General features: G+C 36.2%; 1 protein-coding gene across 1 annotated transcript; it reads left to right on the plus strand.

Annotated features, from left to right (window-relative positions):
- The first annotated feature begins 6,579 nt into the window (after positions 1 to 6,579).
- On the plus strand, positions 6,580 to 41,373 carry CRISPLD1 (cysteine rich secretory protein LCCL domain containing 1). The gene is made up of 14 exons (XM_062502485.1): positions 6,580 to 6,837; positions 24,568 to 24,686; positions 24,821 to 24,953; positions 26,385 to 26,500; positions 27,411 to 27,511; positions 28,643 to 28,822; positions 28,915 to 28,975; positions 29,101 to 29,167; positions 29,786 to 29,916; positions 32,751 to 32,794; positions 32,881 to 32,953; positions 35,066 to 35,141; positions 39,207 to 39,337; positions 41,322 to 41,373. The coding sequence occupies exons 1-14, from the start codon at positions 6,580 to 6,582 to the stop codon at positions 41,371 to 41,373; spliced, it is 1,542 nt and encodes a 513-aa protein (XP_062358469.1).
- The last annotated feature ends 30,716 nt before the right edge of the window (positions 41,374 to 72,089 follow it).

A 72,089-nucleotide genomic window follows, 5' to 3' on the forward strand; every position in this document is an offset into this window, starting at 1 on the left:
GACAAAGCATGCAAACAATAACAGGACATCAAGTCTGACACCAGTGCATCTTCACCTTCCTTCCAGACAGCAAAATGCATAATTCACATGCAGTCACAGAATAAAGGTCAACTTGGAATTTGCTGGCAGTATAATATCTGGAATCCTAAGATGGTGGCTTGTAGATACCCACAGCATCTTCTTCAGTGTCAGTAGGACCCTCTGGTTGGTTCAGTGGCCGAAGTAGCTCAGCACAGATGCCTGTATCACTTTTCCCACACAGTAAAGATCACCAGTCATTTCTCCTCCAATATTTCCAATCATTTCCAACATGTAGGAGAGATGAGGCCCTGCAGACATTGCCGTGGGTAACATGTGAGGCTGACACTTGCAGACTGTGTGTGCCACAGCTGTGCATGGTTTGAGCTGTACAGGTCATACTGGAAGTCTCCCCAAAGAGGCCACATCTCTTCCTGGCCAGTTGCTCTTGCAGAAGAGTTCACTGAGTTGAGCAATAGTTCTATTCTCATTTCATATAAAATATAAGAAAAATAATGAAATTTGGTATTAGGTTTTGTTCCAAACTTATCCTGACAAAAGTCCTCTCTTGAAGTACAAGTTAGTTTTGGGCAAAATGCTCTAGTCCTGTCTCTGCAGCAACACTGCGCACAAGAGCAGCACTTAATTCAGTTAATCTTATGGGACAAATAGCTGGAGACAAAAACCTCCAAAAAAAGTTCTCAGTTGTATTCCAAATCAATCAGTGGCAAAGGGATTTAGAACAAAGTGCTTCTGCACTTAAGGCCTGAATTTATTGGAGCTATCTGTCTAGGCAGAAAAAAACAATATGCTCCTAAGTCCCCTATTCCCCCATAACAAAAAAGCAGATGGTTGTGATGTTGAGAGTGAGCATAAACATGAGACTACATCAATAAGAATATATAAGGTACCATAAACTTGCCCCAATTAGTACTTTATTTCAAATACATTAAATGTAAATATTGGTTTTCAGTGTGACTTCATTTTATCAGAAGTGCCCTCATCACTTATAGTAGCCTGGATAGCTGTTAAGATGATAGCAGGTAAAGAAGCTGGGAGGGTCTTTGCATGGGTTCCACAGAGATGTTTATTTCAGCCACGCATGTGGATAGTCCAGGGTCAGAGGGAAAGGCAAAGAGAGATCTCCTGGTGAGGGTCCAGGTTAAAGTACATGGGTGTTCGGGGAGGGGGGAGCATCAGGGACCAATTACCAGGGGACATGGTGGTGGCACAAGGGGGGGGGGGTTAGGGCATAGGATCCAACAGAGACACGGGGTGGGAGTGACAGAAAAACTGAGGGACAGGGAAGGGACATGGGACTGACCCAGGGAACAGAACAGGGATACATTGGCAGTACAGAACAGGGTTTGCTATGAAAGAAGCCTCTTGTGTCTCCCTAACTAGGGAATGACTTTCAGGGTCTCCAAAATCACTGAGTTACAGAAGAGTTACTACACATCCTTCTGGCTCAAAGTATACTTGATTATTTTGTGAAATAGAAGTGACAGAAAAAATATTGTTCTGACTTACTGTAATGTACAGGTTGGGGAAATTAATCATGAGCAATCAGGCTCAAATTCTTTTAGAGAGGGGTGGAAATGGAAACCTACTCCTTCAGATGCTGGCTGATTATCTCTGGTGATACTGTGTAGAGGAAAAGGCAATGTGTATTTGTCTTTTATTTTATTTTATGAACAGCCATATTGAAATAATGGTTCTATGTGCTAAAATCTGATGTCAGAGACTATTTTAAGAGAGTCCAATTGTTCTTTAAGAGCTTTTTGTTTGGTAAACAAAATACTTTTTGATCTTGATGTACTTAAGAAGAAAGTGGAGTAAATTAACCAGTTTTATATAAAACTACAGTTCAGAAATCAGAACAATTTCCTTTATCTTTCTTTTAAAATGTATCTTCAGAGTAATTTAAATCATGACATTTTTCTTTTTAATGATATCCTGCCTTCCATGCACCCCACCTCCCCAGTGGCTTGCAGCTCTGATATTTCTCCATTGGTCAAAATATTTATTGTATTTCATACCAGTTGAAGAATGTTAATTGATGATAACTTTTGTTCATTGTTGATCTTAGACAAAATCAAACTAAAAAAATAAACTGTTCCTGGTCTCAATTAGAAGCAGAGTAGAAGCTCCCCTTAGTAGAAATAATTGCTTCCAATCCCTGTGCACAAGAATGTCTTTTTCAAAGTAATACAATGATATAAAATAGTAGTTCTGTCCTTATGTAACCACTGTATTAAAATTTTAAGCTGAAACTTTTTAAACTAGTAAACCATATACTTAATTTGTTGTCCTCTCCAGAAGTCTTTTTTTTTTGTCTCCAAATTTCATATGGATATATATACCTTCTCTAGCTCTATATATATTTAATTGTGAAAACAACAACAACAAACAACAAACCAGATTAAACAAGAGTCACCAAAAGCAACATGGCAGGCATATTAGATCTCAGCAAAGGAGCATTCAAGAACCTGCTCCACAATAGGAAGAGATTAAATCTGAAAATTGGTCTCTCACCATACAGGTATCTCTCTTGAAATGTCTCCTGCTTTGCCATTTTTGTGTGTCTGAAACAATTGGCCACATTGTTAGTACAGACAGGCAGATGCGGGTCCTGATTTGGGAGTCACTGGAGCTTGTGTCTCTGACAGCAATAATTTACACCTCCAGGGGTTAAATTCAGGTGTACAGCAGGTCTTTCTGGCAAAAAAAAAAAAACAAAACAAAAAAAACCAAAAAAACATTCTCATGATTATTAGTTGCCTTTTTAGTCACTGTAAGGACCAGGTAACAATTAAACACTGTTTTTTGTGGGTCTAATTTTTGGGTAAAAAAAATAAGATGTTCCCAAATTGCTCTAATAGATCAGACTTTCATTGGCTATTTTAGTCAATACAGTGCTGTGATGTTATAACATCAAGCAGAAAATCACAAGGTGGATTAACCAAAGGCACTTAAAATCAACAGAAAAATGGCCTGGATTTGGATTCTTCCTTCTGTTTTCAATTAAAAGCCCAGAATTCAGCAGATTTGTTAAATATTCTTTTTATATGTTAGTGTCTTTCCTTGTCTTTTCTAGCCCAAGCATACATATTTGCATCCTACATGTGTTTTTTTCTATTAGGAAAGCAACCGGATGATGAAGTAAAGTATCTTTTATTCATACCCTTGTTTATTTACAATAACTGCTGAACTTGCTCTCATCAAATGCAGGAAGATTCAGACAGCAGAAGATACTTTTCCCCCTCACACTTTAAATCTATTTTAGCCAAAGCCCAGGCTAAAATCTTCCTTTCCAGGATTTTCTTAGTGCCATATTCTCTGTGTTTGTGTAGCATGCACCTGGTGGCTTCTTACTAATTTCTTTCAACTGGGCTTTTGGCTGCAATTTTTGTTGTTTCTGTTATAGCTAAGTTACTAAGTCCATCTGTTTGCATTTGCACTGTCTGCATGTGCCTTTGGTAAGGGAGGATACTTAGTTTTAGTTTCAGGAGACGTAATGGTGCTTTATATAATAATTTAAATTTTGGTGTTTATCATAATAATTTTACATTATGAGTGGCAGTTACATATCCAGCAGCAGAGGTTTCAACCAATCAACAAAAAAATGGATTGATAACTGATAATAAAAAATGCAATTAGGCCTATCTCTTTTTGCATTAGTATTTATTTTAATGAATCTCAAACTTGCATCATAAAACGTCTTCAATTTGACGAAGACCAAATATGATCAAGTGCTTTCTTAAAGTGTCATGAATACTCAAAATCAAAGACAGTAAATCATATTTGATCCATATCCTGTCTGAAGCCCAGCAAGTATGCAGTGCTGATGGAAAGGGACAACTAGCGCGATTTCCAGATGATGAGAACCCCATAAATAACCCCAGTCTTTTGAAATTTTTCAGTTTCTCATGTGCAGCTATTACTGGGTCTAGTAGTAAAGCTATTCTGATGCTTTACAATGAAGGAACACTTGTGCCAGTACACAGAATAAATGACACATACTCTTTACTATAATGCCTTGATGGTACAGGATCTGCATCTTGGCCTCCAGAGGCCTAAAGAGGATGGAAAAAAAATATAGTATTACAAATGTGAAGTCAGTATTAAAAATTCCAGATCTGACATATAGACTCCAGTAAGTGCTTCTAGTTTTTTGTTTCTTTCCTATTTCTTCAAACTCTTCTGCACGGCCAGTCTGTAAGCATGGCTCATTCTTCTGTACCCAAAATGACAAGTGATAAGTTATCCAGGTGCATAAACACTGAAAAACTTGCATCTAGTCTGTGTATCCAGCTGCACAGTGGCATTTTACCTCACACAGTTTTGTTATAAAAAAGGTTTAGTGCCCAATACTTGAGCACAGAAATCCAATTCCAGGATTGTAAGCAAAAAAGTTATAAAGATCAACCAATATGGAGCATAAGAATTTTTGCGTAGCACAGTGTGCAAGTAAAAGTGTAGCTATAGCATCCTGCACTTAGTTCCTAAGTCTTTAGGGAAATTATAACTTAGAAAAGGAGAGCACAAGAAGAAAGAGTGTGTTACTTCCATGGCATTGTTTCTCTTGGGCCCATGAAATTTGGAAGCATTTATAGAGCTGGTCTGAAGCCAGCTGGATTCTTAAGAATTTTAACCTCAGCCTCTCAGTTTCTGAAAATGAAAATACAGAAAACTTTTGGAAGCTGATACAGCCATCCTGTGAAGACTGGAAGTTGGTCAATCCCGCCGTTAGCTCAATGTAACAAATTATACTAAGTAAATGAAATGTCAACCCCACCAGCTGGCAAAAAAATTCAGTCTAGAAGACTTCGATACAACAAAAATTATGTATCTGATGCCTATTCCTGCTTGGCGCAGAAATGAGTGGCTACAAACTTTCGAATTCTACTTTGTAAAGAGAAGTCTCGTGCAGCTGGTTTGAACCCACATTAAAATTCCTGTCCTGATACTTCCAGCCATATTCATATGCTCTGGACTTTTGCGGAGCTCACAGCTTTTTCTCTCTCCTGTGTCTCAGCCGGAGCAGGCCGGCTTAGCATCCTCTTCCTTGCTGCCAAGGATGGAGGCGGCTTGGGACGGGGCCCCCCTCGACTCTTCTGGGCGATAGCTTTTGCAGGACCGCGGCCAGCTTCTGGCAGAGGCTGCGGTCCCGGCCCGCTCTCGCTGCCCGCCGGACTCCAGGTATCGCCCCGGGAGCTGCTGCGGGTGCCGGTGCCGGTGCCGGTGGCGGGGCAGGGTGCGGGGCCCGGGGGCGGGCGCGGTGCCCGGAGCGCGGCCGTCCCGCCCCGCGGGGTGCCGGGGAGGGGTGTCCGCCGCACGTCACCGCCGCCCGCGATAAATCCCCGGCGGGGCAGGAGCCGAGGGGAGAAGCGTGCAGCAACTCGGGGCGGTGGTGGCGACTCAGAGGCGGGCGAGGGGGGAGGCGGCGGCGGCTGAGCTCGGCGGCAGCCCCGCTGCTGGACACTCCGCGCCCGCCGCGCCGCTCCCAGCGCTGCTGCGCCGCGGCCAGCGGGGCGAGGCCGTGCCCGCGCCCCCCGGCCCCTCGCGGGCGTGGCGAGGAGGCGGGCGGCGGAGCGAAGCTGGCCGCGGGGAGAGCAGGCAGCCGCCGCCGGAGGGGTAAGGGCACCGGCGGGGGCAGCATCCTCCCCGCAGCATCCTCCCCGCGGCGGCGGCAGGACGGGCGGGGCGGCGGGCCCGGCGGCCGGGGCGCTCCGGCGGGTTCGGCCGCCCCGCAGAGAGCGGGGCCGGGGGAGGGCGGAGGCGGCTCGGATCTGCCCGTGCGCCTCTTTGTGTTTCCCTCCCAGCGGCTGGGGCCGGTGCGGCGGGATCCGCGCGTGCTCGCCCAGGGTGAAGGAGTGACCTCGGCTTTCCTACCTAGGCGTTGTTTGAATATCGCATTCTTGGAAGTGGTGCTGCTTCACCTGAGAGTTTTCACTGCTTTCCTTTGCTTGGGGACTGGAAAAACGCCGTCTCCGAGTTGAATACCTTTAGTTTCATTAGGGTTTTGGAAATTGTAAACCAAAAGTTTTAATCAAAGTCGTATTTTGAAATGCGCTGAGGGGATACTTTGTATCAAGTTAATTGTGGATTTCAGTTTACATTTTGGCAATGGCTGTAAGTCTTTAACCTTCTTTTGTTAAGTTCCAATACTGGAAGACCTTATCTACAGCCTAATCTTCATTGATGTCTGGCTCCTTCTAAGTAGATATGAAAAGCATGCTTTTTGCATGCGGACACTGAAATGTGCGTGTGAATGTAAAATCACTTGAACAAACTGAAGTTCATAAGGCTGAAGATAAGCTATCTTTCCAAATCAACAGTGTGCACTTTTAGAGCAAAACTGCAGCATCCTGCTTTCTCCCCCTGGAACAACAGTTACAAAATCTGTATAAACTAGAGCTTTTGTTGCTTAATAAGTTCATAAGGCCAGTCCTTCAGTCTACAAATTACACTACTCTCTCTTATGCATTTACAGCCAGCAAACCTGGAAGAAAGACTTTGTCTTGGAGCTAACTCCTGAGCATTTTGAGATCATTCATCATGAAGTATGTAGTACAGGAATGGCTCAGAGTAACTACCTTGCTATTCATAGCTCAAGCAGTTTCTGCAATGGTTCTTCCCAATGCCACGCTCTTAGAGGAACTTTTGGAAAAGTACATGGATGAAGATGGTGAGTGGTGGATCGCCAAGCAGAGAGGGAAAAGGGCTATCACAGACAGTGATATGCAAAGTATCTTGGATCTTCATAATAAATTACGGGGTCAGGTGTATCCACCAGCTTCCAATATGGAATATATGGTAAGGAAAAAAGGAGAATGACATGCAGAAAAAAATGTTCTTAGAATAGTTGCTATCACTTTAAAAAATAGTATACTTTCAGTCTTAGATTGCTTGATTTCTCATTTAAAGAGCTTGTCACTTGATTGTCTTTTTATTTTCTTTTTCTTTCGTACAGGTGTGAACTGTGAGATAAATTGTCTGCTTGTGGATCAAGTGTTATGCTCTACTTATATTAATATGTTTAATCTCTCATAGCTCTCCTAAATTTAAGTGGCAGTTCCTCAGGGTTAGGGACAAATTTCCAAAATTGCAGTGCTCAATAAAGTTGATTGTAACTGTGGCCTAAAAAGTTACCATCTAAGAAGAGTACTGAAATATGAGGTTTCAAGATAGCATGCATCTATTCTTTCCCATGCTTCTAGGTTGGATGGAATGTCTGAGAAAAATGAGGGTCTTACAACAAGAAAGTCTTCTATTTAAGTTGGCATGTGTTACTGGCATGTGTTATTTCTGTGTTCAGATTTATAATGTAATGCATAATTTCTGTTTGTTTTATTTTCCTTAAGAAGCCTCTATATTTGGACTATTATTAGTGGCATTAAGTCCCATGTTTCTGAACATTGCTTTTATGCCATAGTTCAAGGCTAATTCTATCTTTCATTGCTAAGTAAATGAAAGCAGGTCATTAGAGCTTTTAAGAAGTCTAACGGTTTGACAAAAATGGGCAACTTTTCTTTTTTCTGCACCTTTTTCATCTGTCCATGTAGATATTGTTGACTTATCTGTTCACGCACCAGAGAAATAGTATTAGTGTAGGTTGAGTTGTTTATATCAAATATTATGCAGATTTCTTGACACTTTCAATGACAGAGGTTTATATTAACACATTTCCAGATCAAAATATCTTTCCTAAAATGGAGTGGAGTCTTTCAAGTTGGAGATCTGATTGAACTGAGCATATATATGTCCTGGAAAAACCATGCTTGCTTAAACCATCAGTAGAATCGTAGGATGGTTTGGGTTGGAGGGGATCTTTAAAGGTTGTCTAGTTTTATTAAAGGCAGTTTAACTTAAGTTTACCTGTATGAGTGTTACTGTATTAGACTAAGAGCCATGAGAGAACTAGTTCATGGAATCACAGGATATGTTGCCACATATCGTCTTCAAAGAAAGGGATAATAGTACCTGAAACCCCTTTAACCAATTCAGTTACAATTGTCTGCACATATTTGTAAACTTTGTTTTCTGTTGTGACTTTTTCACACCTTGTTATAATAGAGGTTAACATTTTGTTCCCAGTCACTCAGGTTGATTTTTTTACTGGAAAGCTCAAGAACAAGCTATTAAGCCTTTTTGTAAAAGAAGGATTGGGAAGACTGTTGCTTTCCCATGTTAAAATACTGCAAACCTTTTTCTTGAGATTCTATGAAAGCGTAGCTGATTTGTAGTTATGTGCCTTTTTCCATTCCTAATGCCATACTACATTTGCCTGTCTTATGTATCTTGGAAAGGAGAATTTGGATATATTCACAGAAGTAGGGTTTTTGACAGCTTTATTCAAAGATTCCTCCAGCACTGCACATACTTGGACTTAGACTCTGTGTTAGGTCTACATCTGGAACAAGCTTTCTTTTGGTTTTGTTGTTTTTTCTATGCTCTACAATGATGCCTGAGCCAGAGAGTACTAGTAGCATGGAAAAGCAATTACCCAATTTTAACATCAAGGATGTTACTCAGAACTGAGCAGCAGCTTTCAAAAGGGAGGGATTCAATTCTTGGCATATTATCCAAGGGAATGAGGGATTAGGATAGGCAGGGGCCTGAGACCTGTGAAGGCCAAGGGTCTGTCTAAAGTGTGTGGTCAGAGGGATAGATACCTGTGGAGGGACAGGGACCCATGAGAAGGGTGTGGAGAGAGCTTGAGTGGTCAAGAAGGTGTTGAGAAATCATTGAGATGGAGAGAAAGAGCATTTGATGAATAGATGTGGTTAAGCTAAGTCCTGTGACTGTGATTTGGATCAGAAGTTTATGGAAGGAGGTTAAGAGCACAGAAATTAGCTGAGAAGCTATTTGAAAAGTCCACACCTGTTCATTAGTGGGGAGGAGGATTGTATCTGGAGGAGGAAGGTGAGAGTCAGTATTGGGAATGGAGACAGGAGGGTTTAGAAGACAGTAGGAACCACAAGGAAGAACAAGGACAGGATTTCTGATTGTTTGCACAATATATTTTTATGGTGCTCTTAGAGTTTTTCTTTAAATGTCTTACCCAAGATAATTATTAGTGCTCCAGAAGAGGGAAACCATGCATCTAAATGCTTGCCTGATGTTTAGTGAGATAGATGAGTGCAGCTGAAATACTTTTGTCTACTTTTGGTGTGGTTTGTTAATACCTATATTAATAGTTCTCCTGCTATTGGCATAGTCATGTCCCTGCAAACTGCCCTTTGTATTAGTAAAGCCTCTCCTCGTGAATAGAGCTAGTTCTGCTTGGGGGTGTGAAGCTTTATGTCTCACTGAACTGAATGGAGATGAGCAAGGTCCAGGTGCCTCCCTGATAAACCTGTGTCTCTATAAATCTGTGGCATTGTTGAGCAGTTTAAGATATCCAACAGTGCTTGGAGCTGGGAGAAGTATATGGGGCTGCAGGCTCTCTGCACCATTAGGTTACCTTAGATGTTCCAGGCTAATAGGCAGCTCTGGCTGAAGTGCCTCTGTCCTGCTTCTGCTGAGGGAATGCACCTGAGTTGACAGTGAGGCTTATCCAAATACTTAAAGGATGAGATTTTATTTTAAAAAATGTAATTTTAGGGGTTTTTTTTTGATTCAGAGTCATGACAGTCTCCCTTCCTGGCAGAATCAGATGAGTACCAGTGCTGATAAAAGAACATTGGAATGCATAGCTAAGGAATGGTTGGGATGGAGTGCCACACTGGGTAGGAGCTATTGGTTTTATTACTCACTTAAAAAGTCCAGCCTTACTTTTGAGATAAAGCCTGCGTCATAAAATCGTGGTTCTATTAAAACCAAAACAAAACAAAGAACAACAACAAAAAAACCCAATAAAAACAAAAATGTTGTATTACTTAGTTGTACACTCTTCCCCTATGCTTTGAAAAAGCATCAGAGACCTAAAGTTACAGTGCAGTAAGAGTCGCAGTAGCTAGGTCTAATGAGCAAAGCATTCTCATGGTTGTCTGGCTGAACTTACTGGATGAAAAGTTCATTTTCCCAAGTACCGTGGCACTGGTGGTGAGCAGTAAAGGATTCCTAAGATAAGAGGATAAGAATAAAGCATGTGGAAAGAGAAACTTCTGCAATGAAGCACCCCAGCTTCCAACAAACAGTAGTTTAGGGATTTCCTCAATCTGTTGTACTTTTTGCATCAGATGGAATACTCTCACAGAGAGTTTTCTTTATTAACCTGAAAGCATCTGAGTCCTCTTGTACTTTTTGAATCCGTGGCATCAATTTGCAGAGCTCTATAGATTTAATCATGCAGTGAGTGAAAAAAGTAGATTTGTCTTCCTTTTAATTTGATCTTCTATTTTATGTCTTATTTTTCTTTATTGTGAGAGATAATTTTCTCAGTGATCACAAGGCTTTCAGCTGAAGGATCCTAATTTCTTTACTTGAAAACTGTTCTATCTGAAAAGCTGTTCCATTTTGCTATGATTCTTCCATTTTCCTTTTAAATCAAAGGGGACAAACTATGGCATACTGCACGTTGTTATAGTTGTATTTTTTTCTTCACTTTCTAATAATTTCTGACATTCTTTTACTTTTTGACTTCATGTCCTACAGCTGACATGTTTCATAGAGCTATTGACAATGACTTCAAGATCTTTCTAATGTTCTAAGACGTCATTTACTACATTACTGTGTATACATAGTTGGCTGTTCTCTAACAATGTCCTTATTACTTTTTATTGATTTACATTGAATGTTACAAGTCCTTTTGTCTTCCGATCACTTAGCATTAATGAGTCTCCTGACTTTATCTTTTATTTTTCCTATCCTGATTTTATCTATCTTGAATAGTGAATACCATATTGCATTCTCTTTTCTTGGGCTGTTGTGGAGAAGATATGCTGCAGAGACTGTGGACATGTCTTGCAGGGAATCTGAAAAATTTTGTGTTCTTAAATCCCTTCTCTGTCATTTATCACTTCTTTCTTTATCTTATGATAGCTTGATTTTTTTGTTTGTTAATTTTTTATTTTAGGAACTCTGAGGAAAACTTAACTGCACTCAACCCTTTTCCTCATGTTGACACCTTCAAGGTATCATATATGTGGGAGTAATTATTTGTATATTTAATATTTTTTTAACTTATAAAATCATTCCAATGGAAGTTGGTTTTTAGTCTGTGGCTTCTCAGGATCTTCTAGAAGCTTTTTAAAATATTATCAACTGAGTGCTGGTTTTTGTTAATGTGGTAACAAGAGAGATAGTGTACTGCACAGTAATAAGGAGTTTAATGAGCAAGTCCTTCCAAGTTCTTGAAGGATATTGTTGGGTCCCAGCAATTTGATACTTTCAGTATTCTCAGTTTTGGCTATTGTTTCTTAAGGCTGATTTGGATCCTCCACCTCACCTTCTGTCTCTTTCTGTATGGAAGAATTCTGGTGTGAGAACGTGCATAAGCTTCTCTGTAGGGAACAGTATCACAAAAATTCATTAAACTCCTCTGCAGTGGCCTTATATGACCTTATGACTGCATGTTAGATCATTCTTTCCTAGACCTTCTCCTTCAGAGCTGAGAAAGTTTTTGGGTTGTTGACATTATGACTTAAATAGAAAAAGAAAAATCTTTTTTTGAGGTTATGATGAACAGTGTGTTATGAAAATGCATGGCAAATGCATGTTGCGTATTTTTTTAATCTGGATTGCTTCCTTTTAAAGGTGTAAGGAACATTTTCTTTTTGCTGTGCGTATGAATTTAACTGGAAAGTGCTCTACTGTTCTAGAGCCTCCTGTGCCTGTCCAGCCTCTCTTGCCAAAGACCTATACTTTAAGGAAAAAAAGGGAACCACCATGCTTTATCCTCCTAGTCTTTGAGGGTTTTAGTTTTGTTTTTTTTTCAGAAGTATTAGTTATGTATCATGAACTGAAATTGCAAAAACTTTTTTCCCCGAGAATTTAATTGGTAACATTGCACCTTAATAAATACAAATATATTAATGAAAAACTTATTTTCTTCATGACTGTTGCAGTTAAAACTTTAAAAAAAGAGTCTTTGTTATTTGGATAGTGGAAGTTGTTAATTCCTCTATATTCCAAACAGTTTTAGTTTGCAAAATAAAATGGTTTGCCAAGAATAATATTCACAAAAGGAATTTTGGCTAATGAATTTCTAATGCACTCTATTTTAAACCAGTCTTTTAGTATTCATTCCTTGATTTCATATATATTTTCCCAAACAAAGAAATCAAATGATTTATGTGAGACCCTCATTCCACGAATGCGCTTTTGCTGTACTTAAAAGAGTATTCAGGTTTCAGCTTGATAAATAGCAGAGCATTTCAACCTGGTATTTCTTGGCCCCAAGCCATGCACTGCATTTTGTAATTACTGTAATTGGAGACACCAGTGTCTTGTAGGGCAAGAAAGTCTTTGCTTATTTCATTATCTCTAGACTTTTGGCCCAATCCTGCCAATAAATACCAGGGATGTCATTACAAAGCTCATAAATTGCTTCTATCAAGTTGCAAATTGAAAAACTTGTGAGGAAAATACAAAGTTCTAGAGGTGCTTTTAAAACAGTTCAGATTAGAATATTTATTTGATATAGCTGTGTGATTCTTCAGGAATATTCTGGATGTGATCTGGCAGCAGTATTGAACGCATATTTTGTTCACAGAAAGGGAGAAAAAAAAGAATTTTTTTTTTCTTTGTTTGGTATAATGTTGATATAATACCTCTGAAGGTCTTAGTTTGAAAACCTTAGTAGTGATGTGTTGAAAGTGCTGATATGATGCAATTCCTTTCAAAACCATGCCTAATTTATAACTTCAATGAAGGGCCTTATATTCTGGGAGGCTTGAAGGTTTGCCTCTCCATTTCAGTAGATTCATGAAACTTTCAGAAGAAAAAAAATTAGGAAATATTACTTATTTCCATTTTTAAAAATCTTGTTGTAGGCAATCTTCTGTTATAGTTAAGTAGAAACCACTGGACTTTGGATTATATGAACCCACTAATGGATAGAGCTCTTGCATGATAGTAAAAGGTTGTTCATGGCATCAAAGTGGCTGAAAAGTGATCAAAATAAATTTTATTGCTATTTTGTGATGTGTTTAGGTTCTGCGATCAGTTTAAGTCAGGGAGTAACAGCTCTTCTCTATTTGTATCTGTAAGTTCCCAGCTGAGGTATTTTTATTTTTGTAGTATTCCTGAGAGAGTTGCAACAGCATTAGGAAACATAAAGGAAGATCATGTAGTGGACATACATGTTTTGGTGATTTTTTTCTCTTCTGAAATGCCCTGTTAAATTTCCTAGACTTTTCCGACAAAACATTTTGATGTCTCTGTTTAGTGTATCTTTCCCATCTTGCCAAAACTCTTCAGGGATGCTTGGTTAAAAACAATTCCTGTTCCTACTGAGCAGAGGGATTTGGTTCGTGAAATTCCCTAAGTGGCTGAAGAGCACTTTGGGTGCCAAGAACAGAGCAGCTCTATTCAGAGTGAACCTGCCCCCTTTCCCTCTGGTTTTCCACTTTTCTGCTTCACTTCAAAGATTGGTGGAAGTGCTTCAGCTTCTTTGCCTGTGCTCAAAGGCTACTGACTCTGCATCAAAGAGCACAGTGACGTTGACTTATCCTCTTATTCTCCCTGGCAGTTTTAGCAAAGGATTGTGCAATGTGAAATGGCTAAGAAAAAAAAGTGGTATGACTTCTATTGATGTAATGCCAACAACAACTAAGCAGCTCCAAGTAAAGAAACTGAAAGTGGAAAGTAGCAAAAAGGCTCACTGTCTCAAAGTTTAAGGGAGACTTCCTAAAATAAAATAATTAGCAATACAGGACAGACACTGTTCATCTTTTATTTTTGCTGTCAGAGAACTTTGTCCCCAACAAAACAAAATCATTAAATATTAATCAGTAGTAGCAGAATCTAAGGTCAAGTACAAAATATGAACAGAGCACAGAAAGGATCAATGAGATTTATAAAAATAGTGCCCTGTTGCCTGTCATCTTCATATTTGCCTCGAAATCTTCCTTAATTAATTTTTTCTTTTTAATTTAAAAAAATATACTTACTTCTTAACATTATTTCATGAAATGAGAGAAATAAAGTTATCCTGTTCTATGTAAATATAATCAGCCTTAGATTTGGCACGAATGACCATCATAGAAAAAGTGTGAGTCATTCAAAAGACTATCCTCTGGTAATATAAAATGGACAAATTTCACTTTATTATGAAAAAAGATAAGAGTTTCTTAAAATGAGACTGTTAAATCCAGATTTTGGCTGCCTGAGACATATCACAATAGATTCGTTCTGAATTCCCTGTTGGATCTTCAAGTGGTCAGGGATTCCTTTAATACATTTTCCAATGTTTTTTTGAGATTTTATTTGAAAATATTTCTGACTGTAGTGTCAGGTTGCATATGATCAATAGATGCTTTCTTGCAGTAAGTTCAGTTCACTTATGTCAAAACAGAGTGGTCATCCTTTAAAAGCTTTTAGTTTGACACATATTTGAGATACCATGGCTAATTCCTGTTCAAAGTCCCGGAAATTCTGTAACATCTCTAAAACTGCTGTATGAAAGTAATCAGTTACAGTGAGTTTAACCTGGTAATATCAACTAGGATTTGAGGTAAAGACCTGTGCTCTGGTCTGTTTGTGATTAGCTATAAATATTCATGAATACTATTTGTAATGAATGTGTGCAATTCATAATTTGACAATGGACAAACTAGAGACTTTAAGACCAGCTTTCATGCTGTTGCTTCTCTTCCATTCATGTTGGAACATAGAAGTGAATAGATGATTTTTAGTCATGTTCTAATAGACATTCTTAATGCACTGCTTTTAAAAAGTAGCAAAGTAAATGCACCGCTTCAGAACACCTTAGAAAGCTGAATATTCCTGCAAGGTTTTTTTAACATGGTTAGAGTACACAGAGAATTAAATGTGATTAGTCATGTCTCCTGGTTCCTATTACTTCTTCAACACAAAAAGCTCAAACACATGAAGCTGTAATAAGGAGATACTTCTAAATATTGGTGCAATTTTTTCAGTATTTGGGAACAATATTTTTGGCTTTATGCCACCTTCCTGTTTCCAGGCAAAAGCCACAATTTTCCTACTTTTTACTCTTTTCCAAAAGAGTAGCTAAAACCTCAAGGTCTATTCAGGGATCTCTGCCCAGTTTAAAGCTCTATAAACTCCAGTCTGCCACATGGTAGCGTGTAAGTTCCTTACCATTTCACTTCTAGCCAGGTAGTAGTTTTCCAGCACAAAATGCTTGTCTTAACTTTCTTGGTAGAGGAAAGTTTTTCAGGCTTAGCTATTCTTTCTTTGTGCTTAAAGAATATATCCGTACTTGTTAGTATTGTTGGGTTTTATTTTCAAGGGTATTGGGTGTTATAGTACTCCTGAGTTCTTGTGGTCACTGCTGCATAAGGGACCTCAGGCTGTGAGGAGGCCACATTTTTTCCTGACTCAAATGACTGGAGGTAAGCATCTCAGTTGAGTGCAAGTTATTTACTTTTCAGATGTGCTAATTATCATTAGTTTTCATGGACTTCCTTTGGCATCTTTGTACTGATGAAATTGCCTCACTGAGGCATGACTGAAAGACAAACTGATGAAAACTGCCAACGCCTGTTCATCAAGAAGAGATCATATCAAGCCAATCCATTTTACTTTTTTAATGACCCAGTAATTTGGGAAGTATTAGGTGCCATATTTTGACTCTGGAAAGTTCTTGACACTCTTCCCTGATGTTTTTGTGAGAGAAAATTGACAGAACCTTCTTTTAAACAGGTGGAAGATTGAAGGTGTTGATGCTGTTGAAACCTCTTCTGTTTTGGTTAAACACTTATGACTTGTGTGAGCAAAGAGTACACCTGAAAACTGCAGTGTGTATGTTTTTGTATATATATTTATGTATATATATATATGTGTATATATATATATATATAATGGGGGCACAGGATGGGGTTGTTTTAGAGAACATGATGAAAATTAGAACTTGGGAAGTGTAAGTAATGGTTGATGACCACCATGATGAAACCTAACTGAAAGGTATGGAATTAAGAAGAAATCAAACAGGTAAAATACAAGGGATAAAACACAGAGGTAAAACTGCAATACAAAGATGCGGGAGTTGCACTGACTTAAAAAAAAATAATATGTGCCACCAGTCTGTGAAAGGAGTCATCTGTGTGTGAAACTGATGAGAACTTGTCTGAAATGCAAATGTCAATTTTTGGTAATTTTTAAAGAATGGCTTACCCATTCTAAAGAGAATGAAAGAGGTTAGTAAGATTGATTATGAAGACAGAATATGTGATTTATGGGATGATTGAAGGAATGAAGCAGCTGAATTTGGTTAATCTGAGAAATAAATAAAGGTAGTTACAGGAAAGAAATTTCTTTTTCTGTGACAATAAATCATCAACTAGCATATCAGGGCAGGAGATTTAGGTTGCATACACAGGAGATCCTCTTTACTCTTACAATCATAGAAATCTACAAGAAAATGAAAGTAAATATTTTTCTGAAAATACTGTTAAAATTTTAAATTATAAAAATGTGGATAATACACATATTTGGCTCAGTGGAAAAGGCTAGATAGACTACAGTCAGGATCAGTCTCTTGAAGTAATTTTTAACTGTACCTTTCTGTTGTTCTGTGTTGACGCCATGCAGGTGATTTCTAGTTTTCAACTGTATTTCTGGCATATTTGCTCATGGCATTTGTCATTCTGTGTTTCATCTTTACTTTTTTCCTTCTCAGTGTCATTAGTCTTAATACAGCAGATTCTTTTAAAAAGTAAATAAATACCCATACTGTACCCTGGTATTTACTTTACCACTCTTTCCCTATATTTAGAATGTATACATCAATGAGGTATTTATACTATGCCGTGGTAAATGTTTACTTTCAATGGTGCCCACTGTACTTACTTTTCCACCTTTACTGAGCTTAAATTTTACCTCTTCTTAGAGTTCCATATGGTCCCAGTCTTATGATTTTTTTTCTGCTTTCCAACATATGTGAAAATATCTCCAATTAAAATGTTGCCACTGTTGAGGTTTTTTTTACTGAAAAGTATTTTTTAAGCTACTGGTCCTTGCAGTTCTGTTGCAGTACCTTTTGGTCTAATAGGTGGAGTCATGCTGGTGTGGCTTGGATGAGAATGTACATTTTTGAGTTAACGCTTGTGCAACACAAATGGTAGGATTCATCTCACTAAGCTTTTGATGTCTGTGGTGTGGATGTCTGCATTTGAGCCCATCTCCTCTAAGTAACAGAGATAAATGAGAATCTTCAACAAACAGTTTATCTCAGTTAAAGGTGGGGGCCTAAAATTATCTCCCTCTATAGATGACTATTTGCCTATGTAACTGCAGAAGTTATTTGAATAATTAGATCAGGCATAGGTATCTGCTTTGAGGCTGTTTAAATTCAGGGGCGGTTGATCCTACCCCATGTAATTTTTTCAGCTGTTGATTAATTTTTATTTAAGATGTGGTAGCCTCACTGAAACAGCAGCTCCTCCACTAAGCTGAGCATTGGTTTAGGTCTACACTCTACTTGAACCCCAAGTTGACAGAGGAAGAATTCCAAATTTTTTTAGTCCAGTCTGTAGTGCTAAACTGGCATTAGTTGTGGTGATACGTGATATGTTTCTGTAAACCAGAAGCATTTGGAAGATCCATATTGTCTGCAACATCCCTGCTGCAAAATGCAGTGCAGTCTTTTAGGGTAGAGGAGGAGTCAGCAGCTGGAGGCAGTAACTGCTGCTACCATTCAGTTTAACGTGCCCAGCTGGCTTTTGGCTTCAGCCAGGGTAGTGTTTGAGAATGTTTGTGAAAGACTGGTAGTGCCATAGCTGTGTGTCTTTGATGGTGCATAAGTTTTAACAGGATACTAATGAAAGAAATGCCTGTGTTGACAGGTGTTGTGGTGCCATTCAAACAGATTTGTAGAGCAAAAGAATGGATGCCAGAACCTGACATTCATGCTAATTGCATTTCAGGCTTTGTTTTTCTTTTTCTGCTGTGTCTTTCTGTGAAAAAAGTACCCTTGAACGACTTCAAAGTGCACTCTAGCAGTGTTCTGCAAAACAAAAGGAATAAGTTCAAGGAGGTTCATACTGCTGAGCAGTTTGTGATGTTTTCAGTGTGGAAAGCCAAACCTGATGGTGATACCTTATCCAAAAGATAGAGCTCCTGTAGTTTTCTGACAATGAGCAGTACTTTTTCTTGATAATTCAAGTTGAATAACCTTGCATGTAGTACCAAATGATTCCCAGTCAGTGCTTGTCAGACCTGGGAAGCAGCTGCCTTGATGCACTTTCATCTCCTTGTTCTGCCTTCAGTACCCTGTATTTACCAAGGAAAGCTGATATAGCAAAGTCATTAAAACCTGGTCACCTCAGAGCATGGATGAGGGAGCTAGTGGGTGAGAAATCAGGTGCTGTGCACACCTATATTAAAAAAAAATTAGTCTCCATTTTTATGAAAAGAAATTTCCTTTATCTTTAAGTAACAGTGTTTGAAGATTTAATTCATCCTTTTGCAAATAAATGATCCTTACCTATAGTTTTGCAGAGATTTTTTTCAACTTTATAATTTCTTTCAAAGAGTTGTTTTAAATATGTCCTTGGTTTATATCTGTAAAATACTGACTGTATCTCAGTATTGTGAAAGAACTTCTTGAATTAAGCTTAAAGCTTAATTCAGGTCAGCTCGATATATATTTCAGTAGTCAGATTTTAATATCACAAATGACATTGTGGTTAAAATTTGAGAAATGCTTACTTCTGGTAGGATGTAAAATAAATAGGTTGCTGTGACTCTTTATATTCTTCCATTTTTATTCTGGCTTCTTTTAAACTCCAAAGCATCTTGGCATTTTAAAGATCAGTAATTTGTTTTGTATTTGTTTGAAGTCCTTCAATGTGTTATTTGATGTGAATGAACATGAAAACTTAGGTGTTTATCTTTCTTGGCATGTGGAGATGCTTTCATTGTTTGAAGCCCAAAGCTTCCCATCATGTAAGTGAAACAAGGGAATGCTATTAAAAGCACAAGAATAAAATTCTTATTTCTGTAAAGAGATATGTTTTAAATACTTAGGCAGATTATTTTACATGTTTGTTTCATTTAACGTGCTTTGTGAGTGAAATGCATTATATTTAGAACTAATGTGACAGGATTAGTACAAAAAAACTTTAAAATAAACATTCTTTTATCCTTAGAATTAATACACACAGTTTTTTTCTTCATATAACTTCTCGTATTTAATTGCTGAAAGAAAAGAACAAAATTCAAGGTGGTATAAAAAATGTAAAGTGGCTCCTTCCTGTTCTTGATCCCATCTCTGAAGCAATGACTAAGTATGTTGATAATTCAGTAAAGTCTTCTGAATTCTTCAAATTCCACCTACAAGTAACTGTAGAATTGGCCTTTAGAAATACCTTTCAGCTAATTTTCTTGGAATAAGCTGTGATACAGCATTGTAATCTTACAGAATTCTTGTGCAGGGTTTTAATTTGTTTTCAGATATTTCATACATATTCATGTTACTAGCACCTGAGTATAATTTTTGCATTACTGGAGTTGTCAGTAAGACAACTTAAGATAGTTTTCCAAGTAGTTGCATCAGGGATTAGGATACTATTAATAGAATCACAAAATTTGTAAGATTTGAAGGGAGCACAGTGGGTTATCTGGTCCAACCTCCCTGCTCAAGCATCGTCATCCTAAAGCACATGGCACAGGATTGCATCTAGATGATTCTTGAATATCTCCAGTGAGGGGGACTGTGCAACTTCTTTGGGCAATCTGTTCCAATGCTCGGTTGCCTACACAGTAAAGTTCTTCCTCATGATCAGGTGGAACTTCCTGTGCATCAGTTTCTGCTCACTGCCTCTTGTCCTATTGCCTGGCACTGCCAAGAAGAGCCTGGCTCCAGTCTCTTGGCCCCCTCTTACCTGTGGTTTTTTTCTCCCCTGATGTAGGACCCTGCATTTTCCTTTGATGAATTTCAGAATGTTTTCTCTGCCCATCTCTCCATCCTGTCCAGGCCCTTCTGAAGAGCTGCTCAGCTCTCTGGGGTATGGGTGACTCCTCCCAGCTTTGTGTCATCAATGAACCTCCTGAGGAGACATCTTCCCCTTCATCCAAATAATTGATAAAAATTTAAATAATATTGGGTCCATTATTGAACCCTGAGGGGCACCACTAGTGACAGGCCTCCCGATAGACCCTGTGCCACTGATTACAGCAAATGGGGACCTGCTGTTCAGCCGTGTCTCAACCCAACTTGCTCTTCACTCATCATGTCTGCAGTTTGAGTTTGCCTGTGAGGATGTTGTGTGAGACAGTGCAAAAAACCTTGTTGAAGTCAAGGTAGATGATATCCACTGCTCTCCCTTCATCCAGCCAGGTAGTTCATTCATCACAGAGGGAAATTGGGCTGGTCAAGCATGATTTACCTTTAATGAATCCATACTCCTGATCACCTTGTCCTTCGCGTTGGTAGAGATGACCTCCGGAATGGGGCGCTCCATTGCCTTTCGAGGGATTGAGGTGAGGCTGACTCTGTAGTAATTTCCTGGGTCCTCATTTTTGTGCTTTTTGAAGGCTAGGGTGACATTTGCTTTTTTTTCCATTCCTCAGGCATCTCTCTGATCTCCACAAGCTTTCAGACATGATTGTGAGCAGCCTCACTATTGTGTCTGCCAGGTCTCTCAGCACATGTGGATGCATCCTGGTAGGGCCCGTTGACTTGTTGATGGCAAGTTTGGCTAGGTGTTCTCTGACCCAATCCTCCTTGACAGAAGGAAAATCTTCCTTCCATCATTCCATTACTCTGGTGTCCTAGATCAGAGGTCCTTGAGGGCTGGTCTTGTCAGTGTAGCCCGATGCAAAGGTGTTCAGTAATGGCCTTCTCTGTGTCCTGCTACCAGGGTCCCTGCTCCATGTAGTAACAGGCCCACGCTATCCTTAGATTTCCTTTTGTTACTGATGTATTTGAACAAGTCCTTCATTATGTTCTTATCCTTGACCATATTCTTGAAGGGCCTTGGCATTCCTTCTCTCATTTTTATTTACTCTGGCAAGCTCTCTATATTGTTTCCAAGTGGCCTGACCCTGCTTCCATCTCCTGTGTATTTCCTGGCTCAGGTTGAATAATGTCAGGAGTCCTTTATTCATCCACACAAGTCTCTTGCCCCCTTTCCCTGATTTCTTGCTCATCAGGATGCCTCATCCTTGAGCCTGGAGAAAAAATGGTCCTTGAATATCAAGTTTCCCTCTTTTTATTAAAGGTCATTTTTGTGATCCTGGAGGTTGAGAAAGCTTTTCATTTCTACACTGATTTGGATTTGTGTTTTATTGTTTCTGTCTTGGTAGGTCTTGGAGACACAAGTAACTTTCACTTCTAACACTTTTATCTCTTTTTTTGTCTACTGGCTGTAGGAAATTAGTGATGTTTAATTCACATTTTTTCTTTAAAATTTCTGGTAACCAAGAAAGTGAGTCTAATCTCTAGGAAATTGTTTGGAACTGGGACATTTGGACATTCTTCCAGAATGTTTTATAAAATTCATGTTCCTCAGTAAAGTTTGGTTTTTTTGTTTTTTTTTTTTTCTTTTGTTTTTTTAATTTTAATTTTTTTTTAATTTTAACATCTATTGAAGGCACTGAAGACATTTCAGCAAGTGGAGGCATTGAGACGTTGAGAAAATGAGCCCATTCAACAACAAACACTACACTTAAGGAGTTTTTTTTCCCTTATAGTGCAATTTACACTTGACTGATTTTTTTTTACACTTAAATATGTAACACTTTTGATAATTACTCCATCACATCTCAAAATATACTTAAGTGGTTATAATGAGAAAGAAAGTAAATTATGTCTTGGCAATCGTAAATGAAGCTGCTTCAAGGAAAGTGCATTGTGATGAGGCCTAGAAAGTGGGAAGTGTGCTTATCTCTGTCTAGGTTAGGTAAAGGGAGTAAAGTCAACATGTTGTACTGTGGATGAAGGCAGGGAAAGAGTTAAAGAAGATAGAACTTCTTTTGAAGGCCGTATCCAATTTCAACAGTACTTGGAGTGTGGGTGTCCATCTGTCAGGAGGATTAATGATGAATTTAAGTTTTTAATCAAAAAGCTGTTCTTTCAGAGTTCTGCATGGCTCTGTCATGCATAGCTTTCATCACTCTTTAAAGAAAATTTTGTTAAAGGTGACTACTTCACAAACTTGAAGAGCTGATGCAAGCAGCTGCTATTGATTGCCCAGCTCTAAACTTAAAAATAGAAATGTATCATTATTTCAGTTAAATAGTTGCATAACATATTTTTAAACTTGTGTGGTGCAAAAAATGGAATAGTACAATTCCTTTAACCATGACTGCTGTTTTGGGAGTGGAAACTGTGGGGGGATGCTTTACAAGAGAATATCTTCTGGCTTTCTGAAGGCCATAAGAGTTATAAGAAATTGTAGCTAGCCTTGGAGGTAGAAAGTTCTACAACTGAGCAAGTGCTGCAATTTTGTTCTATTGTAAGTCTAATTTATTCTAAATTTGTATTTCAGAGTCCAGTTGGCAAAAACATTCTTAATAGCAATTATTTAGGAAATGTATTAACTTTGACTTGTTCATCCTAAGAGCTAAATCTTCATGTTATAAGATTTGGAGGTGACTTAATACCATGCAATATATGCAACAAAGGCAAATTGTATTGGCTTTTATTTTAAAATATTGTGGTCTTGTGATTTTGTTGTAGAAGATGAAGCAACTCTACTACAGCCTATAAGAAAAAAAATATATATGTGGAGGAAGTGTGTTAATCTTCATGTGTTTTTACAACAGGTACAATAGGGGGAAGAACATTCTATGGTGCTGTGACGGCTAAAAGGAAGAGGAAAAGTATTATACAAACTGCCATAAAACTTCATAATTTAAGATTAGAATATTCTCTTGTGGAGATTAAAAAAAGTTGAGGTTTATGACACAGAAATAATGCCCCAGGAGAGTGAATGGAAAATTTGTACAGTTTTCTAAAGTCAGTGGTCTTTGTATCCATAGGTGGAGTAAAAGATTTATTCTGTCATTTTTATACTGTTTGATTATTTTTGTAAAAATAAATGTTGCATTTTGGGAATCAAAATATATCCTGTAAATTGTTTACAGGCTCATAATATTAATAATAACAGATAATATGCAATCCAATACATTACAGACTTCTGAAGAAGAGAAGCAAAGACAGATATTCTAGGATTAAACTGAGTGATAATAACATCTTTACATAATAATGGTCTTGCATAACCAAGGACACACTACTTTTGAATGAGCTATCTGATCAATAATTTGAAAACTACATATCAAAATCCATAGAAAAATAAGTTTTATCATGTGGAATTTGTCTGTTATATTTGTGTAATCTTTGGCTGTGTTAAGGAGTTCCCTACCTTTTATCTGTGCCAAAAATTAGTAGACATGATTGCCAGTATCTGCATGGGAATTTGGATCTAAAAATATTGAATTATTGTAATTTAGATAGCATAGTCTCACCTAATGGAATTTAGTCTGGATGTATGATGAAATTCTTCAGGTTCTATTGAGCTGTGTTTCTTTTCTGGAAATATTCTAGTTTCCCAACCTGAGTGCTTGTGTTAGAGAGTCAGGTATATGGAAACTATTTCTGTAGCTGTCAGGAAAAGCACGAACACTTGGCACTAGAGCAGTGGACCACTTTGAGCAAAACCCAGCTTAGTGCAGTAAAAACAATGTATTCACAATGTATTCTTATTTCAAGTAGAGTTTGTCTTAGTATGCTTTTGAAAGAAAGATACTTGGATTTGCCTTTCAACTGCAAGCTTGTTCTTCCATCTTCCTTTAAGAATAAAAAATAAGGATAAACAACAATTCATAATATTTTTTTTACTTCTTCTAAGCATGACTCTTTACTATCATAAATGTCCCTTCTTTTGCCAACCTATCCATAAAATCAATGAATGACAGCCTCACTCTATTTTTCATAATTTGTGCTTGAATTGTGTATTATTTCAACAAAAAGTGTTTATAGAAAAGGAAGAGGAAGTCTCATTAATTTCACATAAACTATTAGTTTAGAGGAAATAAAGCCTTGTTTGAAAGCAGGTTGGATAATATTCTTTTGGTTAAGAAAAAGGCCCATTACTGAAAAACAATCTCACAAGACAGAAAATGTACTTAATTTAGCTTGGAAAGTTGAACAAAGCCTTTCAGTTTCATGTTTGTGCTTTATTCAGTGCAGTGTGGCTGCACGTGGTTTCTAAAGGGAATGCTGTGAAGAGATTAAAACTTTTTCTCATGGTGTAAACATTTTTCTTTCTTACGTAACACATATATCCATCATATGCAGCATATATTTTTCAATTCTTACTTTTCAGTCTTCTGCCTCAGTCAAAGAAGCTTCAAAAATTTAGAAAATGGACCTTTCTTTTTTTTTTTTTTAAGAGTAAGATACACACCAGATATTTCTAAGAGGATTTCCCTTTCTTTTCTTTTAAATTTCAGACATGGGACACAGAACTGGAGAGATCTGCAGAGTCATGGGCTGAAACCTGTCTGTGGGAGCATGGACCAGCAAGCCTTCTTCCATCAATTGGACAGAATCTGGGGGCACACTGGGGAAGGTAGTTTAAGATACTGTTTTTCTGCAATATATGAGATTTTTAAAAATCTAACAAAATTTTCTCATTACTTAAAGGGAAAATGGTAAAAGCTACAACTTTTGAATGATCTAATAAACTGCTACTGACTTTCCTAGGTACAGACCTCCAACATTTCATGTCCAAGCATGGTATGATGAAGTGAGGGATTTCACATATCCCCATCCTCATGAATGCAATCCATATTGTCCATACAGATGCTCTGGTCCTGTTTGTACACATTACACACAGGTATGTAGATGTGCTTGATTTTAATCACCTATGGAAAAGAGTGGCAGAGACTTCCAGCTAGGTTGCTGTCTAACACATAGAGCACACTAAACTTGCAGTACATACCATACAGACACAGCACAAAAGCCCAAAAGGGGCTTCTTTAGACTCCACGATTACAAGTACTGAGTACCAATGGCAAAGTAATGCTGTCATACAAACCTTAGATTTCATCCTCATAAATATCAGTAGGATTGAGGAAAAAACTCAGAAACCCCAGTGTTACACTGAGTTTTACTGCCCAGTGCACTTTGCATAATCTGTTGAAGAAACAGCTCACTAGAAAAAAATAGTTTTCTTAGGTAAATTCCTCCAATCAAAGAGTAGTTTTCAAGACCTTGTTTTAACTTCAGGAAGATTTTATAATTGAATAGTGATCATTTACTTCATATTTCTGAAATCTGTGTATCTAGCATGAATTTTTGTTGAGGGGTACCAGTCATGCTTTCAGTGAACGAGAAATACATGATCTTCATATTGTACCGTAGCCCACATATAATTTTTTATATAACATTGGAAAACTTAAAAGTTATTAATTTTTAAACACTTATTTTCTGTTTACTAGCATAATGTACAATTGTATCTAGCTTTAAAATAAAGTTACCTCTATATTCTTATTTACTGTGTCGATAACCTGTAATTACATTAACAAGCAAGATCAACACATATATACAGCTTTTTTGTGGTATTAGTTCTTCACAGTACTTACCTCTTTCAACTCTTAAATCCTGATGAATCTACAGATTTGGCTTACCTTGAATGAAAAGATTTTCAACACATGTCATATTTGTATCATCTGAACATTCCAGACTTTGTCATTTTGATCATTTTTTAGATCTGCAATGAAAGGTGAATAAAGGAGAACAGCCTCCTTAGATTGCAGTGGCATGAAATAATATTAATTTAAAATCCTTTACTTGGGTTTATTCAGTGTATGAGTATTTTAATTAATGTTTTTATCCTTTGTTCCTCCTTTTACTGTGGAAAAATGTGTTTTCTCAGTCCAACAAATCCAAACCCCTCTGGGTCTTTAGGTTGTACTGGGAACTCCAGCACACAGGGGTTCTAACTTCTAACTCACAATCATCAATTAATTGTAATTCCAAGATTCAATTCTTCAGGTCACATTTTGTAAATGTTTTGCTATACTTTCAAATATATGCTTAGAGCATTTGTGTAAAATGAGAGCCATAGCTGTTCCTTCAAGGTAAAACTTTTCTCTCTAATAAGGGTGTAACTGAATGGCCTCTTGACAGTTATAATTAGGCCACTTCAAGCCATTAGAGCAGAGGGGAATACATCGCTTTTGTAATTTGAGTTTTGTATATTGGACATAGTATTTATTTTAAGTCGATCGTTGGTTTTCACATTTTCCCCTTTTCTTTTCCATAGGTTGTTTGGGCTACAAGTAGCAGAATTGGTTGTGCAATTAATTTGTGTCATAACATGAACATCTGGGGGCAGATTTGGCCAAAAGCAGTTTATCTTGTATGCAATTATTCTCCAAAGTAAGTAGATTGACACCCAAAAATATCTTGAGGGGGCAAGATATTTTATAATAGTCCAGGAAATAATCAGTAAGGAAATCAGTTTGTATTTTCTGGTGTTTGTGCTGTTACAAAACAGTAACAGTATAGAGCATTGTTCCCAAACAGCATTGTTCTCAAACAGCCTTCGGCTGCACAAATACTCTTGTAAGTTTTCTGTTGCTTCAGTTTTCTGACCTGTGTTTTAATACGTATACAGCATCAGAGACCTTTATTATAGTGTGATATTTTTCTAATGTATCTCCCCACTGTGACTTAAAGGAATATGTAACTGGAAGCCCATGGTTAAGATAAAATTTTATAGGATATTCTCTCTAGGAGAGAGTGGAGCCTTTTCTCATGAAGTGGAGGAATTTAGCTTTGTGGTGCTGTGCCAGTCTGAAAAGACCTTACAGAGATTTATGTCCGTTCTTAATTTTTTTTCTTCATGGACTTTTCAACTAGTTCCTACATATTTGGTGTAAAATCATAGAATAATTTGGATTGTAAAAGACCACTGAGACCATTTACTCCAGCCAGTAACCTAATGCTGGCAAGTCCACCACTAAACCATGTCCTTGAATGCCACATCTACGCACCTTTGAAATACCTCCAGGGATGGTGACTCCACTCACCTCCCTGGGCAGCCTCTTCCAGTGCTTGGCAACCCTTTCAGTGAAAAATCCTTCCTAATATCCAATCTAAACCTCCCCTAGTGCAACTTTAGGCCATTTCCTCTGATCCTATTGCTTTATAACTTGGGAATATCAAAACAATGTTATGGTCTGTGTGCCTGCTGGTTTTCATCTTTTATTTCTTGATATATTAAGTGCTGTTTAACATTAATATTCTCATTAAGTAAGGCATTTTTTGCTATTTTTTTTCTGTAAAGGGGTAACTGGTGGGGTCATGCTCCTTATAAACCTGGCCGCCCCTGTTCTGCATGTCCCCCTAGTTTTGGAGGAGGTTGTAGAGAAAACCTTTGTTATAGAGGTATGTACTATTTCACTGTTGCAACTATAAACAGGAATAGAAATGCGACTTTTCTTTTGATTTCTTTCCTCATTGTGCTTTAAAAATAGCGGAGTAAAATGCACTATGTATGTACCTAAAGACCAGTTAGGCCCTACTTTACTATGGTGGATGGGGGGAATATATATATACTTGTGATACTCGAGGCTGAGTCTCACCTGAGGGAATGGAGTGCACTGAGCTCCTTCTGATAAGTGCTGATTCAGGAGTTTTAGTACACAAAAATAGTCTCATTGTGTGCTCTTTATATGCCTTTCTGTAATTATGCTGGAAGACTATGCAGTAATTTGTTTATAGGGAAATATTATCTCAGTGACACAGTCATGTGGTTTTGTGAAAAATCAAGGACAAAGCTGGAAGACATTAGTAATTAAAGAAAATGTCAGCTAGGGTTATTATTAACTTACAGTTTTTGGAATAGCATTTATAGCACTGAAACAGCATATTATGAAGGTGCTACTTATTTTTGTTCTACTCTGTGAACAACTCATTTAGCAATTTTTGTTAATAACTTGAGATTTCATATGGACCATATGAAAGCTGCATGTGTGTGCCCAAGTAGCCCTTATGGTTCTAAATAAGAAATGTAGATACAGTTATGAGTGTTTCAGAGTTATTTTAACTATGAATAGATGAGCCTCATTTTCAGGTGTATTTTACTGTGAAATAAGCTTTAATTCCATGCTATCTATGAACTTGTTAAAACTTTGCCCATGTGTAACAGAGATTGTCTTTGTCCTATTGGTTTTCTGATGGCATAAAAATATTTAAAACAGCGGCATTGAGAGCAGTTTTTTACTTCAATTATGCTACACATGCTGAGAAAAGAAAAGGTATATATTTTCTCAATACCATAAACATACTTGAAGTGTTCTATTAATCTTGAGTTCTCCATCTTATGTAGCTGTGGATATTTTTCCTTGCTTTCTTCCTTTTGTCCACCATTTGATGAGAACAAAGGTGTTTTACTGAAACATGATAAGGGGTTTAAATGCCATGCTGGTTTTTTTTTGCTTTTTTTTTTGTTCGGTTTTCCTTTTTTTTTTTTCCCTGAGAGATTACTTTTTTCTTTTTTCCCATTTTCTGAAACAGAGGATTCAGAAAGACCTTATTCTCCCCATGAACCAGAAGAGGAAACCAATGAGATTGAACGTCAGCGATCCAAAGCCCAGGATACAACTGTGCAAAGCCGGCCAAGAGCACATCAACCTTCAGCCTCCACAGGCACTGATGACAGTGAGAAAAATGAAGTGATAAGCACGCAGCAGATGTGTAAGGAATTTACCTGATTTGCAATTGGTCAACAAAATTGAATTACCTAGTATCAAATTCATTGCAGTGAATTTGCTTTTTGCTTGTTTCAGCTCAGATTGTTTCATGTGAAGTAAGGCTAAGAGATCAGTGCAAAGGAACAACTTGCAATAGGTATGGTAAATCTTACAGTTGTTATTTTGAGATTTTTCTGAAAGGCTATATTTGTACATGAGCTGGAATATTTCCCCTTTTTGTAATCCCAGGATTTAAAACCAAGTTGTATTTAATTCTCTTAGGTATGAATGTCCTGCTGGCTGTTTGGATAGCAAAGCCAAAGTTATTGGAAGTGTACATTATGAAATGGTAAATACTTTTAAATTAGATTTTGTACCACTAGAGTGTTTAATGAAATGTCTTTTCTGTTGGCCTACTAGTTAAAATCCTATTAAAAATGGATTTTGAGGATTCAGCATTCTCTAAAAGTAAAAGCTTGAGCTGAATGTTTAAGAAAGCATCAGATGACCTAAATTTGCATCTGCTATTCCATGTGTATTGTACAAATGTGCTTCATACTTATACATACACAGAAGAAGAATTCTTGTGTCCACATATTTACAGGCAAATATGTGAATGTGGAACTAAAGGAGGAGTGCAGGAATTTTTGGATATGCTTAGAGAAATTGTTTTATTTAGATGGACCTGCTTGTGTATAACCTTAATGCTAGCTGAGAGTATATCATTTACTCTGTAGAATGGGAAAACATTATAGGAAATGACAGCTACTGTGAGCAAGTGTACTGTAAATGAGAATAGTTTCTCTGAGTAAGGCAAAGTGGTTTATTTGAAATAACACCTACATGGAAACCAAGTCAAACATAAAAGACTCTCTACCAAGTTTATAATGATACATAGTAATTAAAACATTTTTTGTGTGTGTGTGTGTCTGACGTGGATCTGCTTTTCCTGCTCTTTGTTTTTCAGCAATCCAGTATTTGTAAAGCTGCCATACATTATGGCATCCTAGACAATGAGGGTGGTTGGGTTGATGTCACTAGGCAAGGGAGGAAAAATTACTTTATCAAGTCTTACAGAAATGGTGTTCAATCAATTGGGTAAGTTTTTTCTTAAAATTAAAATATATGAAAATGTTTTCATCAGTTTATTTTTATTTCATACTAAATATATCACATTTTAGTAACATTATGCTTTTTGTCATAAAGAAAATGCTATTAAAAAGGCATGTGAATATAGAGATATTGCAACCATTCTGAAACTTTAACCAGTGTTTAATGGTGGACAGAGAGTTGCCACAATAATAATGTGAAAGAAGGTTAAATAATTTGCAGAAAGACTTGGGCAGTAAATCAGTGTTTATAGTTAAATAATGTTGACAGTATTCAGTTAATTAATTGGTAAGAGTATGTATTTATTGTCAAGAACTAATACTGACAGATTATTTTATGTGTTTTGGACATGGACATGTTTGTAAATGACTCTCTTGTAGTGTGCATATGGAACAAGAAGAAAATATATCTCTTCCTGCATGGTTCATTCATTTCATCACAGTTCTACAGTTTACATATGACATTTTGCACAAATATTTTGCACTATTTCTATATTGGCCAGTGATGGAATAATATTCCATAATGTAGAAACTTAATTTGGAGGTGCACTGCTCTGCTAAGGTGCTTTCCTTAAGACTGGTATGTGAAAAAAGCTCCAATACTTGTAGACATGCTAAAGGAAAACACAAAAAAGCAAAGTTTAGAAATGGAGAATGCTTGGGTGTTTCATATATAATCATCCACTGATAGAAAAACATCAATACTAATATACTTGAATCTAAGATATTATTGGTATTTGCAAATTACGCTTCACTATATCATCATGTATTCTTCAGAGCTTTACACTGCTGCCCTTATTTCTGTCTATAGTTAGTATATGTGTAGCAGTGGCATGTGTGTAGCTCACAGAGGTACTACTGAGCTGAAAGAAAACAGTGTTTTTCTGAGTGATAAACTTGGCTCACATGTAAATCCAGGAGTCAAGGAGTTAAGTAATCATGAGAGGCTGTGCTCTCACTCTGTGCTGTGCAAACAAACAATACAGGTTATGACACCTGTCATCATTTCTCTTTTCAGCAGATATGACTAATGCAGCATAGAGAGGAGCATTGACATGGTAGACTAAATTCAGTGGCCTTTAATTTGGTCACATGGGTAACACTTAAGGCCAATCAGTTTGTTTGGATCATATGATGACCTGACTCTGGTTTGATCTACCTGCCTAAAAATGAAGATACAGACAAACATTTCTCTTTTTTACTTGTTTGATGCTGAGAAGTAGATCTTGATTATATCAATGCTAACATATGAGGGGCCAGCTTGCTTACAAATTTAGGTGTAGATAAGCTGTAAAAAACTTTTTAAACTGGAACAAATTGATTTCCCATCAGTTGAAGTCTCTGTGTTTCTATGCTATGAGACAAAACTCATGCACAATCAAGGCAGCCTATAAAGTGGATTTAGCACCTATCCTCTGAGAATTGGAATTCAGGGTTAGTTATTTTGGCTGTGGGATAAAAAAAGATTATTTTCCAAAGTTTCAAACCTTTAAAAGGTCCATCAGTAAGGCAGGGGATGCCTTGCAGCTACCTGACTCTCACCAATGTCTGGAGATGGAGCCTTGCATAAACTGCTTTTTCATCTATTCAAGAACAAATGAAATAAAGTGGATCTCACCTCTACTGTGTATTGCAAAACGGAATAGAGAATACAGAAACGTGTCAGTGCAGCATACAGCAAATGTCCTAATCTTCAGCTCCTTTGATTTCTTATCAGGATTGCTAATACCAATGTTTTTTCATCTGCTGGATTTTCTTAGCCTAGGGTACTGTTCTGAATATTTCAACAAGTTAGTCAGCAATAGAAAACATATTTCTACACCAGTGTTCAACAATGCTAGGGCAACAGAAGGATGTGCTACATCAGAGAAAGCAAATTGGAATCCAGTAAATGAGCAGTGTGGAATTGATAGGTCATACAAGCAAATAAACCAATGCAGGCAAACAGTGAAGTCCACAGGAGCAATTTTTCCCAAAGGTGAATAGGGAATAATTTCCTTGATGGGTTTTTTTGCTTGTTTATTTTTTGTTGTTGTTGTTTTTGGGTGTTTTTTTTTTTGTTTGTTTGTTTGTTTGGTTGGTTTTTTTAAATAAGTAATTTTATGGGTGCCAAAGGCATCATCAACTTCTTTGTTACAGATGAAAACTATCAGAGACATATCCCAAGAGTTAAAGGGAGAGGAAAACAGAAGATGAGGGGAATAAAATAGAAACGTTCATCAATTTGTTATGAAAAAACATAATCTATGTACCTGATTCTTTACAACAACAGGGAACAGATATAGCTCAGTGCATTATAATTACTGGGAGAAAGAGAACTCTTACATATCATACTTGGCTTTTAATGATGGTGATGATAACAGGAGATGCAAGATCCAAAAGTCAAATGTAATGAAATGTTTTGGAAAGGCTGTGAGGAGAAGCTCTTCTCAGTGTTGGAATTGTTTATAGGAACGAACCTTTAGCAAAAAGTGAATGAGCTCTTCTGGTAGATGGCATCTTCTGAGTGACCAATGCTACATTAGAGGGACCAATATATTGCTTAATTGGTTCCTATCACACATTCTCTTAGCAAATTAAACTCCTGAAAGAGTTTAACACACATTCATTCCTGTTTTTGAAACAGATTCACTGGGAGGACAAAGTAAACATGTCATTGCAATAAGTATATTCCCAGCTGGGGAGAAGGGAGTGCAGTGAATAAAAACTGACTGGGGACATTCTCTTGGGTTTATGTCCACATTTTCTATCAAAAGTTATTCTAGCTAAAAGAAATCACTGAAATATGTTATTTACTGATAATTTCTAATATTTCTTCTTCAGAAAATACCAATCTGCTAACTCCTTCACTGTCTCTAAAGTAACAGGTTAGTATCTATTTCTTACAAGCTCAGTACTACTATGGTCTTTTCAAATAGCACACATTTATTTGTTTGTGTTTTATTTTCTTCAGTTCAGGCTATCACCTGTGAAACCACAGTGGAACAACTGTGCCCATTTCAAAAACCAGCCTCGCACTGTCCAAGGTAAAATTCATAAAACGTTATTAATTTGAAGTGCTGCTCTATTTTCTGCCATTTTAAAATTGCTTTAAGTTATCTTAAGTTGTTGAGAAAGGTGACAACAGTAGCTGTAAAAATGAAGTAAAAAGTATTCCAGTGATATTTTAGTCTTTGGTCTCAGTAGAAGGCAAGGTAGGTAAAGATGATCTGCAGGATTTTTCTTTAGGAAAATCTCTTTTTCTTTTTACTAATTAAGATCCTGTTGCTAATCTTAGTGAAATCCTTACACTAAAGACTGAAATAAAGTGGATTTTTATTTTTCATTGTCTGTTATTATATATATGCATCTTAAGCAATGTACACTTTATTTCAATTTATTTACCTGTAAAACAGATACAATAGAAGGATAAAATTCAGATAATAATCATGGAAGTTACCTAGTTTTTGGGAGTTCTGGAGAAACTGGATTAAAAAAAAATAAAAAAAATATATCTGGTTAAGATAAGGTCTGGTCTGCAGGTTGGCTTTAAATATCTGTGCCATTTCTTTGAAGCCTGTGTTTTAACTCTTCGAAAGGCATCTGTACCGCAATATTTTGACAAAGGAATTTGGTAACAGTTTTTAAAACCATAGATGAGTCAAAGGTAAATACACCGTAGCATGATTTACCACAAATTAATCTGGAGATATCCACAGGATTACTTTCATAGCAATCCTACAGCCAACACAGGAAACTAGTACAAAGCCAAAACTGCTAGGAAAACATCCCTTCATGTAGCACTTGGGTCCATGGACTTTCTTGGTGTTTGGCAATGACTCCTGGATTTCTAGCTGGAAGAAGTGGAGAAGCAAGCTAATGAGTGGAACACAGGAACGGATGGCGACATTCTCAGTCTACTCTTTCTCTTTTATTCTTCGTTATTAAAAACTGAAGCTAGCTTAAATGAAGAGAAAAATAGGTTTTGTCATTAGGAGAATAAAAAAAGAAATAAAAGGTTAAAAACTTTGTTATTCTGATGTGTCAGCTTATGGAACTTCACAATGGCAGTGATTCATTCAAGTTTCTGTGCATACTCTTAATTCTGGAAATGAAGTCCTGGGAATTACAAGCAGTAATCAGCCATGGCACTGATTACACAACCTCATTTCCACCCTCTTGCTCCCAGCTTATAAATCAGCAGGTCTTCAACACTTCTGACAAAAATCTTTCCTGATTATTATCAGCATGTTTTAGTTACCCATCTGGCAAAACACTAGCATGCCCAAGTGATTTGACTTCCCAAATATTGATAGAGCTTGGATAGCATTTTAGAGAACACTTGCCCAGGGCTGTCTCATGTAGGCTGGTTCCATTTTTCAAATGAAGTAGCTCAGAGTAGACCTAGAGTCAGCTGATGGTTCTTGCTTGTAGCATATTTGCTTGTCAGCAAATAAGATGCTGATGCCTTCTGTACTGCTCTTAGCTTCCCACATGGTTATCCTGTGCATTTTGAAGCTATAGGAAACGTGAATCATAGAGAAAGTTTTTCTCAAATATTATCAAAATGCAGTTAATAAGGACAGTGTTTGTTTTAGTGGGCTTCTGACCTCCCAGAATCAGCTAGGAGTCTCACTACTTTCCTAGGGTTTTCATTCTAGCCATGTATGCTAATGCTCAGCTTCATTATAAGTTGCTAAATTGACTTGTGTCACCAGGTCATCAGTATCAAAGCAGATCCTAAGTCAGATCTGCCTCTTCTGAGAAGGTATCTGACTGTATTTTGGATAGGGCTCTTAGTATCAGATAAATTATAATGAAAGAATAATAAATTATAATAAAAATTAAAATGAACAGGCTGTCTTCTCACTGACTTTTCTACTTGCCTCACACATATTTTGAACAAGAACACCATCTGCTTATCCAAAGGAAAGAAGACCAGACTTGTTAAAGTATGATTTTAAACACTTCATTATCAACCTCAGCCCATCAGCAATGCTTTCACCTGTATGGTCAAAGCCTCAAAAACTGGCAGCTTTTAAATGGCATTGTGGACAGACAATCAACTTGATTTATACTTAATAATGTTGTCATTGAACATAATATATTCATCCTCTGATATTCTTCCTAACTATATGTGTTTTGTTTTGTTCTTTCAGGGTGTATTGTCCTCACAACTGTATGCAGGCAAATCCACACTACGCTCGTGTAATTGGTACACAAATTTATTCTGATGTAAGTATAGGGATTTACATTGTGTTATAAAATGAGATATAAAACTCTTATGAAAAAAGTGATAGAATATTAATATACAGTTTTCCTCCATATGATGGTATTTTTACACAATCTTTTCAAAAGTTATTTTTCAGAGGCTCCTATTCAAGTTAGCAGTAGTCAGATGCTGAAGATACGAGAAATTATTTGAAAATTCATTGTAGGATTCACTAGTCTCTGGACCCATAATTTAAATTTTTATCAAAATACCCACTGTTCAACATTAACAGTGTATACTTATCTAAACCCCTGCACTTTAGATCCTGATGCAACTGTAAGATCTGTCAGACTATACAAAAAAATTTCTCTTAAAATAAATGTCCAGAGTCTCCTTATTTTGAATATTTCTTATCTGTGTGGATAGCTAAGTATTTGCAACAGAGTTTTGATATATTTGTGTTAAGTATCTCACACTGTAATATTATTTTATCATACTTTTTTTTTGTCATTCTGTTTGCTGTCAACGTTTTTCCCCCGTCTTTTCTACAGCTTGTTTAGTTCTGAGGTGGGTAGAAAGTCTGAAAAGAGATTTCTAAATTATGTCCCTCCTTTGCCATGTCTCCTATGGCGAAGCCAGGATCTAGTGTCAGAGAAAGCAGTTTGTATTTTTGGCAGTAAGCTCTAGGGTTTATATGTCTTATGTATTTCATAAAGAGTAGTATGGCAACCAGCTGGATCAGATGATGATTTTCATTTTTACTGTCCAGTTATTTGAAATGTGTGAAAATAGTATGCAAATATTTACTCCTCAGCATATTAGAACTAACTGATGTCCATTAGATTACCTGAGTGTCCCATCCTAAAAACACTCTCGTTCATAAGAAGTGTCATGGGTGTGAATAGTATTTCCAGTTGAGAAAGGTAAATGATTTGTGAACCAGATCCTTAACATGTATAAAAGGGCCAGTGAAAATAGATTTCAATTCAAGGCCAGCTTGTGGAAGATGATTTTCTTTCAGCTTTGTGGTTTAAATGAAGGGCTACAGACAAAGTTTCCCAGTGAGTTAGAAGAGACTGTTGTAGGAGAAAAAAGACATGCTTGTGTTTAACTTTGACAGGAGTAAATCTCAGAATATGTATTTTTTTTTTGGCTGGAGAAGTCTCAGGTGACTCTAATTAGTGTTGTAGAAGTATACTTTTAAATTATTTTAGGTGTACTATCACATTATTTATCTCCATTATATAGAAATATGTGCAGCCATACTGCTTTTAGGAAGAAATGGACATAAATACAGATAAAATATCAGAGATGGGAGTCTTTTTATCAACTGCAGATGCTGTCAGGGTAGATATTTACACTAAAGGTGCTGTTCTAGATTGTATTTTTAGTAGTTTTTTGTACAAAGTATAGTGGTAAAAGAGATACCTATTTATCTTCAGAGCAGAATTCGTTTGAATTTTTTAGTGTGTCTACCTTTCTTCTTCCAGGTAGAGACCAACAAATAGCTTTTATCTAAAGAGTTTGATGGAGTTGTATAATTTTATACCATTTGAGGACTTTATTTGTACTAGCTTTTGTTTCAGTAACCATATATGGAAATATTCCCTGAAAGTTTTGCAAAAGTATTTCTAATTCTTTGCTATGGTAAAATATAGATATGATGTAGAAAGCTATTAAATAGTTCCATATTCCTATGATGGTATCATAAAGACACTTGTGGTTTAAATGCATTTGCAGAGTAATGCTATATTGTGGTAGATACTGGTGTTGTTGAGTATCTGTAGAAGGAAAATAATCAAGTTGGTATTCCGATCCTATGAGCTGCTAAAAATACAAATTTAGGAGTCTTCACAAGACAGAAATAAAGCACAGCCATATAATGCTGTATGAAGTGTTCAAACTAACTTAAAAATACTGCCTTATATATCCTTTGGAATTTCTTCATCAAAAGTAAAGAAACAAATCTTTGAAGTTTTCCAGAAAGTGACACAAGGCTGCTGATGGAAACCCCACATAATATGCTGAAATCTGTGATAGACATAGTGAAATCCTGTTTTGCTTAAATCAACAGGAGGCTTGCCCTAGTGGTTCAAGGAAGTGTGATGTGGATGACATATATATGAGCATATAGGAAATACTGTGGCATCACTACTGGAATCTGATTCTATTTAGATGAATGTCTTATAGTCTCATTCCAAGACAATGATAACTTCTTGAGAGATAATACTTTGTGAAAAAAAATCTGTATATGTTTATAAAAGCATATGCATCTATTCATACCTATCCCTACTAACTGATTCATAATTATGAATTTATTCTTGTTTAATTGTTCATTTATTCAGAAACTATGTGCGTTTGTTCTCCAGTTTCTTTTGGGATGTAGTGTCAGAATATCAGTTTATTTTCCGTCTGAAAATAGCTCTGAGCTACAAACCTCAGTTTTCTGACCTCTCCTTTCTCACATATTTCATTCAAGTGTCTTGTCTTCACCTTTGAAATGTTGTGCATTATCTCAGCCATACTTGATTGATTCAGTTGTGGTGCCAGCCCTAAGAACAGCCCCATCTTTTGCTGGAGATAGTTTCCAACAAGAAGTCAGCCTCCTCTGTCAAAGTCTCCATCCCTTGACTAGAAGCTTCCAAATGATGTTGGAACAGCCAGTGTCTTAGGCCCCCTCAAACGTAATTGTGAAGGCATATCCCTATCTTATGATGTAAAGGGTGTAGCATTTTGGTTATTATTATAGAGGTGAAAAAGCTGATCTTTCTTTTCCCCAATTGTACCTCTAGCCTTTTATTTTATATCCCCAATGGGAACTGGAAAAAAAAGTTACTGCTGTGTTATTGTACTAGGAATGAATAGAATGAATAGTATTCTTCTAGTTCTTCAGTGTAGTTAATTGCTTGTAAATATCATCTTTTATTTCTTCTGAATGTAATCCTGTATTGCAAAGGCCATTTTTCTCCCTGGGTATTTGAAACTACACATGATCTGTCTACTCTTTAGTTATTCCACAGTATGGATAAATAAGGGGTACTATAATCTTAACAATAAGGCATCTATTGTTGTTCAGGGTAGAACAAAAGTTTTGCAACCTTGGGAGGAGGAAGAGTACAGAGGAGTATAAATGGCATCCTTGCCGGCACGTTCAAAAACTGCACCCAGCAGTGTGGAAAGAAAAACTCTAAAGCATCTTTACAAAAGATTATTTGCATAAATGATGACAGATCTTTACTGCTTTAAATGTTGTAACATTAAAAGACAAACTATATATGAGTGAACCTGGCAACTTTTTTGCTTAGACTGAAAGTAGGAAAATAATTGCTATTTTAAATTCCTGATTTTATATAGCGCTGAGATTGAAAATGGTTATGATAACATATATAAATTATTCCAATTATAACTGAAAGAAATGCAGTTTCATTCTTCTGACAATTACTAAAATGCTGAAAGAGTAATAGAGTACTTCAAGTTTAAATCAATTATTTAAATTAACGTTATCAATGCTGTCACTGAGAAATCCTTCTGTGGATATGGTTTATTCCTCATGGATTCATGAGGGGAATTAGTGACCAGAAAATAGAGGTTTCAAGCAGCTCTAAGTGCTGTTAACTTCACAGAGAACTTTTATTTTAGACCTCTATCTTCTGTCTGATGCTCACATTATACCCACCATCTAATTAGCTTTTACTATTTAACGATGCCTGGACAAGAAAACTGTGATGCTCCCTTTAATAATGGATCATTTCACTGATGTTTGAGTTTTTGGCTGATATGTCCTTTTATTTTGAAAGACCGAAGAATTTAAACATGTTCCTCCTGAACTTTGAACTGAAATAGCATGAAATAAATGATTTTTGCATCATGGTGAAAGTGATCTGAAATATCTTTCTGAATTCCTATAAAATGGCCTAACTCCTAATGAAGCTGATTTAAATACTGTAAGACTAATAAAATTAGTCGTGCAATACATAGAATTATTTTATGTTTCCTAGACTTGGTTTAAATAACTTTATTTGTTTTCTTCTTAAGAATGTTGAAATAAAAGGATGAATGCAAAGCCATTCTTTTCCTTCACTCCTCAGATCTCCAGTATCTGCCGGGCAGCCGTGCATGCCGGTGTGGTCCGCAGCCAGGGCGGTTACGTTGATGTGATGCCAGTAGACAAAAGAAAGGTCTATGTTGCTTCCTTCCAAAATGGGATATATTCAGAAAGGTACAGAGCCCATTTGCAAAGGTTGTACTTTACTCTTGACCTCGATAAGGTTCACAGTCTTGCATCGTGTCTGTTTGTACGTGGGGCAGTGCTAGGAGCCAAACAAACAAGGCCACAAGGGTGATTTACAGAGCTTGTGTAACAGCAGCTGCAGTGACTTTGGAGAAGCTGTGGTAGTGGAGCTGCCTGCCTCCTCTAAGCTCATACAACATTACCCAGAAAAGCTGCTTATGAAATAAAGTAAACCTCTTTGCTGGTTCTGTTGCAACTAACACAGTATTTGATGAGAAAATTAATTTACTTCCTCAGGGATTCTTTAAAAATTACCGTTAATGATGTGGGCTCATTGATTTACATTATTGTTAACATAATATTAACAATTAATGATGAAATGTTCATTAGTGATTTACATGGTATCAAAACAGTGGTCTGAATCATATTTAATACTCACCAACATTAAAATTCACAACCATAGAAACAGCTTTTTATGTCCTTATTTTTTTAAATAGTTTGTTGTTAACAGTGTTTTTCTGAAACACATGGAGATGCTGTGAATGTTCATTAGTTGTATTGAGTGTATTTGTGTGATGCATTGTGTGATAACATATAGCTATATGTTGCTGATTAAATTTAATGCCTAAAAGCATTCGTTAGGTACTAAAGGGAGAAAGAGAAATTACTTTAAAAATGTTGTACCACTCTTTTTGTCCTGTAAAGCTGAGAATGTTTCTTGGACTAAAAATAATTGTTACCTAGCCAGACTATAGTCTTCCTGAGAAATTCCAGGGGAAAACACTCAAAAAGTTTCTGTAGAAAACTCAGAAGTAGGAAAATCTGGGGTGTTTATGTTATTTTTAATTTTGGGTAGGAGAATGTCTTCTCTCTTTCTCTCAGACCTGTCAACAAATCTGGAAGCTTTTAAAATAACAGATTTCCTTTGTGGAAATAGATGTGGAAATGGATGACTTATTTTTCATATTTTTTTTTATTTTTCTTTGTGATCATCCAGTTCCCTTAGAGTGCCTCATTCCCTTCAAGTGTCCTCACTGTCACTTTTGCTCTCCATATAAATCTTCTTGAGTAGAGAGACAGACAGGAAGAATGTTGTAAATTTAATCATAATTTATACTTTATATCTAATATACATATTTTTACTATCTATAAATACAAATTTTAAAATACGTATGAATACACATATATTTGCATATAAATCATCTTAGTAAAGTCTGGGAGGTCAGCAGTATGGAAAAGAGTCCCATGCAAGTTTTCTGTGAAGCAGAAGATGATGAATTCTAAAACTGTTGGGGCCAACCTGTTCCTTTGTGCCTTTCCTTGCTTCCACCTCCATTTCCTTTTCCTTCCCAGATAATCTTCATACAGAATTTGCTAAAGCTAAAACAATGGATCATTAAATAGGACATGCTGGTTTGACTTTTAAGGCAAAAATACTTATTCTATCAACATTTCATTGGAATTGGGTATTTTTGTTTCTTTTCTTTTGAAGCCAGATACATGTCAGTTCAGAAGGTATTCTGTTTGGTTTTATTAGACATTAGGTCTGTGTAGAATTCTATTTCTATTCATCATATAAGCAACTGACAAACATCTCCTGGGTCTGCAGGTCTGCAAGGTCTCTCCAAATAAAGTTGATAGAATAGTAAGCATAGGATGTATGTTTTCTCTATTTCAGAAACACTTTTTGTATTTTACCTCAGTTGTTTAAACCAGAAACCCTCATCACAAAGGATTATGTGATTTTTTTTTCATGTTGTATTTTGTTCTTATTAAGCAGTTTTGGGAAAAAAAATCTGAAATTATGTAGCTTTTATTTGTAGCAGTTTTAAAGAAATCCTAGATAGATAAATTAATAAGTTGTCAAAAGAAATGCTGCAGGATACTAGAATTGACAATTAAAAATTTTAAAAAACTGGTTTTGGAGTGTTATGGTCTTAAAAATAACATAAGAAATGTTTTTGTGTTTCAGTTTACAGAATCCTCCAGGAAGCAAGGCTTTCAGAGTATTTGCTGTTGTTTGAATCTAGCAAGTAAAACATAAAACAGGCAAGTGAAACTGGAGCACTTGGAAAAGATTAATACAGGCCATTTCTTGTGATTCCTAAAATTTGTATAAAGCTGTAACATTATTGTACAGACAATATATACTGCTTTCCACCAAAATTTTTAAATTACATATAAATCTTAATGAAAAAAATCTGTAAAAATAAACATGGGAGAAAAATTCATTTGAAAATCTATAATGATATATAACAGTACATCAAATCCTGTGTTAAATATTGCTATATTTTCTTAGCAGTTACTCCTATACAGTTAGTTCAAAGCTCAGAAATGTTCTTTGTTTTCTTCATCTGAATATATTATTATATGGTGCTTTATATATGCCACTAACAGTAACCTTAAAACCATACCAGAGGGAGGCCTAAGGTTTTATTTTCAATGTACATAAAATAAGTCATCCCAATATTTTGACAAAATAAATCATACCTTAAAGTAAAATAAAAACATATAACTTTTTGATGATTTAAAGTAGCTTTATCCAAGAAAGCATAAATGAAGAGCTAAATTTTTCTCAATTTCACATTATTCATAACAATTACAAACACCTATTTTGAAATAAAATGGGAAATATAAAATATAGGAAGAAGCCCTGGGTTATGCTAGCATGTTTTTAATATAAAAATATTCTTAAGAGACTGAGCCATTCATGTTTATTATTTTTAATATAGATTAATAAAATATTTATTGGATGCTACTAAGGTCTTTAGTTCAAATAACCATAATTCATTATGGCCCAGTCCTTCACAGATATTCCACTGTCTTGGGATGGGTGTGTGAAACAGGCATATATAATCCTGAAGGATCTGATAAACTCTTTGTATTGAAAAGTGCAGTAACCTGAAATTAAGGAATAAGCCTGCAGTTCTGCACAAGCCCATGCTTTATTTTTGCCATGTGATTCCTTCAATTTACCTAAATTTGGGTTCAGAAAAAAAGTAGAATTTAACACATGCAAAAATATTTGCAAAGTTATAGCCTTGAACTGTGCATGTTATCAATATGCTAAACATTAATATGGGAGTAAATGTTCAAAAAAACCAAAGAAAATAGTAACAAAGGCTAACCTTGCTCTTGTGACCTGGCAAATACTCCTGCAGGCCAGGAAGTATAGTGGTACGAAGCCCAGTGACAATTATGTCATTTGTTGCTTCACAATATTAAAGAATTCATTTATGGTGAACAGCTTGCTACAATAATTTTACCATATTATGGTATATGAAGAACATGTAGTGGTGATACTATGTTTCTTTCTATGAAAAGTATATTGGTGCTTTAAGACTGAAAAGCTGTTAAATGTTATTTTTGGTATATTTTGTTTCTGTTGTTGAATTTATTTCACTCCAAATTGTAAACTTATTCATAGTCTTCATATTTCAGAATACTATATTCTTCCTTCTCTTTTGCTACATGTACTACCTCATGTAGTTAGGCAAGCTTTGTTAGATTTTTTAATCTGTTTTGAATAAAATTAATTCACATTGTTTAAGCACCTTTCACTGCTTTTTTTTGTTTGGTTTTTTTTTGTTTGTTTTTGTTTTTTGTTTGTTTTTTGGTTTTGGTCATGATTCAAGGGAAAGAAATCAACCTAAATGCGTGTCTTTTTTTTTGTATTTCTGACCTAAACATTGCAAGCAGCCTTAGTCTGAGATTCTAAAAGTGTAATGGCAGTTTAGACACAAAACTTCCACTAATTGCATCAGAAGTCTTATGGATAAACCTCATTTTTTTCAAGTTTTGACCCGGGTCAAATCGATGAGGGAGACAAAGGGTCTTTTATGTATAACCCTATTTTTTTCTGCTAATGGTGGCCATTGAAAGAAGCTTTTATATAGATTTTGCAATACTGGCATTAACCGTTTTTAGGATTGAAACCAAAGTGTAAGTAAACTTTGATGAATAGACTGTGATGAATCTCCAAGTCAGTCAAAGGATTGGGATAGACTTGCACCACCTTTTCTTAAAAGCACCAAAGCACTAACACAGGAAGATCTTGCATACCTGCACTTGGGATTATCAGAACATAAAATGCAGTAAATCCACCCTTGAAATTAAGGGCACACATAACTACTGAGGGAGGTTTTCAAAACAAAACATTTGATTGCCTACAACTACACCTAGTTCAGGTAGGTGTGTCTAAGGAGTCCTGCATGGAAACACAATTGCCACACCAAATTCCTGCCCTATTTTTTTCTGATGCCTTTTTTTTCTTTTTTTTCTCTGGTGTATCTTTGCTTTCTCCTTTCTGTGAAGTTCCGCCTACACTTCCTGGAAGTTACTGTGCAATGGGACAGGGGTGGACCCTTGGGGGCATAACAATAAAATTTGTACTTGGTGGGAAGAGAAAGAGAGAGACCTCCAAAATTCAATGTGTGAATAATTGTTATGAGAAGCTCTACTAATCAACAGAGTGAAAAGAAGAAAGTTACTCACCACCCTTTCTCCTCACATATTCCATTGCCCAAATTTTTGGGGTTCTGTTGCTTTCCCACATGCAATTACTATCCTGTTCTTATCTAAGTATTCCAGCTAACACTTGCTTTTTGAGAAATTTTCTTCTGTATTTACTGTAAGTAATAAGTCATTGAGTAGATATTTCCAGAAAGTTGTAGAGTGGGAGCTACACTTTGGCATCTTTTTTCTGCAGCAGAAGCAAATGTAGGCCAGATGCTCACAGCTAATTCACACAAAGCCTGAAAGAATTTGATAACTTGGATAACTTAGGTGATGAAAAGAAATACAGAAAAGTCAGTTTTTAAATTCTGAAGAATGTTTGGTTAACTGAACAATTAAAAAATTGTGTTCTGAACTTGAAATTAAAACAAAGGATATTCAGTAAGAAAGTAAAGCTTATAAAATGCCATTCATAATATTTTCCTTTCTTCTCTGGGAAGACCTAGAAATAGCCAACAAGAATTATTACAACTTATATATACCAAAAATGTGTTAATACATTGATACTGTTAATATATTAATACACTAATACAGTTATAATATTTGCCATTTAAAATTTTTGAAATGGCTAAAATTCCAAGAAATGTTAGCCTGCTAAATACAGTAGGCCCTTAAAAACACATGTGAGGCAGCAAAGGGTACATATGGACTTTCTCCTGCGATCTTGTGGGGTGTTTTTCCATTAGGACTTGCTTCATGAGGAATGTTTTCCGAAGAAGTGCATAGGAATTATCTGGGGAGGAGTCAAGCATTTGTCGAGCGTAGGTTATTTCCCTAGTGAGCTGTTCAGTAAGGACCAGTTAATGCATTGCTCTGCTGTGCTGTGTCCTGTCCAGCCAAAGTAGCTGATCTCATAACTAAAGTGATGAACAGTGAAAGTGATAGCAGATAATTCTTTTAACAGTGGCTCACCATTTTGGGAGCTGTGGGAAGATACTTTGGCTTTGGGGAACTTGGGACATATAGTACTAATTGGACATAAACTAAGGAAACTTTAAAAACATTTCCTAAAATATGGATGCTGCGGAATTTTTATAAGAGCGTTCACAGACTTTGTTGTGTCTTGATTTCTGCAGAGGACAGTCTGATCAAAAAATTTTGCATAAAGTGATTTTGAAACCAAGCCTGAAACACAGTTTGTATAACCTATGTGTAAGTTTATAGTTTAACTGAAGAAATAGATTCAAGTTTTGTGTAAATGTCAAGAGTGTCAGGTGTCTATGTATTCTCAGTGGATTTGACAGAGGAAAATAACATCAGCTCTTTTTTTTTCATGTATAGATATGTTCAGAACGATGCAGGATGCTTTCATATGGCAGAGATGTAACCAAGTTACTCACATTAATAGTGTCTTCTGTGTGGCAATTGCTTTTGAAGTATGTTTTGAATTTTGTTTAAAAGCCAGATAACCCAGATTCCTGTGAATACACAAGGGAGGGTTTCTTTTCTGCAATTTCTGTAGTCATACAAAGGGCAAGATATAGAAACATAAATATTTGGAAGTTAAAAATATTATTTATACAGTACAATATTCTGTTCAGAAATGTATATAAATACTGTATGAAATACTGTACTGTCACACTTCTATGGCTTAAGGGGTTTTATAGCATCTGTGGAACTCTAGGGAATTTTACAAAGAGTGAAAAGCCTGAAGATTGTTGTTTCATTCAGTGTATAATATACATCTTAGCTTTAGATATACAAATAATATACACACTTAAACACGCAGAAAACTGCATCTGATTTTATAAAGACATGCCTTGTGACTATGGGAAAGGAAGCCATGCCGTCAGTCTTAGCTTTAGCCTGTCTTTGCTGTCAGAAATAAATGATGGAAATAGTAATTTACATATGGTCATTATTTTGTTATTGATATTATTGTTAGTAAAGCAGAAGTCCTTGACACGACAAGTGAAAACACAATAAAATGTGATTCCTGCTCCATGTTAGCACATGTGACACCTGAAATTTGTTATCAGCTGTTCAATGATCTGTGCTGTCTTTCTCATCTTAGCCAGTTTGCTGGGAGACAGATGTGCACATCATTAAAACATCATAACATCTTGTAGAAAGTGCTAATAATGAGTGTTAAATATTCAGAAGCTAGCAAAGCCCCCAGTCAGATCAGCTTGGTATGATAAGGCACAGGAAAATATAAGAGATGGAAGGAGGAAAGTCAAGAACATGCAACCAAAATGGCCATGATGCTCCTGTGTGTTTCTATCTGCATTGATTACTGCTGTAATCACCCCAGTTATTCATCCCAATATCTGCCCCAGTGCTCTATCCAATATTGGTTTTATCTTTGCTAACAATGGGATTAGTCTCTGAGGGTTGGCAGCAAAAGGATTGGTTGAAAACTGAGATATGCTGGCCAAACAACATCATGTCTTAGGCACACAAAAGAATTCAGTTGCCAATATCAGTAACTCTTGGGCTTTTAAATCTCCAAATTTATTAATAAGCATAAGTGTTTATAACAATGTTATCAATAATCTTGAAGTTTATCTTGAAATTTATTTAATGTAAAGTCTGGTTATGCAGTTTAAAAAAAAATATGTGCTTGCAGTTATTTCTGAAGGATTGAATGAAGGATTTTCTGTGACAAAATCTGTATTAAGAGTATGATCTCAGAATAAATACACGAACTTGCTCACATATCTGCAAGCCAAGAAAGTTAGAAGACTTTTTAGTAATACTAATTACTTTTAGGATCCTTAAGAAATTAAAAGTGCTAGGAGGTAGTAGAACTTCCAAACAATCTACACAGTTTGAAAAACAAGTGCATCAGTAATTATTCAGTTAGGCTTGTTTATATGCAGTGTAAATAGCAAGCTGATTCTGACTTATAAATTGCTGCTACTGTACATCCCAAAGATAAATTGGAAACAGTTGCTAAATAAATCTCCCTGTAGTCAGTTTAATCTTCATTCTGTATTTATCTGTTGAAATCCATCTGTTTCTTGTTGGTGGTTGTTTGCCTGCTGATGAACATGTCCTTTGAATAAGTATTTCATTGTGTCAGAACAACTGCAAGACCTTTGAGGCTGTGGGCTGCAGTGAACACAGAAACAGAGCAATCGTTTTATGCAAAAGGACTTAGTCTCATATTTTGGATTTAGCTCAGTTCAGTACACAAAGAAGTGCATTGTATGAATTGATTTAGTGCTTACTATACAGGATGTGATAGTCCTATTCCAGAATATCTGTAAAACTGAGACAAGGAATAATTTTGTGAAACACTCTGAGCCCTTCTCTCATCCAATAAGAGCTGCAGGGTAAAGTAAATAGGTTTACCTTTTTAAATAACAGGAATATCTGAGCAGATGATTTTGGTGGCTTATTAATAAATGCCCTTCTGCCAGTGATTGAGGGTTTAATTTGGTTACTTCTTCTTCTAAAGCATTTTAAAGCAGTTTTCTAAAGTTACAAGGCAATCAGTTTCTAATTTGTTATTGTAATATGTAAAATTTGTCCTAGAAATAAGGAAGTCACACCTTGACTGAGATGCGCTGTTGCATCTACTGCACAAGAAAAGTATTGATCTTTCTTTTCTGCTGATGCTTCAATTCAACTTGTAGTTTTCATGTGTTGGAGAAGTACAGTCCAATCAAAATACCTAAATGTAATACATATAATGTGAGCAAAAACATCTCTAGCAAAGTCTCTCAGAAGACATTAGGCTCTTCTTTATCTCACATCAATACAGCACCCAAACAGTAACTCAGAACCACTTGTATGAAAATGTCACTCTACAACTCCTGAGAAGTCTGAGATTCCAACCCAGCTTCTTATTTAACAAAAGTCAAAGGCATGGGAAATGTTTAACAGGAAGGGTGAGATAAATTCACAGTAAAAGCTAGAATAGATGAGATATCAGATAATATGAGAAATGCCTCTTAAGAAAAGCAGGGCACTTTGATGTATTAGGAGATGAACTGATCTGCTTGTATCAGATGATTCATGAGTAGAACTGGTAGATGCTACTATAAAACAAAGAGTAAATTGATCTCAAGGCCTGTCTGTTTACTATATAAACTAAATAACCTTTAAGTAACATCTCAAAGCTCATTGGATTTAATTGGTTTGTAAAATTAGGCAAATACTGAGGTCGGGGGGCTGAGAATGAGAATTTTTCTGGAGTTTGACTGCTAGGGGGATAAGAACTTGGTGAGGTATACTGATGAACAAAAATCCAATGTAAATATTCAAGTTCACTCACAAGTACTCAAACTCTCAGAAAACTGTTTTCCCGTGAGCTTTATTATTTCTGCCAACAAAACACTTAAATAGTTATCCATTTGAGTTACATTTCCCTGTTTTCTAGCATTGGCAGAAGAAATTGATTTGCAGTTAGTTTTAACAAAGGTGGGTCTGAAATCATTCAGTGATATCTGTAAGATGAAAAAAGAAATATCCCTCATTGTATTTCAGAAATACTTCTTTATATCTTGAAACTGGTTATAATATTGAGCTACAGCTCTCAGTGTTCTCCAATGAAATAAAGACTATTGTGGATCTTCCACCTTTCAAAACTATTCTAAGAGTCAGGGGGTGATGAATGCTCAAGATGGGATGGAGAGTTGTTTTATAATTTTGCCATAACAGGTTTCCCAAATTGTTTAGATTAGTTAGTAAGTACATCTTCATGTCTTATAAACTGAACAGCCTCTTAATTTCTAGAGTTAGGTATTTAATTATTTGAATTTGTAGATATAGAGGTGACAACCTGTAATTTTATTTTAAATAATTTACAAGACTTAAAACTGAAGTTATATGCCTGTCGTCTGTTCAACTCCTCTCTTTACTTGCTCTGTCTTTAGTTCACCATGTATCTCTGTCAGTTTGGTCAGTGGCACTCTCCTGACACATGTATTTCTGGGCAGCAGTGTGTTAGGAGTAAAAAATCCATAGAAATATGCATTGGTAAAAAGTTATAAATATTGTAATAATATGTGGGTTATCCTCACAGTGCAAGGAAAGTAATCTGCTTATGTGGAATGCAGCTAGTTTCTCCCAAAAGCCAGTGTAAAGGAAATAGCATCTTTCAACCAAGTGACTAACTGATACGTGTTAGTGAAGGACTTAATCAGTAAAACTTCTGGGATTGACCCCGGCGTTACAAAAAGTATCTGCACAGCTGAAGTTGCTACCCAACTCTCATGACTCTTGCCTAGTGACAGAAGTGACTGTGAAATAGAGGCAGTGTCTCTCCTCCCACCTAACCCAGCTGCTTTGTATCTCAGCAAGAGCATAAATGCCTCTTTTCCTTCCTAGTCAAAGGTGGGAGTTTCAAAAGAAGAGAAAATCTTGACAGGATATCTGTGGTGATATTGCTCTTCACAGCAGGGCTAGAGGGATGGCAGACTCCTTGCAGGGCTCTGTCACTGGAAATGCTCATGTGAAATCACAGAGAGAGGAAGAGAGGGAGGGAGGGAAGGAGTCCTGCCATAGCAGGAGCATCTACAAGGAAGATAACAAGGGCATCATCAGTATTCTAATAACAATGTCAACAGACAGTTTTGAGCACTAGCAAATTTAGCAAAAAGTATTATGAAGCAACTAAGCTCTGTATTGCTAGATATAATGGTGTAAATTTGATAAATGAGAAATCAGATTATCTTCTTAGTTAAACTTGTGTAAGTCATTTGACAGAATAATCACACCAATATCTGTGATGATCCTCAAAAACTCGATTAAGGGTAGCTTTTCTTTTAATAATAATAATAATAATAACAATATTGCTTCAGTTGTTAAAAAATCATGCCATCATAAAATTTTGGCTATGTTGGTGTTTCAAATGCTTTTAGTGGAAGAAGGGTCAACATTGTCTCTTCTGAATAATGTCTTATGTTGGTATTTGGTGCTTTCACATGAAGAGACTTTTATAAAAAGGTAGCTAATCCACTTCATTGGGACATTCAAGTGGAGCATGATAATGGAATCACAGAATGACTGAGGTGGAAAGGTACCTCTTGAGATCATCCAGTTCAGCCGTCCTGCTCAAGCAGGGTCACCTAGAGCTGGTTTCCCAGAACCATGTCCAGACACTTTTTGAGTGTCTCCAAGGATGGGGACTCCACAGCCTCCCTGGGCACCCTGTGCCAGTGCTCAGTCATCCTCACAGTAAAAACTTGTTTACTGATATTCAGAGGAAACCTCTGTTTCAGTGCCCGTTAACTCTGATCCTGTCATGAGCACCACTGAAAACAACCTTGTTCTGTCCTCTTTTCATCCTCCCTTCAGGTATTTGTATACACTGACAAGATCCTTCCGAGCCTTCTCTTCTCCAGGCTGAACAGTCCCAGGTCTCTCAGCTATTCCTCACTGGAGAGAAGATTCACTGCCTTAATATCTGTGTGGCCTCTTGTTGGATTCTCTTTATTGTGTCCATGTCTCTCCTATGACAAGTAGCCCAGAACTGGCCCCATCACTCCAGGTGGGGCTTCTCCACAGCTGAGTAGAGAGTCAGGACCACTTCCCCCCATCTGCTGGCAGCACTCCTCCTAATGCAGGAGGAGGAACCATTAGCCTTCTTTGCTACCAGGGCACACTGCTGGCTCATGTCCCACTTGGTGTCCACCAGAGCACCCAGGTTCTCTTCTTCAAAGCTGCTTTCCAACTGGGTGTTCCCCAATATATACCAGGGCACAGAGCTGTTCCACTTTGGTTGTAGGACTATGAAGTATGACCTGGAATTTCAGCCACTCCTTCCAGTTTGTGTCATCAGCAAACTCACTGAGAATATGCTGTCCCCCCTCATCTAGATTGTTAAGGAAGATGTTAAGCAGGCTCAGACTCAGTACAGTTGCTTGGGGAACACTGGCCTCCAGTGAGACTTTATGCCACTTATTGTGACTCTCTGGTTCCTGCTATTCATCCAGGTTTTAATCTACCTCACTCTCTGCTCATCAGGGCCATGATTCATTAAGCTTCTCTGCAAGGGTCTTAAGGGAAACAGTGTTGATCTATTGACAGAAAATATCCTCTTTATGCCTTGCCTCTAGTGCTTTTTACCAGTCTGCTATTAATCTGCCCAACCAGTGGCTGCAGGATCAGGAAATTTAATGCATGGATTAGTAGGGATTAGTTGATGCTTTTCATTCTTTAGGTGGGGGCAGTCTACAGACACTGGCAAACACTATTCTTAATGTTCTATATATATATATATATATATATAAATATATATATACATGCAGTCATATTTTCACATTATTAAAAAAAAAAAAACAAAATCTTTTCAGTCTCATCATATGTCTCTTCAAAATGGATGTTTTGAATCTATGACTTTCATCTAGTTCTAAACAGTGTCCCAGATTTCTACTGTCAGGAGCCCAAAATACCCACCTCAGAACATGTCCTTTACAAAATGGAACAGTAGGCTGAAAGTGATGACAACTTTTGCTATTTCAGGTGTCTGTTACTCAGTCTTGTAATCACTGACAGATATATTCCAATTTAAAGTGTTGTGTCAGTCTACTCATGCCTATTTGCATCCTCTAAAGGCATAATTCAGAAGGCAATATAAGTTGTCTTCAGAAGACAATGTAAGTTGGGAAGTGTTGCAGTACCATGAGATGAGACAAAACTGTAAAAAGCAATTTTTTTTCCTACATTTTATCCATAAACTAAGCAGAGAGATTTATGTGATGAACAAACTGATTTAAAAAAAAATGTTATTTGTCCGATTTCACCGGAGCAGCTCTATGGGGAGCAGAGGAAATGAAGCACTTTGGTTTAGAAATGTTTGACGAAGTAGCAGGAATTATAGAACATTCAAAACAGGATGAAATTATTTCAGAGAGAAAAAAAATACTAACAAAGAAGTGTACAGATTATTCTAAATATTTTGCTTCGCTATTGCATAAGAATAACTGACTCTCATTTTATTTCTAACAGCCTGAGTAGAAGTGTTTATAATTTCATGAGGAGGCTTGACCTTAGATCTCTCCCCTTTCTCTCCACTACACACATTTCCTCAACAGTCTTAACCCCATATGTCTTTTTGGGGTGCTTTGCTATGATCCAGTGGGGTGTATCTCTCTGTATGCCAGCTTTTTTGCACAGCAAGCCGACTAATCTTGTTACACTCTACTACTGTGAATAATAATGGCATAGAAAGACACAGGAAGATGCTTTTCCAAGCAAAGTACAATTTACTTCAGCCTAAGGAATGAAACGGGAATGGTCTCATTGCAAGAGGCTTTCCTGCTGCAGACAAGCCTTGAGCTTCCCTGCCTTCTCTTATGGGGCTGGTCTCAAACTTGGGATGCCAAATTTGGAGATTAAGTTACAGTTCTTTTGGCTTTCAGGCAATCTCTGCGCTTGACATAGCTGACAGCTCCTTTGATCTCTTTCTGCCAGGGTATAAATGCCCTAGCATGATGAACAGGATTTATTGGTTTAAAGGACACAGATTTAGTAAAAAAAACCAGGATCAGCGAACTTTACTGTCATGTGGAAGAAACAACTGCCTGTAATGGCCCATTGTCCCAGCTGTCTTTGAGCTGCATAGCTGAAACTTTTCTAGCCCTGAAGCTTTTGCTTCATTTTCCACTTTGGCAAACAATTTTAGTCAAGAAAAACAACACCAACATTTTTTCACAGTGGTTTTTAAAAGCTCAAGCCAAATTTTCAGCTGGTGTCAATCAGGCCAATGATCTTGACTTCAAGGAAAATCTGCTTATCTACATGAGCTGATGTTATAATTTAGAATTCTAAAGCTACAGCCTTCAAAAACTCACAGAAAATAAACATTGGCAAAGCTTTTTAAAAGGACATCTAAATTGGTTCCATAGTTTGTCACCTCCATAAATTTATATAATAGAGCTTGCATGATTTCCTGTTCCCCGACTCATTTCCTGGTCAATAACACTAAATGGTAATGCAGGGAACAAACAAAACTCTTTATTTTTAAAAAGTTACTGCTATTGAAATAAACAAACAACTGGTTATTATTTATTTATTATTAAAAATATATAACAAATAACTGGTTATTATTAATAAATAAATAATTGGTTTCATTAAAAACTGGTTATACAATGGAGTATATCTCTTCCAGCATGAAAGTTTCAGGAAGTAAAGCAGGAGACAATTATATTTGCTGTGTGGAGGGGACAGCACACAACCTATTTATGCAAGCTGAATTCAGAGCCAGAGTTTAAGCTAAGCACAGTGAAAATAATTGGTAACATTAAAAGCCAGGTGTTTAGAGCAGTCTCATACAAACTAAGAGGTACTTCTTTTTATAGGTGTGTCCTGGTGAGCCAGTTCTAGATGATCATTTGCCAGGCTCTAAAATGTTCCAAATCCCATGGGAGTACTCTGAATTCTTTTCTCTGCATCTAGTGAATATTTAGGGGGACGGAACAAGAACCTCTTTGAATTAGTTTTGTGGATTTAATCTTTGCTATTATTTGGTGGAATATAGATTGCATCTTGTGAATATGTATGATATTGCAGAACCCAAACCTCTCTTCCTTAGCATTGCTTCAGGAACTTTCAGAGGGAAAAATACACACACCTCTTGTTTTCTATCAATCAGGACAAAAATCTCATCATTCAAAGGGTCCAAATTGAACCTGAATGAAGTAACAATGGTGGGTTTTTATTTAATAGGTACACATATGGTACTCATATATATGTTTGTTTTTACATAACCTGTACCTTTGCAGACAAATTTTCTAAAAACCTGATTTCTTGAGTAAAAGGTTAGAAACTACAAGTAGGTAGGTACATAAAATGAGAGTAAAACAATACTTAATGCACCTAGTCCATTCATAAATCTGTCCCTTGTAGAAGGCACTGGATAAGATCAGAGATATTTTGAAAACCTAACCATTTTAGTATGTGATTCTTGGGAAAAATAGGTACCAAATTATGAACATATTTAAGAACATATTTAAACTACATTATGAAACAATGTGACAGTCATCTTTTTTCTTGTTTGCTTCTATCAGTCTTTGCAAACTGGTGTGTGAATATATATATTACATATACATATACATATACATATACATATACATATACATATACATATACATTTATATGTAAATATGCAGAAAATATTTAGGGATAGGAAAAGCAAGAAAATTAGAGAAAAGAGGAAAAAAAGGAAGTATCTCTTTTATAGACTGGCAGAATTATTTCTAATTTGAAATAGTGTGACAATTTTTGCATTGTGTTGAAATGGATAAGCAGAGCCATTTTCTGACTAGATAGTAAGTAAGATGTACTAACAACTGGCCTGGCATTTACTTGTTTGAAATCATAGCATTTGAACACTGTAAAAATATTATACTATCATCTGCCAAGATGTTTGTCAAATTTCAGTAATAACTTTCTATGTGTAATACTATAATTCATAAGCACAATTGACATCACATATCATAAAATCAGAGAAGGCTGAGCTCAGAAGCAATCTGTGCAGGAGTTTAAGTCCCCTACTCAAGCAGGGCCATGTAGAACTTGCTGCCAGGACCATGACAGCTTTTGAATATTTCCAGGGATGGAGGCTGCACAACCTCTGAGGGCAACCTGTGCCACTGCTCCACCATTTAATGCAGACATACTATGGAAAACAGTGCATGCAGCACACCACCACCTTCAAGGGGAGAACCCAAAAATTGTCCTGTTTGAGAAATAAGTTCATGATCAGTTTTGAAATAAAATTTACTTATTTCTTTTTCCATTACTGAGTGTACTCCCATGCCAACATTTGCTTTTTCTAAAATGTCATCACTCACACTCATTTTGTCCACATATTATTGTTTAACATCCTCTATATTTGGAGGGTCCTGGGACATAGTTTAAATTGCTGATGATTATTTCCTTCCCCACAGCCAGTGTTTTCTTTCTATTTGAATGTATAAGCAAGCCAATATAATTTGATTTTGTTATTGCCAGGATCAGTAAAAATAAAATCAGAGCTACCAAATTTGTGTGCACAGCAAAACCAGATGTATTAATATGAGAGGTAAATTGAATTGGCAAATTTGAATGAGGGCAAAATCATTTGTCAGAGGGGTAAGATGAGCCTTGAACAATATTTCAGGGAGAAAAGTGTGCTAGCCTTTATAATTATCTCTTTAAACCCCTTAAATTTTATACAGAAGAAAAAACTAATGTTCCTGGATAAACTACTACTACCTGGTATTGATGAAGAAAAGTTATTGAAATGAAAACTGACATTTGACTGGAACATGGCTGGGGAAAGTTTTATGGGCTACAAGACATTTATCTTGACATATTTGAATTACTAATATCTTAATGTATTTCTCCCATCCTTACCTGAGAATGAGATTTCTGAATTTGGCATACTTTAAATTACCTTCAATAACTTCAAAACCAATACTTTTAAAAGAACTTGGGCAGGGATAAGTATGTCCATCAGGTGTGTCTTTTGAAGACACGCCTTCCCTTATTCGAGCATAACTCCTCCAGTTAGAAAAGGTTATCATACATAGGTGGTGGGTCAAAAGGCTACCACTCGTGTTCACCACTCCCTTTCATCCAACCACCTGGAAATCAACTTCTGGACTCTCAGACTGCTGGCCACCCGTGAGCCAGAAGATCCCTTGACCCAGGGGGCTGAGGACAGCAGGGCTCCTTGGAGGGCCAGGTCAGGGCCTGGAAACCCATCCAGGAGCAGGGCATTATCAGGCTGGGCATGGTGATTGTGGGGCTGCAAAATTTCTTGCACCACACCACATTTCATCTCCTATGGTCAGACCACTGGTGTGATGTTCTTGAAGCTGTCTACAAAAGGATTTCAGCTGTGGCCTAAAGGCCGTTCTAAGATGGAGGACCAGAAAAAGACAACAAGCTTATAGGTGGCTACAGCAGTCTCAAAACACATCAATACTAAAACTGATTTTTTTTTTCCTGCCATAAGGAATTTCCTAATAAAAATTACTCAGGAAAAGTAAGTACTTTGCTTTTGGAGACTGATTTTCCCATTCTGTCTGCTACAACTTCTGCAGGTTATAATTTCTAACAGAGTTCCTCGAAAAGCATTTTGGTTCTAAAACTGAATCATGTATGTTATTAATATTTACCTTCTATTATCTTATTGTACTTCATGCAAGACTACAAAAATTGCTTCATATGCAAAGCTACTTCCTTCCTTTCTCTTATTTTCATTCTATTTACACTCTAGCCCTCTATCACTTACAACATTAAAAAATAGGGAAGACATATATGACATAGAGTCAAGTTTTGCAGAATGTATTATGCTATGAGAGTTGCAATTACTTATCGGAATGTAAAAATATTAGGTATTCATCCAGGCCCTTCCAAGACAAGCAGTTTTTTTCAATGCCATGTTCAGCTGGTAGAAGAGGTGGAGTTTTTTAAATGATTGTTTAGTTCTCACTGAATATAGAGTTTCTCAAAAAATTTTGATGTTCTGGTCTTTAAAACCCTCTGACACTGATGAAGCTTCAGTAAATAAATGAACTGAACTATCAAACTGCACTGAAGTGGTGAATTAATTGGGAGACAGGCTAGACACTACTACCAGTTTTCCTTTTCCCCTCTTTGGTACTTCAACCCATAAGGTTGGAGAGAGTGCATTGAACAGGCATTCGGTTGTGTTCAGCTGTATTGCTTTGCACTTCTGAACAAACCAGCCACTGAAAAATCATTGAAATTCCTGTCAGATCCATAGCCCTTTACAGATAGAGGTCTGTACATTCAGCATTTAACATGGTCTTTTGGAAAGAAGAGTCAATAATGTTGCCATATACATTCATTTAGTTGTAGTAGAGTTGGCTGTCACCCATGAAACGTAATTAAGAACCATTTTTCATAGGTAAGTCTCCTTGCAGCTCAACAAATAAGGCTACTTACTGAGCACTGTGCTCAGTGCCTGTTTCATAGATCTTTTAGAGAAAAATGCCAAGCATGCAACACCTTCTAGTAAGACACATTTGTGATATAAGTTTATTTAGAAGTCATGAACAAGTTTCTTGTTTAACAGACAAAGTCTTCAGAGTTAGTTAATAATACAACATTTACTCCTTTATTTCAGGTATTTTTGAGTGGTCTGAGGTGGCAGTCACATTACTAAATAGAGCTTTTAAACAGTAATGTGAATACTGGGGATGGGGGCAGTTGCTCCTCCTACTGATATTAGTTAGCATTAGTTAATGGAAAAGCACCAGCTGATCCTTGCTTTTGAGCAAGACATCAACCTCGCTTTGAGCTCTTATGTCAAGATATATAATCTTACATTTTCTAAAAGAAATGTTGAAAATTACTTATTTTTATCCGTATGTGGGCAATTGAGTGATTTACTCAACATTCACTACTGTTGAGCACTGGGGGCTCTTTGTGAATTTAATTTTTTATGGGAACACAAATAAGAGTAAGCAAATCTAAACAAACGTTTATTTTTACTTGATTTTTGCAATTTACATTTGTTTTGTGTATGTTGTATTTAACTTCAGTAAGCAGCTAAAGCACCACACTGCCACTTGCTCACTCCCCTGCAGTGGAATAAGGGGCAGAATCAGAAAAGCAAAACTTGAGGGTTGAGATTAAGACGTTTTAGTAAGGACAGCAAAAGCCACACAAGCAAGCAAACCAAAACAAGGAATTCATTCACTCATTTGGGCTCCATCTGGTATGTTGATCACTCGGACAGGAGAAGTGATTTGTTGCCCTAAAGTTATTGGCAACAAATCCAGCTCTGGTCAGGCCACTGTTCCCTCTTGCACTGCTTCCCATGAGACACATTCTTCTTTGGTGCCCACCATGTTCTGGCCACTCAAATAGTAAGCACTAGATTTTCAGAAAAAAACCAAAATTCCTGACCAGGACACAGTAGTTTTTGACCACAATAGATATCTTCTTTATCCATGGAAAAAGGGCAAATATATCCTCTTAATCTCTAAAAACTCTTTTCCACATTTAGTTATAGAGTTGATTATAGAAGAATGCTGGCCCTCCAGAAACAGTGAATTTTTTAGACCATGTATTATGATAAATTGAGCTTTTATAAAAGAAGTGTTCACAAAGGGCACACCTATATTGGTGACAGAGAGCAGAGAAGGGTTATTTCTGGTGAGAATTTTCCTTCTAGAACTACTTGGAGTCTTTCTGTGTTCTCTGAAGTGTATTACTGTAGCTCTGAACATGCATGCTTTGACGGAAACAAGGTTGAAGCCATCTACCTTAAGTGTTGTCTAGAATGCCTTGCTTTTTTCATCATGAATGAAAGTTTTTCATCAATTTTCTCATTATTAATATATGGTATGAAAAAGAACTGGGAACTGACAGAAACTTATCTGCTGGCAAAATGTGACATTTTGTTGTCACATTCAAATAGACATTTGATCCCGAAACCATAACAGATCACAGGAAATCAAACCTGTTGTCTGCACCATTTGCAAAGGGAGACATCCAAAGAATACCAGTGGGGAATTTCTCCATTTGGTTCAATGGGTCATGAGTTACTGGTACAAAGTTCCATCATATTGGACTGCTCTACTACAATCAAGTGATCACTTGCAAAGACAAATTTATTTTCAGCACTAAATTACAAACCAACAAGCCAGACAGAAGTAATATCAAAGGAAAATACACTCAAGATTCAAGATCAAAGGAGAGCATGATCAGATTATTTCTTCTTTAGCAGGCAATTCTTTGTCACCTGGAAAAACAGGACTCAATTTCCCATTTCTGCAGTTCTGAAAAGTATTACAGAATCCAGGAAAATAAACTTCAGGTATAAAGGCTTTAGCATTTGGAAAACTCCAGTTATTGTGAATGCAGCTATGTGTAAATCACTGAGAAATACAGAAGGTACATTTTACTCATCCTCTTCCTATACTGTTTGCTGTACTTTTGATCAGCTTTATAGAACATCATATTTATATGTAAACTGAGAAACTTTCCCTTGGAAAGTGAAAGGCACTTACACAGCACCAAAAAAAAAATGCTTCTGTAGCAAACTTTACTCCTCTCTCTGGGGAGAATCACAGAACTGTAGAATCATTAAAGTTGGAAAAGTCTTCCAAGATCATTAAGTCCAACCCTTAGTAAAAGAACAAATGATACGAACTAGAAGCTACTGATAGCAGACAATAATTGTTTCACTTAATGCTCAACTGGAAGACACTCAGATACAATGAGCAGGGCATAATCATAGAACCTTTTAGAAAAAGAACAGAAATATAATTAAGCAGGTAGAATTCACATTTCTTAGATGCACAGAGGAGACAGAAAAATTTTGTGAATTTCTGCAATTTCATTCAGAAACTACCCTTGAACACTAACTATAATTGTCTATGACTCATACTTTGCCATGTACTTTTTAATAGCCTCTGTTCTTGTCAACAGGTTCATTTAGTAACAGCCTCATTACTTTTCAAATTACAGGAGAAAGTAACTCAATGAAAGCTATTACCGCTTTGAAGTCAATATTGATGTAAAACTGCAGGGGAAAAGTATCTAAATTTAATAAAAGCAGCAGTTTATAAATTAAGCTCTGTGGCATCTATGCTTCAAATTGTGTTATGCTTATTGTCAATGTAAAATCAAACATATTTTTCAAGCACACACCTGGATGCCAGCTCTGGAATAGAAAAATTCTGAACAAGACCCAGCAGTGCTGATTTTTCAGGGTGAAGATTCTAGATGGGATTTAGTTAATCTTTAAAACTCATATTTTATAATAATATAATTGATAGCACAAAAGGCCAAGGTTGCCCGCAGGGGGAATCCACCCCTGTTTAGACACCAAGCATAAAGACTGCATTGCTTGCACTACTGGTCTTAATAAGCAATACAATCATCTGTGGTCTTTTATTGTCCCATGAACAAAGGTGAGCAGTGTTAGCAGAATTCACTTCATTGCAGTTATTGAACATTTTGATTGGAGAGGACAATCAAACTGTGAAACTTTGACTTTGCCTCTTGCCCTTTTTATATTAATGAAATGTATGCTAAAGCATGATTGAAATCTTTTTCTTTCCATAGGAGGAATGAAAGGACTGTTATAAAAATCTCCCTCCATGAATCTACTTTGCCTCTTCATGTACTGTGGCTAAGTTAAAAGACATAACAAATATTATGATTCAATACTCGACACTGGACAATTTTACAAAAGCAGTCTTTCACACCATTTTATGTATTTCTTTGACTATAACTAAATAGATTCTAGGGTAGAAAAAAAAAATTATAAGAAATATATTTTGAAAACTTAAGTGCCCTCTGTGAGACTTACATTTATTACTCTGCATACCTCTCAGCATAAATCCTTATCTAGTAATTCCTTGCATGCCTGTTGCATGTTTGTATGCCTGTTTGTATACCTTTATATAAACAAAAACGCAAAGCTAAACCAAGTTTTTATTTCAAAACATTTTTTCTTGGTTTTGTATGGGAGACAAGAAAGAATTGTTTAGTTTATGTAATTTCATTTGCCTGCTTCTGGAATTTTTATACTGTCTGCTCCCTTGGAGAATGCTTCTGCCTCTTATTTTATATTGCTGGTAAAGTTCCATTCTTAAACCATAGCAGTTGTTTTCTTTTCTGTACTCTCTAAAGATGATTTATTATACATTTTAAATGACTGTGTGGCAAAATCAATATATATTTAGATTTGTGCATGAAATTCACCTTTATCTACAAAGCTGTGAATGTCCGAAGCCACCTACCTTTTATTATCTGTTCTTAGACTGAGTTTAAATATTTCATTAGACTTAGACTAATTTGGTACAGTGATAAGTGTTGACATAATTTTAAATAATCAATTGCTTTCGAGTATTTACACCCTCATACATATTCTCTCTACAGGGGGATAACGATAATGCCACAAATTTTATTCTTAAATAGCTTTCTGTGAGAAATATATATATAGCAAACTGTTCACCAGTTTTAACCATGTAATAAAAAAAAATACTACAATTAAAAATGTGTTTAAGGATCTGGTGTATGACACAGATATTGTTCTTTACATATTAGGACTGTCTCCACATACATATAATAGTGATATAGTGCAGAGAGTTGTAGTTAATAATTAACTTTTAAAACAAGCTGTGTTTTATCATTTAATTGCCTTAAAATAGGTTTTTTATGATTATGGGCATAAAATAATTTTTAAAAACCCAAAACCAACATGTATAGCAAGCTCTACTTCTCATACCATGTTTGTAAACAGGCTCAATAACTCCAGAAAGATGAATAACTACTATGTCTGTTTAAACTCTTGCAATTACCCATATGGCAACCTATTCATGTTTATATAACTGGCTTGAGATTGGTATTAATTTGATTTAACCTCACACCAAGTATAGAATTTCTGTTGTCCTAAAATATGTATTAGACTGTATAATTTTATTTCTTTAGATGCTCAGAGCAAGTATTTGGGGAAAAAATCCCCAAATTTAACCTGACGAAATCTAGATGAATTGAGGAATGATGTACATGCATGTAACCATGTGAAAAGATACCTGAACAACTGCAAATGTATGTCCTTAGAACACCTTTACCAACATTTGAATAAATATGAAACTTTGCAAGACCAGATACCATGTTGAATCACATTTGAATTTCAAAAGATCTGTAAGCAAAAAATGCTTAAGAGGTTTATATAATGGTTGAAGTCTCCTTTACAGTTGTCAATTACCAATTTCCTCTGCCATAAAACAGGTGTTTTGCATTAGTTTTCAGTATCAGTCACTTGGATATCCTCATGCCTGGAAGTGTTCAAGGCCAGGATGGATGGGGTTTGAGCAACCTGGTGTCCTTGCCCATGGCAAGGGGGGTTGGAAAGGGATGATCTTTTAGGCCCCTCCCAATCCAAACCATTACATGATTATATTTTCCTATGTTTTCTATTACGCTTGACCCTTGCCTTTGAAAACCTCCTTTAGAAGGTCTGTTAGGGTATTTTTCCTCTTATTCTTTCTTCTTTATTTCAGCTATCAGAAGACGATATCTAGGCACGGCTCATCAGCACACACAGAATCAATAATTTCAAAAATTTAAAAACCCAAATAATTTGCAATTTGATTTTTTTTTCTTTTAAAATTTGACTCAGTTTTATGTTTGTGTATTGTCTAGAAAGACACTACAGGAAGCAAAAAGAAGGAAAGAAACAAATGAAAAATGAAGGAATAAAAGAAGGATCAGTGACTATGTGAAAAATTGCTTGGTGTTCCAAAATCTGAATTTCCTTCAGATTTCCCACATATTACTTTCTCTGTCATACTTTAAAAATATCTAGCAAGTATATTTCGCTAAAGTATTTTAAAAATCATACTTGAGAATATCATTAATGCTACCTAGTTGGTTTTTTGTTTTTGAGGGCAGGGAGGACAACTCTGAGATTAAGAGAAATCAAAAGATTCTGCAAATTAGATTATTAGCAAATTGTTCATATCATATTGTGACACAGGTGGAAAGCAGAGGAGTTAGGGCTAGAACCACATTTCCTGACTCCCAGTCTATTTTGCTCTTCTCTTAATCTTGGCTAGTTTTACATGTTAGTATGAGGCTTGACACCTCTTGCCAGTCACATTTGATTTAGTTTCGTATTGCCCACCTAGCAATTTCAAGGACCAAAAATGTGTTATGGTAGTGAAGGGTTTCATTTCAATGCATCCTTTTCCTATATTAACTCTATCTGAAAACATATGAAATTGTTTCTAATTCTTTCTATATCACTAATACTGTTTGAGAGTTCTGTTAAAAATTTTGAAATTTTTTTCCCAATTAATTCTTTTAGAAATTGTTTATGTTTACAAGCACAAAATACCTTCTTTCACTTTTTTAACACCTTAGATGGCTTTTTTGCTATTGAGTTAAGGCAGTGAAACTGATTATTTCAAAGGGATGCACTTATTTAATTCTCCATGGCAGATGTGGCAAAAGTATGTGACTGGGAGAGACACAGATTCCTCCAACTTCCTTTCTTGATCCAGCAGCAGAGTAGTTCAGGCAGATATTTTCCCAAATGGGTGGTCTGTCAAATGTTTCCACTCTTCAAAATGGAAAAATATGTTGGCAAATCTTGACTTACTCTATACGAATATGTTCCTGCTTGTTTTACTTCATGGAAAGATTTCCCTTTGTTCATGAAAAGGTGTTTGACATATCCTATAAGACAGTGCTCTACACTCTACCCAGAGTGCAACTGATTAGATTTTTTCCAGCTCCCTTACCCCAGAACACCATCTTTTTGAAATGTGTCTCAGAAAAAAAAATCTATTCATGCCGCAGACCTAGAGAAAGGCTTTTCTGGCATAAAAGTTAATTGCATTTAATTGTGGTAGCTGGAACTGGAGTCAAACAGAGTTGAGAGGCAGATAGGACAGGGACAAAAGCTTCCCAAAGCTGGCATACCTCTGTCAAAGCCTGAGAATGTAAGGACACCTGGAATTACTCAGGAATCTTAAGATAGAAAACTTAGCCTTGTGCATTAATTCTCACACTAACAAAGGTATTAGTTTCAGGACTTACTAAAGTTTATCTTAGTGTTTCCTAAATTTTAAAACCAAAATAAGAGACTTTGTTAGCTTTTTCTTATTTATTTTTGCCTTTTCTTAGGTAATAGTAGACTCAAAACCTGTAAAATGGAAAAGGGCTTCATCAAGCAGCAATGTCATACAATAGAGCATTTAAAAATTGCATCTTGATTCTTCTATGCAATAAGTTCTTCACTGAGAGAAGGGAAGATAGTCTGGATGATTTTTGAAATAATTACAGCTCTTAACTCTTATCTCAGTTGATCTGGTTTGGGAACTAGCAGATTTAAAATGACTGCAGACTGTTTTTCACATCTAGATATGCAGGGAGAACCAATGGCTGTGCTATTTGAAACCACTGTTTGTCTTCTTCAGTCATCTGGCAAATTCCCTTCCAAACTGAGTTGATACGGTGGCTTCAGTCTATCCCATTGTCTGCATTTTTCCTTTCAGGATCTCCTCTAATTTATGACACCATTTAAAAAACAGTCTCTATTATGAACAATAATCTTACTGTGTGCTGCCAACTACACAAAGTCTTACACAAGCTGTGGTCTGCCATCACTACATAGCTACATGTCTTCCACTGGTCATTCAATTCCCATTCAGGGAATATTCATCAATAATAAAAAATTGCACCTTTTAGACCAGAAGACTACCAATGGTTTTTACTGCCTAATTTCTCGATCACTTTATCCTGCCAGATATGTGGAAGTATTTACTACACAAAAATGCTGGACTAAAACTGTGTACTCCTTCAGGTTTAGATGGATGTGGTGCATTATGCCACCAAGGATCTTTTGCTTATGCTTAAACTGTTTAGCACCTCCAGCTTAGGGAAACAGGGTCAAACACAGCACTTCTATAATTTAAAGAAACTGCAAATGTCCATAAAGTTATGATAGTTTATAACCTCTGAATATACTGCATAATTTGTCTCATTGGAAGAATCGGGACACATCTAGATCAGTGTTGCTTTCTGCCATATTATATATTATTATATAGTTTATATCATATGTTATATACACATATACAAAATTTTCAAGTAAATAATAATTTTAAAAATTTCCAAAGTTAGAAACTAAGCCAAAGCTAGAAAGTCTGTGATAGTTGAAAGAAATATGGATGCTGTTCTTGAGAAAAATATTTTTTTTCTGTTGAATGGTTGTAGGTTGTTTTCCTATTCAGACCTCTCCAGCTGAATTTGAAGAGCTAGAAAAAGCAGAGCATTCACTGTTTTCATTAAGAAATATATGAAACAGCAATTGGATTATGTATCTGTTTCTGATATCTGCATCTGATTCTGTTTGTCCTTACTTTATGAAACAAGACCTCAGGTCTGATGTCCAAGGCACAAACCAGACAATCCTTGTACTAATTGAGGATTGGATTAAATTAAACTGACATGAATTTAGGCATCTATATGGAGACTTCCGCATATCTGCCAGGTCCCACTAAGAGCAACAGAGAGCTCCAACATATTTAATAAAGCCACAAAAGAGACTGTAGTTCACCCTAAGTGCACATCCACTGCCTTGTTCCCAAGGAGTGTAGTCATTTACTTTTGGTGGCGTGATACTTTGGTCTTCCTGAGCATCCTGAAGAGAAGTTATAGATTCTTCCATAACTCCTGTGTCTAATCTACCACTATTTTTATTGCAACATATTATATAAACCATAGAAGTATTATATGCTTGTTATATAGCAAATGGTATATGCTACTAAAAGGCTGTATTATTTTTGCAGATGTAGTTAGTCTGTGGCCAGGTCATGGGGTCTAGTATTGCTCTTCCTAACAGCTGATAGCACCTTTTTAGATACTGTCTTGGCAAAATATTGGGAAAATAATTGTCCAGAGGTTATTCCCAATGTGAAGTGAGAATAGGTCTTTGAGAGGAAAGACATAATAGATTTAGAAAACACAGGAAAGAATTTGTACTCAGGCTGAGCTGTTCAGCATGCCCTCAGTGCTAGAGAATTAAACCTGGGTCCATATTTATTTTACTAAGGAAAATGTTGCATTTGTGTCTCATGCCTCTGAAGTCAGATTTAGATGCTCATTGTGGATGATATAATGATATCATAGAATCAATTTCAGAATAATTAGGCTGGAAAACAGACTCTGAAATCAAGTCCAACCTTGATGTCACCTTCTTCTAGTTATTTCAGGTTATTGAGTAAAAATAATTGAACTGACATGGAGGGAAATCGTTTTAATGTATCAGCATATCTATATTGCAGTCCAGAGGAAGGATCAATCATCTACTAGAGGATTTTGGGATAAAAATTTATCCATGTGTACTGAAAACATTAATGCCCTTAAAGACAGTTCTATACTTCTGCCAGTTTCCATATGTAAAACCTGTCTGGAGCTTTTAGATGTTTTAGGATTTCCAAACTACCCTAAACAAGCATAAGAGGATAAGTTTCTAGCTTTAAGTACCTGAACGTTTTTTTTTTTTAAATATGAGAAAAACAGTATCTTGATATCAGCATTTGATATCTTCTAGGTTTGAAATTTCTAACATAGGAAAATTTTGTCTGAGCTTGCCTTATGCTTTCTTTCACAAAGAAATTGAATCATTATTATATACAACACAAAGAGTTTACCTGGAGCATTGGCCAAGATATAATTTTATGGGGTGCCTGCTGATTTTACATTTAACAAATCATCCTGACAGCAATCTAATCATGCCTTGGTGCAATGATATATGTGTTTTAATTCAGATATAATGCCACTTAGCTGCTTTTCTGAATACTGGATCTATTGCTAACACATTAGGGCCATCTGAAGAGAGCCTAGTAGTAATATTGCCAAAAAGCCCCCTAGTGAGTTATAGTATTTCTAAACAAGAAATCTAGCTAGGGACACAAGCATACTTTTTCATTGAAATGGTTTTAACCTTACTCTTTGCAAACAATTATGACATTCAAGCATTTTTACCAAGGACTTCTATCAATCCCAGGTTCACCCTTCATACCCTATTGCTCACAAATTATCATGCAATCAAATTTTAGCTAAAAATGCAATAAATATAGTATGGATTTTGGCTGTTTACTTATACCTTTTTGCCTTATATTAACCTTCACAGCTTTCATAAATTCACCATATAAACTAAGTATATGAAGCAGCTTTTCTGTTGCCATTTCATAGGCATGGCATTCGGGGTACTGTGCATCACTTCCAGTAGAAATCTAGTTGGAATTTGGGAATATTTCATTATTGTCTCAGAAAAGCTGGCTTTCAGCAAATTTACACTAATCGCTTTTAGGGACTTTTAATTCTCACTCTCCCAATACATTGGATGAATTAATTATTTGCAATAATGTTTAAGTAGTTATAGTGAAATATTACAATTCCTTGTAATTAATATAAATGAGCCCCAGTCTAGGTAATCTTATAAGAGAATAGGAATAAAGCTGAAACAGATAGAATTTTAGTCAGTTCCTTTGAACTGCCCAAAAAAGACAGACATCATGAATGAAATTCCAGCATTACAAATAGATAGATCTTATCTAATTATTAATTCAATGAGTGAGTTAGGTGCATTACTGTCTGGAGCTGATCTGTGAAAAAAGTTTGTGTGTTTGCTGGAAGTTTTGTTTTGTAACCTGTGATGTAGTGCCAGGCCTTGGCACAGAAGTGTGGCCTTGATGCAGGCATGCTGATGTGTTTGTATACCTATGAGAGCAGATAGACCCAGACAGAGACAGCTCTAACTCTGTGAATACATTTTAATAAGGGTTTATTTCATATTAGCTCTGGTCAGTGACTTCAGCAATGAGAAGTATGTGTGCAATTCAATGCCCATTCTTCACTGTTTTGTCTTTATTTAAATAAATAAAAAAAAATCTTGCTGAAGTTTATAAATCATCTACCTAAAGCAGGAAGATTTAAATATACCTGTCTCTGGTTAGTAAATGAAAATTCTGAGCATCACAATTTGGTTTACATCACTTCAGAGAATAACAATTTTCCTTGGAAAGAAATAAGATATTCTATTTATATGCATTATATATTCTATTTCCAGTTCCATTTCTCAAAATATTATTATTCACTGAGTATCAGGAAGCATCCTTAAGAAATTAACTATTACTACTGCAAGACTCTGCTAAGAATTAGTTTCTTGAAAATATTTATATTTTCTGGTCCTTATGTGAATGTTTAACTTCTATTGTTTCTGTTAGAAATAGGAACTGTGTGTATGTATTAGACCTCTAAACATTGCTGAGGTTGAAGAACTTGTCTAATTTACCTAGCAAGCTCATTGCAGGCTCTGGACATGTATTTTATTCCTAGTATATGAGTTAATCACTGCAGCTGCTTTCCAGAGCAAATACTGAAAAACAGCTGCATGTAAAAAAAAAAATCACATGTATCCCGAGGGCATATGATGTGTGCATTATTCTTTCTCACAGATATTTTAAGAGCGTCATTCTCAAAAGGCTTTTCAATTTCATTTAAAATTTCTTCTTCCAGTTCAGATCCTATCCTAGAAAAACTGCTGCCAGAATGGTTTTCTGGTGACAATAAATTAATGATAATTTGCCAGGACACACAAGAAATTTCATTTTGGTAGAATCATTTGGGAGCAGTGTTTGTAATGTGCTCTGTGCGTAGCAATTAAGGGCCCTGAGGCAACTGTGGGGAGGGAACCTCAACAACACAACCCTGAAAATGAAAAATAAATACTTGCTGAGAGAAGACTGTGCACAGTAAGAGCAGAGGGAGTTGAAGTAAAAACATTCCCTAAGCTGCAGAGACCAGCTCTGAGTAGCTTGACACCCAAGCAAATCTCTTTCAGCATGGTATTTATTAATTAGCAACTCACTTAAGTAACAATGTACGTGCTAGGAGCATTACATCATCTGAACTTGCCACTGGCTGTTGAGCCAATAGCTGTGAGGACCGGATACTATTGCATTGCAGCTCCTTTGAGGGCTTTCATAAAAATTCCAGGCATGGATTTAACAGAGAAACTGTTGGGGGTTTTTCTCCCTCTCCCCCTCCAATTTACCTCCTCTCCTCATTAAGAACGCTCTTCTAGCATACATTGAGTTTCAGGTGATGAAGGAAGTGGTAACATCTAACTCTGCATGCAAATATCAAATTCTTTCCAATTTTTCTCGGAGCTAATAAAATACTCCCACTGAAGAAAATAGGAGTTACATAAGAATCTTTCACTCTACAAAAGCAATTATTCTAGACAATGAGCAGTCATAAAATTATCATTCAGCAGTGTTTATGCACATACTTGCCTTTAAGCAAGGGCATAAATACCTTTCATTTTGAAACTCATGTAAGCACGTACATCACTTTTAAAACACAGGCTTCAACATAACCTTTAGGCTCAAGATACTTTGCCACAACGAACACTAATGAGTTTGTCTCCTGCAGACTTTCAAAAAAGGGCTCCTGCTTCAGAGAGGATTTTTTGAAACAAAAATGAAAACATGAAGCCTTTAGAATAGCTTTGTTTACTGAGTAAAACTGTTTGTCCTATGAACATGATCTACTGTGTTTGATAGAAAGCTGAACAAGATTTCAGGGTGGTATAGCATAATTTTAAATTTTCTTTCTTTTATTACCCTCACATGAAATTCTTCTTTCATTTGTTTTATCAATATAGAAGTTTGCAACTTTGTACTGAGAAATCCATAAGGCTCATCTAGCATTTAGAGCTATGAAACAAGGAGAAAATTATTTGAAAAGTATTATTTTGAAAGCTCTGAGAGAAAAAAGCTCCACCCCTGGCATCTGTGGAACACGAAGTGCTATGATAGAGTAACTCAGGATTCTGGAAGGGGAAGTAATTTTCTGGGAAGTCCATAGTTTAATGATGATGATGATGTGAGGACCTGATTATGCTTTTTTTGCTCAGGTAAAGAGCATTTGCATTCAGAATCCCCTTCTGTGTTGACATTCGGTTAAGAAGTGACATGTAACTCTGCAAAGAGATTCAGGTGAATGTGTAAATATAGTTGGAAAGACTATAGCAAACTGACTCTAGTGTTGAATACTGAATGTTTGGTGTGGAACTTTCTCACAATAAAAGAGGCTTGAAATACGAGATCTGCATTGGCAGAGATCTAAACTTAAGATTCTGAAAGATTTTTTCAACTTCATTTCTTGAACCCCCAAACTATTTCAAATAACTACCCAAATACTGGTTTAGAATTTTGTAATTTTTGTTTGCTTGTTTAATTAATTTCCTCTATATAAAAAAGCTTAAATAATTTATTGTTAAGAAAGCAGTCAAAATAAGTTATTTCTTTGTAATTCTTGACAGATCTGAATAAAACTCAGAAACTCTAGATGAACTAGCCTCCTACTATGGCTCAGAAGACATAGTTTTTCCAAACAGCAATTTTCAAGCTCTTATAACTTTCTGGAAGGGTTATTCTCTAGGTTGAAATTCATCATGTTTATTTCAGTGTGCAGCCATTTTAGAAAACATTGAGCAGAATGTCATGTGGATGCATATTATCATATTTGAATCTCACTGCACATTAAAACAAATTACTCCATGCATTTATATCAATTTGCAATCAAGTAAGTTGTTTGGGTGTTTTTCCCCCCTTGCTGGATTTATCTCTTTTTGAAAGTTTTTATATTACACACACTCAAAAGAGGCACAGAATGCTTTTCCATTTTATGTGCAATTACTCACTACAGTTTTTAAGAGCAAAGGAATTTTGTGCAAATAATATGTTAATGCAACATTAGTCATGAGATTTGTTGAGAATTTAACAGCACAAACCAGATACTTACCAACCAAATTATAATTCCCACAGCAATGTTAAATTAGCACATTATGCATATATGTGAGACATAAAAAAAAGAAGGTACAGTTTATAGAGATGCAAAGTGCGATGTATAAAAAAATTATGACATTTAAAATTAGAGGTCCTGATGCATCTCTAACTTACCTTGAATTAGTTACAGCTGCTTTAGAAACTGTAATATGAAAATGTGTGATTTCTATCTGATTATTTTTCATCATAGTGCACATAATGCAGACTATCCCCAAGGTATTATATGTACTGCAAACTTCTCTGAAAATGATGCTTGATGGGTTTGTCAACTGATGGATGATAAATAATAATTTGCTCTGGAAAATATTCCACCTAATTTTTGGGGACATATTGCAACAATTAAAAATTCTGCAAGATTCAGACAAGAAATTTGAACCTTCAATTATTCATCACGTAAAATGACACAAAAAATAAAGCCACATTTTAATGACCCATTAGAGAAAATTGTGGTAAAATAAGATAATGTTTTAGAGTAACCTACACTTCATTCCTAGGATGTCTGTTCCTACATATGCTTGCTCACTGGTTTTGATTAAAAGCATGGTAAAAAAGTTGCTGGTCATGCAAAAAAAATTAAGTGGACATTTTTTTGGAGAGATTAATGCATATTTGGGCTCTATATGTGCCTCAGTGGAGCCTGTGATTAACTATGGCTTATGTAGAGCTGTCTCTATTGAGGAATGATCTTTCCTTGAGTGCACTTTCAGTTTCAAGGTCAGTAGGAGCCACAGGAATTAACAACTACATATATTTTAAGTAGTAATGGTCAACGTTTCTTATTGTGCACATTTAATGAAAACAACCAAAAAAACTAAAAATACAGTCAGAGGTTTTCTATTTTACTTTTTCTAGTATCTTACTTCTGAGGTGTTTTTTTGTTTGTTTGGTGTTTTTTTGGGTTTTTTTTTTGTTTTTTTTTTTCTTTCATAGCCTTAGTTGCTTTAAAAAGGTCTATAAATCCAGTTACTATGGGGAAATAATTGGGAAGATCTTTATCCAAGTGACACTTGGTTTCTTTGGGCAAGGTAATAATATCATATAGGAGATGATCAGTCATTATTATTTCTTCCTTATGGGGATAATTTGAATGGAACTGAATAGGATTCTTGGCTGTTATTGCTTTTTATTTTCAGTTTAGCAGCAAAAGCAGGCCTGAAGGGAAACTGATTTAACCCATCCAGTTTTTGTGGTTTAAATATTTACTAAGTGTTCAACCAACATTTCTTGGCTTGCTCCAATAACACACCACATCCCCTAGAGCTTTTGATCCATTTACTAAACAAATCTGGGTTTGACTGCTTAGCCACCATGGCTGGATAAAACTCTTTAATTGCACAACCATAGACTATTTTGAATGTAACTTCCATATAAAAAAGTAAGTGGGATCCTGAAAGCTATAAAGTGTCAAATTGTGATGGAAAGATACTTAGAGTTACAACTTCCATATGGCAATTTGGGTAAAACAGTAGTAAAGTTTAGCAAAAATAAATAAATAGTAATTGAAAACACAGATACAGGACATTTTCAGTGTATGTTTATCTTCACTGTTTTCTCAATAACTGTTTGCATGAGAAGAATTATTAAATTATAGGTGAGGCTAAAAATATTTTAGCTATGTGTTTACAGTTTGGTGACACGAAATTTTGAAGACAGTGAAAACATGCTAACTTACAGTTCTGAAGGTTAGTGAAGAAAAAAATGGAAAAAAATAAAATGAAAAGTAGTATTAAAGATGTATTTCTTCTGTCTTTGAAACTATATAATATTGACACATCTTGATTAAAGCATTTCATTTCTGTATCTTTACCTATGGTGCACCCACTCTCTTTACATGATGCATTTCCAATCATCAGTATGATTTCTTTTCCCAGCTTTTATCTGTTATCCTGTTTGTTGGTGTCCACTTCCAAATAGACTAGATATTTAAGTTATACTTT

This window comes from Cinclus cinclus, chromosome 1, assembly GCF_963662255.1.
Source record: "Cinclus cinclus chromosome 1, bCinCin1.1, whole genome shotgun sequence".
Taxonomy (NCBI): Eukaryota; Metazoa; Chordata; class Aves; order Passeriformes; family Cinclidae; genus Cinclus; species Cinclus cinclus.

What these genes read in the sequence shown, in the direction of transcription:
- CRISPLD1 (XM_062502485.1), top strand. Translation starts at nt 6,580, where the DNA reads ATGAAGTATGTAGTACAGGAATGGCTCAGAGTAACTACCTTGCTATTC. An exon ending in GATAAGCACGCAGCAGATGT is followed by an intron (nt 28,823 to 28,914) that starts GTAAGGAATTTA and finishes TGCTTGTTTCAG; the next exon opens with CTCAGATTGTTTCATGTGAA. An exon ending in CACTGTCTCTAAAGTAACAG is followed by an intron (nt 32,795 to 32,880) that starts GTTAGTATCTAT and finishes TATTTTCTTCAG; the next exon opens with TTCAGGCTATCACCTGTGAA.